Source organism: Protomyctophum parallelum, assembly GCF_964188405.1.
Source record: "Protomyctophum parallelum genome assembly, chromosome: 8".
NCBI lineage: Eukaryota > Metazoa > Chordata > Actinopteri > Myctophiformes > Myctophidae > Protomyctophum > Protomyctophum parallelum.
In genome coordinates, this window is record NC_139703.1 from 45,493,147 (window position 1) to 45,565,235 (window position 72,089).

A 72,089-nucleotide genomic window follows, 5' to 3' on the forward strand; every position below is an offset into this window, starting at 1 on the left:
GATCTCTAAGACTGACTGATTGACTGATCAGATTATATTTGTGTAGTATAATTCACGATTATTCACGTGTAAACATCTTTAGAAATCAGATTTTAATTGCATTTCAAACCACCTGGGAAAATGGTTCAAATCTCATCAAGTGCAATACATGCTCCTTCTGAAGTCCGAACTGTCAGGGAGGTGATAACTTCCTTTTTAAAGGACAACTTTAGTTTTTTTCAACCAAGGTTCATGTTTTAGGTTGTTATTAGAGAAAGTAAAAGATGAGTGTTATTTTTTTTCCATTTGCTGCTTTCTTTCGTTTTAGGGATTTTAGCTGTTTTGTACAGGGGGGCGGGGGCATTCGAGCATGGTGCTAAATATGTATTTTTTTACAAAATATTATGGAGATTTATTTTTTTATTATTTACTATAGCCCTAATAAACCCCAGGAAATTACATCTGGCCACAAATAAATCACAGAATCTACTGAATGTGAAGGTAGCCTAGTGGGGGGAAGCCACACTGTGTGTCATAGGCTCAATGTCAGTTTGACACATTTAGTAGATCTCGTGATGTTTTGTGGCCAGATGAAATTTCCAGGGGTTTATTAGGACTATAGTAAATAATTAAAAAAGAAATCGCTATAAAATGTTGTAAAAAAATACATATTTAGCCCCATGCTCGAATGCCCCCGCCCCCCTGTCAAAAACAGCTAAAATCCCTAAAACGAAAGAAAGAAAAAAAAAGAACACTCATATTTTAGTTTCTCTAATAACAACCTAAAACATGAACCTTGGTTGAAAAAAACTAAAGTTGTCCTTTAACGTCATTCTGATGTCCAAAGTAGTTCAGAAAGCCTGTCTCAAACGGAAGGTTTTTCCAACATCGGAAGGAATATGTAGGCTACAATATTGAACTTTAGTTTCCATGTGCTTCTTTCACGGTTCAGAATTAATAAAACCAATCTGATTCCAATCAGGATACGCCACAAATCTGACCTGTCAGTGTGAACACAGCCGTAATGATTCTTTACACTGTTTACAGTAACAATCAAAACATTTAAATGAAATAACGTCTCTGATACTGTATATCAACAGTTAACATAACTAATTGGGACATTAACAAGCATGATTGAGACATTAACAAGCATATTGAAATAAAAAGGTGCAACTTAGAACTTACAACTGTATGTACAGTATGGTAGTAAACATCCCTGGTAGCTTGGATATGTTTGATCCATTTTTGTTATCACAGTGTTTCTGCTTCATACATTGCTGACAATAGCTGAAAGGAAAGAAATTGTTGTTGTTGTGTTTTTAAAAAACAATTTAAAGTTAGAATGACTCTTAATATATTTACCAGTAATAGTATGTGTGTGTGTGTGTGTGTGTGTGTGTGTGTGTGTGTGTGTGTGTGTGTGTGTGTGTGTGTGTGTGTGTGTGTGTGTGTGTGTTGTTTTGCACACTGGCTTTTTAATTTGCGTAATATGTTAAAACATCAGCTCAATAGTTTATTGAACACCTAGAAATAAAAGTGGTATCAAAGGGTGTATTTTTCTGTGTAGGAGTGTGCTTTTGGACACTGACTAACAACATTCATATGTCCACTTGACAGCCTGATTTAAAGGATGAAGAAATTGATTGAACCTCTTCAAACAGGATGCTAAGAGCATCACTCATTTCATGATGACAGATTTGAGTAGAGTCCTTTGCAGAGGGTAGTTCCATCGATTCAGACCTCAATAACAAGTGCTTCTCCTTTGTCCTCTTAATTTGTCTGTTTTGATGTGCCATTGCCCTTTTATTAATGTATTTTCGCTTTGCTTGTATGACTCATATCTGTCTCACCCTCATCTCAAATAGCACATTAAGAGTGTGTTTAAGCATGTGAGAAATATCTTGCGTTTGAAAAACGTAAACCTGTTTAGGTTTTAAAGCTGCTAAGGTATGCCCATTGAATTAAAAAATATATAGAATGAACATGATCCATACCGTAGCATCACTCGACTTCCGTATTAAACAGGGAAGAGGAAATACAGAAATCAATTAATTAGGGCTCTGTGATGCATTTGTGACACATTTGTTTGATGCTGACGTATAGGATTGAATGGTGTCTGTGGACATATCTGTACTATAATGTATTATTAACTATTAGCCTATGTCCATGGTCGTAGCACAACAAAATGTAAAAAACTCCCCCCCCCTCCCTACACTTGCTTGGTATCTAATGCACCTCCTGCCTTCACCTATTTTATCTGTACCGTGTGGTGGCAAATTATCTCCTTGTTACACTTAGATCAGAATGTAAAGAAACTATATTTTTAATTTTTTACATAAGTATGACACAAGTATGTCTAAATAACATTGTACTTCAATAAAAAAAAACTGCCCTTTTGCAAATTATATAAGGCAAGGCACCTTTGTCTCTAGTCTAGAGCAGTTTTCCTCATCAGCTTTTCCTTTCTGGCAGCATCCACTTTTCTATACCGTTGTGAGTAGTGATGACAAGTCAAGAACCAACGTTCTGGACTTGAGTTTAAACTTTAAAGTTGAGATCAGTTAAAGGAGAATTCCATGCTAGAAGGCTTTCTTACATTTCTTACCTTTCTTTGTAGTCGTTACGTCCCCACCAAAGAGGTCCAGGTGTTTTTTTGTGCAAAAACTCCTTATTGGCTATTTCCCCTACCATAAGCCCTCAGTGAATTGCATTGCATTGAATGGGAATTGAATGGGGCTATGGGGTGTTGTGCTAATTTTGAGCGATGGAAATAAGCAAATTAGCACAACACCCCATAGCCCCATTCAATTCCCATTCAATTCAATGCAATTCATTTAGGGCTTATGGTAGGGAAAATAGCCAATAAGGAGCATTTGCACAAAATAACACCTGGACCTCTTTGATGGGGACGTAACAACTACAAAGAAAGGTAAGAAGGCCTTCTAGCATGGAATTCTCCTTTAAAACATGATGGGAAACCCAAAAAATGCTCCAGTGACATATGCATTCATAATAATCAAAAGTAAGTGGGCTCGAACTAAAGCTAATAATAACCTTCATTAAGACTTGAGCATCATACTGGTGCTGAAATCAAAGGTGATTTTAGTTTTATCAGTATATGGCTGTTGCAAATGGTTCCACAGTACATTTTGTGGTTACAGCCCATTGCTGAATAATGGTTTATTACACAATTCTGAAATGTAGAAGCAACTTTTAAAATATATGGATACATTGCTCTAAATAAATTAAGGTATTGTAATTTCAAGGTATTGTAATCTATAAAGTCAACATTGAACATATACAAAACATTAAAACAAATATCTTTCTTGGATCTGAATGAACATGTCCTTTTGAGTTGAGACCTGTAAAAGAAGAAAAGCAGGCTAATATTAGCTCTAATGGCACACAAACCTAGTCAAAAACAGTCAAAAACATGCCTCCGTCCAGGTCTCACATAGAGCTTTAGCATCGAATAAGCAAAATTAAGATCTAGTATGCACGCAGATGTGAAGTTGCTTGTAAATATATCATGTTACGACACTGGTTCTCAAACTATTGGACCCTGGCTAAGGGCCACATTGAGAAATGGATTAAAAATGTATATTATTACGTTTGTTTTATTAAATAGTCTTTGACAATTGACAATAACGACAATTGGTTAAATAGCACGACAATCTTTTCCCCCTCTTTTCACTTTGAAAACCACTGTAATAAGAAATGCTGTAGTCTCTTACTTGACATCTTTGGTATCCGGATGGGACCGCTGCTGCTGCCATCACCTCCGTCCGTGAGCGCTTTAATCTCAATGAGGTAGTCCTCTCCAGAGGGAATCTGCAGCTCCACGCTGGTCTTATTGGTCTCCAGCACATTAGTTCTGCCATACCAGTTCTGACGGTACACAACCTGAGGATGATAAGTTCCCAGAGCTATCATTCTAAAATCCTAAAAATCTGAGAAATTCAGAAGCCAACACAGTAACATTACAGTGAAAAGCGATTCAAGCTGCTGGCAGATACCTAGATTGGTAGAGCATTGTGTGCAATCAAATACCATCCTCTATATACTGTACAGTACCTTTGTGTATTGCATTCGTGTACAGTATTTCAGCTTAGTGCAAAATACCAGATGTAATCATGGGTTAACTTTCATAACAGGTCAAAAGAAACATACCATAATAATAAGGCAGTGAGTAGCCAAAATTCACTGCAGCAGATTAAGTCTTAGAATGGAGGAAACAATATATTTCTTTAATTCACTGAAGCACCATCGCTGAATTATTAAACTGTTCTGCTCCACACACACTGTAGACCTTACAAAAGGGATTTCCAGATTCTTTATCAAATGTGTTGACAGAAATGAGCAAGTTTATGTATCTCTGGGCAATTTGCAATCATACAGTAAAAAAAATAAAAAGGTGAATCACATTATCAAAGATACTGCTCTCTTTTACATAATATGCAAAGTGAATAATAAGATTCATTGTTGTGCTGGTTGGATGAAGCTGAATTCCCTCTGTGGCATGATGCTATTCAGTTTATCACCTGGAACAGATCTTTTAATTTTGAAAGGCCAGACAGGGCCAATCCATAATGTGACACTGGAGTGCTGCAAGACTATCTTTCCACTGCAATGAGAGAACCATTTATTGAGGTGACAGCTGCTGAGGCTGTATTTGTTTCCCCAGTTCCAGCTATTACTCTGACAAACTCTCACCTTGTATCCCGTCACCTCAGACTCATTTTCCATTGCCTTGACATGTTCCCAATTTAGAAAGATCTTGGAGTTGGTCAAGTTCCACTCAATATTCCCAGGGGGCTGACTTGGAGCTACAAGATATGTAATTATACAGTCGCATGTTACTAGCAAATACAGATAATTAATTCCAACATTATATCATTATGTTTAAGGTATTTCAGTAATCAGTCTTTATTTAATCACCCTGTATTTCTGTAAAATTAGCATTTAATTTCCTAGCATGCTTTCAATACATCCAAAAGCTAGGCATGAACATGTCATGTCAAAATTCTGGAATCGGATTAAATCAGAATGTCATCTTCACAACACCTCAAAAGAAGCATACTGTAGTAGTACAAATGTCTTTCTATCTTTCTCAAACAATGGTTGGTGGCAGTAATGCTTGTTTAGGTATAGTTTGCTTGATCTCTTGTAGCATCTATAGTATACAGTACATGTAAATGAACTGTACCTGTTGTCACTTATCAGATATTTGCTTTACCCATTGGTACAGTACCCCCCAAAAAAATAAATAAATAAAGCATTCTGATTGTGTTCTGTACCAGCTGTAGACTCACGTGGTTTTTTGGTGGTAATGTTAAACACAGGGGTGGAGGGTCCCAGTCCAGCACTGTTCAGGGCCCTGACTGAGATGAGATACGCTGTGCTTCCCTTCAGGCCAGAGAGCAGGGCTGCTGTTTCCTTGACCCTGACTCTTTCTGCTTCACTCTCTAGAGTCCCATCTTCCCAACAGAGAACCTGGCCCAAAACAAACAGGAAAATAGCGGCAGTTATATTTCTAGACAACTTAAGTGGGAAAATAGCCTGGCTACATCCTCCGAATCGCTAGCCACGACCATAAAAACAAATGCTCTGGCGAATAATAGAGTGAAACGAAATGAAATTTCACGCTTAGTGTCAGGCTACTAGGCTAGTGGCATGTGGCACCTAACGGAAGACAAAACACAATGACCCAATTACTGTCCGGCTAAAGCGATACTTTGCCCATTTTAGACATCGGATTGTTTACTTGCGGAGTAAAACATATACTTTTATTCAGCAACACAGCAGGCAGGACATACGTTTCGACCGTTGTCCGAAACGTTGTATGTCCTGCCTGCTGTGTCGGCGTGTCGCTGAATAAAGCTCTTCTGGAGCATAACTATCCCATGATAAACCTTTTGTTTGTGTAGTGTCTAGAATGAGTAGTGGAAAGTCACTCATTCAAACACACTTCAACAAGCTTTTTTCACAGGATGTTATATACTTGATAAGTAACATCCCATTCTGTGCCTCTAGTGACAGTTGGATTTGACATCCCCACCAATGATGGCAGGTAAATGTTTGATCTTGTGTACCCACAGCCCCCTTGGAGGTGTCGTATCTGGACAATAATCTTTATACTATATCATGCTATAATCAACTACATTTCCGTGCTAAAGTCAAATGTTACTGCACTGATGCTAAGTAGGCCTAAGTCAATTGTCTATTCAAGAGACGCTAGCAGTAGAAATGGTACCATCCTGTAGTAAAAAAAAATATTCTAGTATTGTGAGCTTAGTCAAGACCAATATATTATGGGGACATGGTGTGTAAGGTGTGTCTTGTAGTCCCAAAGAGTCCAGCTATGAAATTATTTTATTGGCAGTAAACATGCATCACAAATGTTGAAATGTGGATCATCATGCTTAGTTTTTTGTTGCAGTTAGTGTAACCTTTTAATCACACCTTAGTGAATGTTGTAAATCTGATTATTTCCGCAAATGTTCATCCAGATTCCCAGAATAGGGACGCTATGATTTAAGTGTTCAACTATAATGGCTGGCATTAGGGAGACTATCACTGAATGCACGATCGCTTTCACTTCAAAGTGTGCACCTCACTTATCAAGTAGTCTGGTGCATTTCAATGTCTTAAACAAGAGACATTGATTATCAGTGTTTATCAGACATTGGTATATCAGTGTTTTTCTCCATATTACAACTATTCTCATCACAAAGGGAAGGACACAATTTAAAGAGATGATGTTCTGGTGTCTCCAAGGTCTGCTATTCTTGCCTAATGTTATCAGAATAGGGACTCTGGGTTCATGTGGTTAGAGATCCCTTTATCTAATAAAAAAACACTATGTTGGCGGTCAAAGAAGGCTAGGGACACAGGTGCGCCATATCCAATCAACTCAAAACTATAATGTAAACATAACTATAAATAATTATATCTATTATTATTATTTATAGGTGCTATAAATAATGGACTGGTTTATTGTTATCCCTGTCGTCTAAGGTGACTTTTAAAATTGAAGGCCGAGCATTGAGCATATCATTATTTATTTTTCATAGTAAACCAGTAAGACGCCCTGAGGGCACGCATCCGCCTGGGTGACGGCATGCAGCAGACTGCTGGGCGAGTGCTGGCACTTTGGAATGGACAGTCAGATCAACATATGGAATTAATTCTGTACTGGCCATATATGGAGCGTGTCTTGAGTGTACAGGGTTTGATGAGGTCAGATCAACATATGGAATTAATTCTGTACTGGCCATATATGGAGCGTGTCTTGAGTGTACAGGGTTTGATGAGGTCAGATCAACATATGGAATGTCAGAACAGGAAGGACGGGTGGGGAGGATCAACATATGGAATGTCAAAACAGGTCAGCTCCATATACAGTATGGAGATCTAAGGGTTTGAGCTCAGAGCTAGAGTTGCTGGCCGGCTCCATATATGCAGAACTAGGTGATGATCCAGTCTTCTCCATGTATGGTTATCTAGGGTTAGATGAGGTCAGTGTTGTGATCTTCATAATGGAGATGGCCATATATGGTGGCATGACGTGTCACGAGGCGTGATGTCACGTGACCATACATGTATATGGAGGCGTGATCATATGGAGGCATGATGCCACAAGGCATGACCATACAGTATATGGAGGCGTGTCACGAGGCGTAATAATCATCTGATGTGTTCTTCCAAACTAAAAGTGACCTGATTAAAAATCTAGACACAATCAGGAAACGAGAGACGTAAATGCATGTGGATGGAAATGTTATAGCATTTGCACTTACAGTAGCAATGCGGCCACATCTTAGTTTGACCACCTCCTAATGTGACTTGAGTGATCAGGTTACTATCTGTATTCCATGCATCCTGGATATTCTTACGCCCTGGACATTTTATACAGCTAGCTTTATCCAGACGTGTAGGCTATGTGTAAATTGGAATTTAACCCATTCTGACCTGAGATCAGATTCATACGAGTTTTCCACTGGACACACACTGGTCTGATGAACCCATTCTGACCTGAGATCAGATTAAAAAAATGTCAGTTGTTCTTCGATTTTTCAAAAAATAGCAGACCTACAAGCTCGTATCGCGCCACTCGGTGGCGCGATATGAGCTTGTAGATCTGCTATTTTTCAATAGCTAAAGCATAACATGATGCTGACACCAAAATGGGTGCCCGTTCAGAATGGGTTAAGGCATTCAATCAAAAATCCTTCAAGAGGCTGCATTTATTTTGTTCTGTTTTGATATTAATGATGTGTTCATTTAACTCTGAGAGTATACAAATGTGGTTACATAATATGTAGAGTTAATTGAACACTGAGGCTGCAGGCTCAGTTTAAAGCACAGGCTTTAAACAAAGGGGTTGCAGCCCAGGGGGCCTGGCAGGCCACAGGCGTCAATCAATCAGGCTCTAATTTTATTTTCTGTCACAGTCTTTTCCATCTCGTAACTGTGTGTGTGTGTGTGTGTGTGTGGGAGCAGGCGACATGACAAACAGAGAGAGCGTCGGGCACAAGGCAGGCTAATGAACAGTCCACTGGGGCCTGATAAGTCAACAAAATATATCAGCTAATGAATGGTTTTCTGTGAATGTATGTGTTCACTGTAATTGTTGACAAACGTATTGCAGAAGATATCAAGCATATCAGGAAACTGACCAGTGATTTCTTAACAATATCCAATTCCTCACAGAATATGAAATTCATTCTTCAGCAATCAGTACAAAATAATTAAGTACTCAAAAGACTTGTAAAATGACTTACTTACTTACTTTACTTATGCCTACCAAGGGAATGACCCTTTTCAAAGAATGTATTAAAAATTAGCGTAAACAATGTGGCAAGGGAACAATTACAGATCATAATGAAAAGGAACATCAGACACATAATTGCCATCACACACATTCGACCATGAGAAAAACATTACATTTCTTTAGATCGAAAATCAAAAAAGTTTCTAAGTGTAGCTATGTTTTAACAAATTAAGCTCTCAGCAGCTGAATGCCAATGCTATACAGTATATACATTCCAAACACAAAATTAAGACATTTGAGTAGTACTGTCTGATCATTGGTGTACGTGTACGTATTGTGTAATAACGATTGTTGAAAATGTCTGTGCCGCCTGTGCTTTCCCTCATCAATTATTATGTTGAAAGTGTGCATATGCTATATTTGTATTAACTTGTACTGTACTGTACATATCATATCATGATGGCATTTTTCAGCTGGTTTAGGATAATGCATGGTGGTATTTGGCGAAAACAAGCCACCTTCAACTGCCCATAACTTTTAAGGGATTATCGCGATGGCACATTTATTTTCCCGACTCTACAGCCTCTTTCAAAGTGATTGGTGGATGGATCTTTGGGAAGAATAATATTCCATGATTTTTCAAAGGTTCGTGAAAATGTCCGGAATGTCTGGCAAGGGCAGGTATAGACAATGTCATTTTAACTCTGGAAGTTAATGGGTTAATTTACTCATCTTGAAACTGGACTCAGATAATACTCTCTAGTCTACCTGGTACAGATTCATTCAGTATTTAGCAGAAAAAGTACACAGGGGTGGCACAGTTGGTAGTGCTGTCGCCTCACAGCTAGAAGGTCCTGGGTTCGATTCCCGCTGGGGACGCTGTGGGAACTGGCGGCGTGTTCCCTCCTCCGCGTCATCAGTGCCCATACCCGAGGCGGGGGTTGGCGATAGGGCCTTTCTGTGTGGAGTTTGCATGTTCTCCCCGTGTCCCCTAGGGTAGATACCCTCACAAAAACATGCCGCAATCCTGGTCACTAAACTACCTCCCCCTGGCCATCCGGGGTGCCTGATGGAGGGGAAAGGAACTGGTCGGAATAACGTGTCCCTTCCACGCGCTACGTCCGGCCGGGGAAATTCCCCTCTGTCAGGTGAAAAGAAGCAGCTTGGACTCCTCATGCATAGAAGGAGGCATGAGGTCAGTCCGCTGCCCCCCCAGGTTGGCAGAGGAAGTGTAGCGCCCAGGATTACATTAGATAATTGGCACTGGGTGAAAAGAAAACTGGGTTACAAAATCGTGGGATAAAAAAAAGTACACAGAAGATAGAACAGCAGAGTGTGTGTGTGTGTGTGTGTGTGTGTGTGTGTGCGCGCGAGCGCGTGGCCGGGGGCCTCATTTTCTGAAGAACTTTTACGGAAATGTATTTCTTGAAATTCTTCTAAAATAACTAATATTATGCAAGAGAACTTTTGAGTATTTGATGCCAAGTGAAACCACAGGGGAGCTCTACTTTCACTATTCTGCCATTGACATACTAGAGAACTTATTATAGTGATCAAAGTTACTAATGCTTTTTCAACCATTTCACCAACATCAATCATGTTGTCTATGAAGCCTTTCTTTTCTTTTATAACAATGGCATCCTCGCTAACACATACTTCCCAAAATATATACTGCAAACCTGAAATCTTCATGCTGTGCTACAAGTCGAACAAATAGTCACATTAATCATTGCTTATTGCTAACCACAACATTTCCTAACCACATATTTTGTCCTTCTCTCCAACTGCAATATATGTACAGTATGTCTTCATAATTTACACAATCTCAAATTTGAATGCACCAATACTGCTTTTTCACTGAGAACAGCTGCACTGCTTCTCTTGGATAAACCTCAAATCATCTCCTCACTCTAGGCCTTTTGAGTAAACGCAATGCATTAACTACATGACCAATGCTATCTCCCTTTAGAGTTTCAACATCCATAGCTAGGGAAGGTGTTTGTTTATCCTGTAGTGAATGATGTTCACACCTTTACAGCACTCAGGCAAGTTGGTGCGCTGGGCTCTGTGGGAAACTGGAGCAGCTGTGAACAAACCCCTTCGTTTCCCCAGATTAAACTGTGAAAAATCTGCCGCTCAAACACAAGCCTTTCGTCAGTGTTGAAACACTTCACACAAACACCATCCACAGTCACCTTCTAATGAATGACAGCTTATTGTAGCGCCAATCATTTAAAGATTAATGTCTGATTTATTTTTTCCTCCAGTAGGAATTTTATTATTATTATTATTTTAGGTATTTCTTTATTCATACCTCATATCCAATGATCCTCCCAGTGCTGGAGCCGGGAGGGATGGGCTCCCAGTACACTTCAATCTCAGAGGCTGACACGAAACGCACCCACATACTGGACGGAGCCTCCAATGGCTCTGAACACACACACACACACACACACACACACACACACACACACACACACACACACACACACACACACACACACACACACACACACACACACACACACACACACACACACACACACACACACACACACACACACACACACACACACACACACACACACACACACACACACACACACACACACACACACACACACACACACACACACACACACACACACACACACACACACACACAATTGAATTATGAATTCCAGATGGCAAAAATAGAGAAGGTGTACATTTGCATATTGGAATTACGTAACAGGTAAGTGGGTATACCTTCTTCTGCAGAATACACGATGACCACAGAGCTAAAAGGTCCTTCACCCATGCTGTTGAAGACTCCGACTCTCACTTGGAACTGGGACAGCGGTGAGATGCTGTCATTCCTGTAAGTATATCTGGACGCATCGGCCGATGCTAGCACTGTCTGGATCCAGGTGCTGGCACCGAGTGGGCAGAAAGCCACAACATATCCAAAGTCCTCTCCATTTTGCTGTTCCTCTGGAATTGGCTAGAGAAGTGAGAGACATGATATCCCTTCCTCGTCTCTGTTACACAGATTAAGTAGTTGGACCTTATGAGTCACTTTTTACACTCAGAGTTAAAATAACACAGTGGATTTTACTCTGTGTACTTAACACATGGGAAATGCAGCTGACATGTTTACTAAAGTTTACCTTATAAAACAAGGCATTCAAAAGTGCAAACTTGGCACTGTTTTGTATTGAGCAAAGTTTGTATAAAATATTCAAATTAACTACATACCGGTACTTTAATGTCCTTCAATGCGTAATTCTTGATTTATGTATACGCAATTGGCATTAATTGGCTCAGTATCTTTTATGATTTACACCACACGGGAAACAGCAATCTGCAAATCACTACAGCTCTGCTTTTAATTAAAAATCTGCTCAATTGAAGTCACAGTGCCACACTGCTGCAAATGATTCTAACAAAATCCCATTCATGTCAAAAGATGTGAAACACAGTCTGCCACAATGAATGCCACCATTTCATGCCTGTGATCCTCTCACCTCCCATATGATGACAAGCTCTCCTCTACTTCCTCCACCTCCACTCACGTTTACGGGTGCAACTTCTGGAACTACATAAACAATGAAAATAAAAGCGGGGAATTCATGTCATTTTGGTTGTAACTCCACACTGTCTAAAGTGATAGAATTTTAAGTAGACAGCTTTGCCCAAGTTTACCTCAGGTACTGTATGGACAGCATCTTATTTCCATAAGACACTATAGTTTCCAACTTTCCAGGTTAATCACTTAGCAGGGGAATCATTATGCATGATCTGACAGTGGCATGACCACCCATGTATGCTGCTGCTCATAGGCAGGCACAGTATATCGTCTCCATGTGTGAGACACCACAGGGGACCTGCTCCGTTCTTGATTGAACCAGCAGGATGGAATCTGTCGCCTCACCCGTTCAAAAAGAGACGCTGTCATGCCATTGCTTTATGGCGTGCATTGTGTATTTGATATGCTTCGTCTTGATGCAGACATTAATTCAAAGTGGCAGAATTTGCAGTACTGGTGTAAACAGAAGTGTAAGTATGAGTGCTTAAATGCTTAAAAATATAATGCCTCTTGAGCCGTGACTTGTGTCAATTATTGCTAGCACAGTGAAAATATGGTAGGAACCTGTCATCACAAACAGATGTATAAATTACAGTAACTCTAGTCTTGTCTATTCCGTTTGCTAAATCAAATCAAACATTGTTTGTGTCAATCAGGCTATGATTTCTTCTTCATTGAGTTGGTTAACAATGACAAATCCTCATTAGCCATGCAGTGGACTGGTGTGAAAACCAGTTAAAATTGTAGGATTAAAAAGAGCTGTCATACAGAGAAATAAATAAAGCAGACTGCAAACTCACATTTCCTCACTGTGATTGGTGGTGTTGGCAAGAAGTGACACAATGAATAGAGGGGTTACCTGCTGCTTTGGTTCGGATCTGTGTCGATGGCATGCTGGCTTCTCCTACACCCACACTGTTGATTGCTACGACCCTGAATTCATAGTCCACCCAAGGGTTCAAATCTTTCACAGTTGCATGCAACATCTCTCCACGCACAGAATCAGGAACTAGGATTAAAGAATTTAGAATTTAGATATCTCAACTAACCAATATAGTACAAACACTAAATGCAGTGACATGACATTCAAATAGACATAAAAATGAATCTTCTTTCTAACACCATTATACATTTTGGCTAAACAGAATCATCAACTCTTTTTCAACCAAATTACATTCCCACATGTGAATAATAATATAAAGGGTCATGGTTGCTGCAAAGTACTTTTGATGGGGGTTTAGCTGATATATTTCTCTGTTAATTTGTTATAAAGCTCTATATTCTGATAATAATCACTTCTACAATGTGTTTGTTTAGTTATGTGAGTCTCTCTGTCTCTCTATTTAAATGAAAATTACACATTTTTGGGCATTTCCATTGTGCCTTAATCCAAACTACTGACTTCCAAAGTTTGCGGTAACCAGGGCCCGAAAAAGCTTTTTCATGTCCAATAATGTAATAGGATATGTCAAACTGTCTTTTAACCCTTATAACAATGCAGTACTCTAGGTAATAAACCGGTCAGATGGTATCCAAACACTACTCTCTCATTGAGTACTTTAGTACATTTATTTGAAAAGTTCTTTGTAGCACAAATAATTTTATCCTTCCACCAGTTTAAGGACAACGCATGAAACTGTAGGTGTAGCAATAAAGCCACTTTCACATAATTCCCTAAAGACATACAGTACAGTGCTGCTGTGAAATGTCTTACATTACACTATATTACTATGACTGTGTCTACAAAGTACCAGTATAAATTGCAGTAGCCAGGTGGTATGCTACCTGTTCGGACGTTTTGCCACCCTATGGAGAAGGGGGTCCTGGCCTGCAGCATGTACATGGTGACAGGGCTGTGGTTGTCAGGTCCAGACCCCCAGGACAGCCGGACTGTGGTGTCAGTGATTCCACTCACAAGCAGACTCTCGGGGGAACCGGGAGGCCCTGCCAGGCCCCAGAGACAACAACACTCAGCTTTACATTAGAGCAGCAGCCGAAACAGCAACATGCAATCAATCAAGGTTACATGCAGTAGATTCACGCATGGCAGGCCCCAAAGAAAAGGCATTTAGCGCTTCATAACTCCAGCTAAATATGCATCAACTGATCATTGAAAATACAGTGCCTGTTAGAGAGAGGTGTCAAATGAATTAAGCAATATCACAAGAGGCACAAGAGGCATGAGGCCACAGGCTGAGGGCCAAGCCTCCTCATACAAGACCTCTAGTTTGAGGGTGGTTAACTGGTGCACTTGGCCGACAGCTACTCAGCGCAGTGTTTTGTCCGAACTCCATGCAGGCACTAACGGAATCTTCGTCAGCGTATTTGGAGCCGAGACGGTTGTCATGTATATGGCATTCCTGATGTCAGCAGTTTACTGCTGTCAATGTGCAAGTTTGACTATTGACAGCCATTTCTAGGTGGCCAAAAAGTCTTACATACATGACTTTGCCATCCATAGAACCCTGCTGCTAAAAACCTACTGTACAGCTGTCTACAGAGACAGTTCTCATCTGAAGGGAGTTTCCAAGTAGAAATGTGCATAGTCCCTACTTCCTTCAAAAGAGCATACTGTACCTCTGACAATCAGGTCTGCTGCTGCTGAGACGGTGTCCACTTCAGTGTGCACCATACACACATACTTTCCAGAATGCTTCAGCTGAATGTTCCTCACCATCAGGTCACCAGCAGATCCCTAATGAGAAGACATATTTCATCACCGGTGACTAGCTACTTTGAATCACTGGAGCATTGAAGTGGGTAGTATAGAGACTTTTGGCCTTTGTAAATCAGATAGCACAATGTTCTCAATGTCTATGAGCCTTTTGTTAAAAAAGAATGGCTCACTGAAGTTTAAAGGTGAAAGCGATGATGCTCAGTATGATACAGGTTTTAGCGTGACTGCTCCTAGAGAAGCATAAATCCTGTAATCAAATAGGGTTGCGCTCCTTTGTTGAGAGAGCTGACAGATGATTTACTCACAAGAACACCTCTACACTGGGGAGATTTCATCTCTGTCTGCAGGCTTTATACCTAAGGCCTAGTCTCCTGTCATGACTGCATAGAGCGTAGAAGCTTTATAGCACATGAGCTTAAAGATAGAAATCCAACTTCAAATATTATGTCCCAGTTTAGGGGCTTCCACTATTTTGTCACAATTTCTGATTATTTACAATACTCTTCCACTACTCCACTTCTCACTCCATGTGAGATCATGTCAAGCCACACCAGGGAATTATTACCATGTATTAGAAACTGTACGTACCCCTCCAATCATCTCAAAATGATCCTGCCTGCTGAAATCAATGGGCTTGCCATTAAAGAACCATTTGAAGACAGGATCCAGGGAGGAATCAGTGAATACCTCGCATGGCAACACGATGCTTTGTCCCACTGTGGCATCCAAACTCAGAGGAGGAACTATGATTCTGGTTGGCTCTGTTATATAATTCACACAAACACACACACACACACACACACACACACACACACACACACACACACACACACACACACACACACACACACACACACACACACACACACACACACACACACACACACACACACACACACACACACACACACACAGTCGACCGACGAGGAGAAAGGCATGCTTCACTTCTCAATAGCGTGTGCTGGTTTCATATCAAAGCTGCATTAAAACAAAACCAGCTAATCATTGTGTAATACACTCAATATAACTTGTGCAGAGCTGCCAACCTGCACACATTTTGTGTACCAACCACGCAATTCTAGGTGTCTATACGCCTATAATTGCGTGGTTGGTACACAAAATGTGTGCAGGTTGGCAGCTCTGCTTGTGTTGGGTATACTCTGCTATTTATATCTAATTTAGACCAATCAATTCCTAATTTAATGTCAGTAATTAACTTGTATGGCTCTCTTTCCGGTTATAAAATTAACCTAACCAAATCTACTCTCTGTCCACTTACTCAGATAGATGACGAAAAACATAACACCTTATCCCCCTTTAAACAGACAAAAGAAGGATTTACTTATCTCGGTGTTTTCATCTCTCCCATACTGGACAATCTATATACCTGTAATTATACACCTTTAGTACAAAAGCTGAAAGATGACATGGACTTATGGAACAACCTACCTCTAACACTTATAGGTCGAATTAATGTAGTTAAAATGAACCTGTTGCCAAGATTAAATTATCTATTTAAGTCATTACCCTGTCCAATTCCACCCTTATTCTTTGCTAATTTAAACACTAATATTTCTAGATTTCTCTGGAACCATAAAAAAGTACGAATCTCTCTGGCCACATTGTGTAAACCTTATAACGAAGGCGGTTTAGCTCTCCCAAATCTTGAATTATACTATTGGTCTGCTCAAATTAAACGAATGACTGAATGGTTCCAGGAGTCTGATGTTTCCCTGTGGAAAACAATAGAATCCCATCTCAGTCACCCAATTCCACTTAAATCTCTCCCTTTTATAAATGTGAGTTTGTCAGAGCTCAACAAATCTTTCGTTGTTAACGGCATCTTATCAATGTGGCCAAAGTGTAAGAAATACTGTAAAATTCAAAAGAGTTTATCTGTCCTTTCACCTGTTTCTCATAACCCAGATTTACCGGCGAGTCTAAGTGAGATTGGTTTGCAAAGGTGGACTAACAAAGGTTTTAACAATTTAGGCTGTCTACTCAGTAGTACAAACATTAAGTCCTTTTCAGAGGTGAAGGAGGAATTCGGTCTACCTCCCACAAACTTAATCCAGTATTTACAACTAAGACACTTTTTACAATCTTTGCTTATGAAAAATATGTTTAGGTCTCACATAGACGAGATAGAACAATGCATCATTAACACCCAATCTATGTTAAAATTCACTTCAAAGATTTATAAAACCCTTAATGGTAGAGTGACGTCATCCTTCCAGCCTCTGAAAAGGATTTGGGAAACAGATTTAAATGTTGTAATTGATCAGGAAACATGGACAACAATATGTGCAAAAGTAAATCTATCTTCACTTACTCCTAGAATCCTAGAACATAATTACAAGTTTATTTTCAAAACATACTTAACCCCTGTTTGTCTAAACAAAATGTCCAGGGAGAACTCTCCCCTATGTAACAGATGTAAATTGCATTTGGGTACCTACCCGCATATGTTCTGGTTTTGTCCAAAAATCAAACCATTTTGGCAAATACTTCATGATCAAATTGAAAAAATCCTTAAAGTAAAATTCAGAAAATCTCCTCTGATATACCTGTTGGGGGCAGACCCAAATGTAAAGTTGAACTCTGCTCACAGGAAATTATTTGATCTATTTAGATTCTTGGCAAAGAAATGTATCTTAATTTTGTGGAAGACAGATGAAATGCCCTCAGAACATATGTGGATGGCCCAAATAATGTCACTAATACCACTGGAGAGACTCAAGTATGAAACACAACATAAGGCAGATGTATTTGTAGAGGTATGGACCCCCTTTTTGAATCATATCGAAGAGCACATTTGATCCTGTGTAGGACGGAACCCACCTTAACGTGCACACATGCATAATACAACCCATGTACCACTTGGAAATTATTATTTATTATTTATTTTCTCTTTTACTTCTATTCTTTCTCTGTTTCTTCATTGTTGTTTGTATGTAAGTAACTGTCTTGTATGTAAGTCTGCTGTGCTGTTCTTGTGTCCATGTAAAGAAAACCCTCAAAATAAATAATATAAAAAAATAAAAATAAAAGAAAACTAGAAAAAGTGCCCTTCCGGGCACAGGTCTCCACCAGGTTATCCACAGATCCGTGCAGTTAGAGGTAAAAACACTTTTCGGCCAGTTATAGCGCCACCTTGAGGCTGAGTTGAAATTGTTCATGTGGCATTTCGTCCTCGGCCTAGTGGGAATGTGGGTGCACAATTTCACGGAAATCACGCGATGTGTTCATGATTTGCAGCATTTTGTTTGAAACTGAGCACTCCTGTGAACTTTGGAAGCCAATCTTAACCAATCAGGATGGAGTCTGAGAAATCTGAAAGACCCGTTTCGTTGAATGGCTCTAGAGAGACTGTGTACCAATTTGCGTGATGTTTGGACAAAATCTGTAGGTGTACTGTGCAAAAACGTGTTTTGCACAAAGCGGCCTCCTGGTGGCGCTATAACAGGCAGTTCTGGAAAGTTTGGGGCAGAGGTTCATGGTTGGCATCCAGGGAGTGTGTGTGCAAAATATGGCATTGAAAAACTTGTTTTGCACAAAGCGGCCTCCTGGTGGCGCTATAACAGGCCGTTCTGGAAAGTTTGGGGCAGAGGTTCATGGTTGGCATCCAGGGAGTGTGTGTGCAAAATATGGCATCGACCGGGTTAACGGTGGCCGAGATTAGCTGTTCACGGACACACGGACACACACACGGACACACACACGGACACACACGCGGACGGACGGAGTGCAAAACATACTCTCCCCACATGCCTTCGGCCTGGTGGAGACAATAAGTATAACTGTAATTAGACTAATTAGACAGATTGTAATGCATAATATGGATTTCTATAACTCATTATACACATGGGGTTTAAGTCCAATGTTCCTGAAATTCCCCTTGGGGATAAACAGTTTTATCTTACCTCGTGCACATTATTAGTTACAACATATTATTTATTGCTGCCTGTGGCACCATGTCAATGTAAAAAGTAGATAAGTAGAGAACATAATAAATCTTAATTTGTCTGCTGTGCTAATGGAAGGTGGGAGAAGGTGTAATAAAGTGACCTCCACTTAACTTCCATCTGGAAGAGAACGTTTTGCCTAAAATCCAACAATGAATAATTAAACACAGCTATCACAACTCTCAATGGGAATAAAAACACCCCTCTCTCTCTCTCTCTCTCTCTGTGTTTTAATCACCCATTATTTAAATATTCAAATCCAAAATTGCAAAAGCAGCTCTTTTCAAATTAAAATGTTGGTGGCAAAAAAAGAAAGAAAAGACAGAAAGAAAGATCTTCTCTCTCAGTAATATAGCGGTTATAACGGTTGGGCCCCACACTCTGCAGTCTGGACCATAACTCACAGCTGACAAAACCATGGATGACTTATATTTCTGTCAAACCAGCAGGAACATAAAATGACTATATATTTTATTATCAATTTCATGCTTGGGTTAGTATTTTTTTTTCTCCCCTTAACAAAGGTTTAAACCATCTGCTTAAATGGTAGTAAAACCTGTGGGCAGAAAGGTACCTTTAACCACCAGCGAGCCCGTGCTACTGGAAGTTCCAAACTGGTTTCTGGCCACGCAGGAGTACCTCCCCGCATCCGTCTGACTGATGTTGGTGATACGCAGGGTGCCGTCATCCATGATAGTCTGTCTGGAGAGGTTGAGACAACAGAAACCATGCTACATGATTCCATATCACAGCCACTAGTAATAGGCTACACAGTCAAAATCGTATGTGTTAATTTAACACGTACAAACTTACACAGTGAACAACATATGGAACCTTATTATTCGTCCATTTGGTTACATTCGAACACGTGTGTAAAATGAAAACTGAAGATTTACAGTAACTGTATGCTTTGTTCTTTAATTAATTGAAGAAACCGGCGGGATGCTATTAATTACATTCACAGCTTTTAGTTTTATAACTTTTTTCCCCCTCTGATTTATTTGAATGGTGCTTCAGTACCAGTATCTTCAATAGGAGCACATTTGCACAAAAAACATATCATTGTCTGAGAACAACATATTTACATGGAATTGAACAGTACAAAAGCATGAATGTTTCTAGTAATTGGACACACAGCGGTAGACAATGGACAGTAAGGACAGAACTACAGTACAGTGCACTGTAGAGAGAGCGTGAATGGAATATTCACCGGTGGCTTCATCATTCTAGAGTACAGAGTCACTATCAACACAGTAAAAGACCTCCCTGAAAGGTAATAAACTGAGATAGTCAGATAGAACCATCTCACTGAAAAACACTCTCTGGTCCCAGGAAGGGAGGGAGGTTTTGGGGATTGAGATGTTGAATCTAATGGAACAGTGCATGACTATAAAGCTGCACTCAAAACAGTAACGCACATTGACCTCATTGTTATTGTTTCTTCCCTCCTGTTTCCTGTTATGAAGGGATTCATCCTGTGGAAATGTAGAAAAGAGACTAATAAATGAGATAGCGCTTTGTTCAAGTGTGAAAAACAAGGAAGATCCAGCAGGCGTTTCACTGGATAGCACTGTAATCTATATTCCAGAAGCAACAGACAGTACATGGAGATTTATTTTGGCATGTTATTTTCAAAAAGACAAGTGAGAAAGCATGTAACATATGCATAAATGATGCAGATAATGTTTTCACATGTGACCTTTGGTTGCGGCAAATCAAACACAAAAGCTGCAAGCTATGAGCAGCCCAGCTTGGAAATCAAACAATTTCCCTTTAGCTGCTCCTCAGAATAAATATGTATTCACTCGGCCTGAGCAGAGACCCAGAGAGCATGTCTGACAGTGGGTGCTTTGCACTGATTTATTGACAAAAATATCAAACGCTGAGTGATGGAGGCGCACTGAGAACATGACCTGAGGGGCAATGAGCTGCAAAACAAATAGAAACGTAAAGAACTATCTGCTTGGTGGACAAATCCCGTTCCACAACGAGCATTTCTATTCTCGTCCGGACGCACTGCCTGTGTAATCACTTCTTTCTCCTTTTCCCCATGACCAACCCTTGGAAAATATGATAACTAATCAATCCCACCGCTCACATGTTGAGGCAGGTCCAGTGAGTTACGGAAAGCCTATGGAGACGTGGCAGCACATATTGATTTGAGACACAGTCCAAAAGAGTGGGGAGACTGGTGAGAATGACAAGTCATGGCGCTACGCTGTCTGTTAACACTAAAAAACATTTGTCCCATTCTGCAAGGGGGTTAAATATATAAGGATATTGAACTGTGAAGTGACACAACTCTTTCACTTCTGATTCATTCATTTGTATTTTAAAGGGATATTTCACTTTGGTCATTTCATCATCTACGTCTTATGTGAGCACCCAGACAGTTTTTAAGTTACTTGATTCAGTATTTAGATATTTGATATTCATTTTAGCTGCCCCCGCCCCCTTCCTATACAAAACCATTATAACTTCAAACTCCATTTTAACCATGATAGATTCATCAAAACACCCGTCCTTTTTTCTGGTGATTGATTTTGTCCTAATACGTGAGGGGGCCGTGGTTTGTAATTTACTGTTTTCATTTATTTTTAAATATTGTTTTTGGAAACATAATGAGAAGCTGCTGCGGGACCGAAGAGACTAAAGAATCCAACAATATTTAAAAATAAATGCCCACGTAGGTCACACCCATTTCCACCTACTGGAAATGCTACTCCTACAGATGTTGTCAGAAACTCACAATTACGACACATGATCTCTGGAGTCATGTGATAAAGTTAATAAATAAATAGGCTTCCAAAGTCTGTGGGTGCATTCTTATTTTACATAGAAAACCAAAAATCATGAAGTCATCGTCCAAATCAACCCATTTGAACCACATATCACGAGACCTCTATACAACTAAGCCAAAAGCTATTTCACGAACCTCCCCCCTCCACACACAGGGGCGCTAGCCCCTCCTATGCACAGCTTTGTGTGTATGTCCGTTTGAGGATGGAATGTGAATCAATCAATTAGCGCAAAACCAGAACAGAACCCCCACCACGGGACTCGGGCAATCAATTAATACAGTTGCAACCACTACATTAATGGCAAGTATATTTCATACAACTTAAGTTAAAAAATTGTGAACTATCCCTTTAAGTGAACATGCAGGCTAGATTGTGAGGATGACTTCTATGATCATTTTGCATTCTATTTATAAAAGAACATATGGCCTATGGGGAAATATAATTCTGCAATTATATAGCATGACAATTTGTCAAATATACACATACTGAAAATTAAGTTTAAAGGCAATCAGCTTAAGGCTGAAAGTTGGATTCCAATGCAATATGGGATTCTTCATCCAATATGATTTTGGAATTCGTCTTATCTGAGGCAGGGGATTTTAACTGCATATATTTGAAACAGCCTGGAAACATGGTCATGTGCTCCTTGAATACTGAATACACTCACTGCTGGCTAAAACAAGCTCAAGGAAAATTAAAGTGCATGACACTTTAATGATTTCTTTATGCACACAATTTGCACAGTGCCAATAAGTGCTATGCACATGCCAATCCTTTTCAGCGTTGAGGTTATTGTTTATTATCCTATGAAGTTATAGCTAATACCCAATCAGATTCATAATGCATCTGACTGGGCTATATTTCTAATGTATTATGAAGAAATGTTGCTGTCTTTGAAACGCTTTGTCAGTGTTGCAGTTGAACACACACAGTGAAAACACTGGTGTACTTAGAAAGAAATAACATCTGGGCTTTTGACTATGATGGATGGATGTTGGAGAAAAATTGACTATTAAATATTTCTATTTACCAGAGCTGGTTTGAACTATTTTGGCATGTATCAAGTTAAGTCGCAAGTCTGTAATGACAAGTTCCAAGTCAAGTGAGGAGGCACACAAACCACACACACACACACACACACACACACACACACACACACACACACACACACACACACACACACACACACACACACACAGCGCGCCCCAATTCCCCAACATTACCCCACTGGGATAAGGGAACTACACAATGCCAGCATCAGGGACAATAGCTATTCTCTCAGCATAGTCCACTGGGGAGGGTGATTGATAGCAGGTGTTACCCCACTTGATCTTCTCTGCACATGGGAGTAAAATCACAGGTGCTGCGCTCCCTAATTTCCATTGACCTACTTCTAGCTCTTTAAATGGAGAGAACCTGAGGAGTCTTGGAGCATAGTGTACAGGGAAACTCAACAGGGCAGAACTGGCCTCGAGCTGCAAGGTGCAATCCCTCTCTAACGCTGGGCGTTAGAGTCTGTTTATTTCCTTGTCAAACTGATAAGTCTGAGGTTTACTGTTGATTTTGTCTGCAGACATTGTGCACTCACAGCTTGGACTGGAGCTTGCACCTGGATATGGATGCCTGCAGTGACACAGTCAAGCATTGTCTATACTGTTTTCCTCTCCCCAGGCAGCTGCCTGAACCCACACAATGTTACCATGGACAGGGTGAAGCGTGCAGCTTCAATTTCTCCCCCTCCTCTTTCACTATACACACATGAAGTGACTTGTTTTTGTAGTGAACTTGAACTATTACTTCTTGCATGGCCAGGCATCCAACACGGCGTACGGGAACTCACAGACAAGCACAGAGCTGCTGTCTGAGATTAGGCCTTAAATCCTAATGAGTGGTGTGTCATATATCGTAGCCTCACGATGTTGACTCTGGGATACTGTCAGATCCTGCCTCTCTGAGAGCTGACGTTTCTGCAGACAGAATGTCTGTACTGGATCTCTGTTCTGCATCCAGCTCTTTGACATGAAGAACTTGGGGAACGAGATACAGTGCTTTAAAGTTTCCTTCCTCATCGTATTGAGTTAATCCTCCATATAAGCGACTTTAGTTTGGGTACAGAGAAAAGCGCTATAGGCCTATAAATTAGATATTATTATTATAGAGGGTATGCGCAATTGCGCATGCATAAAGTTAATGGCAAAATCGAGTGGCAAAGCGACAGGCAAAGTGTTTAATGCAATCAGATTTAAAATTTCTGTTTGGATGCATGGGCTGTGAAGGCCAGAAAGTAGTTTTTTGCCACTCCGCAGGTGTTCCTGCATAACTTCCGGGTTTGATGATGATGTCACGTGCATACCCTCTATTACAGGGGTTCTCAACCCGTGGGCCGCGACCTCTCAGGTCGCAACTGAATGGCTGGAAAATGGAAATGAAGAGTTTTCATAGTGCATGCGTGAACTTTCCTTAATGATTATATCTTGTTTCAGTATTCATTTATGATATATTTTCTCTATGATTAAGGTTATTTTTGCAGTCAGTTTATATTGGGGGTGGGGAGGGGGGGGAGGGGCAGGGCGGGGATCATGAGACATGGCCAAAGCATTTCCGGGGGGTCCCCGGCCAAAAACAACAGGTGGACCATCTTGTAGTTCATGTGAATGTAGTGTTAGTGTGTTATGTAGTGTTATATCCAGCTGTGAATGTACAACATTAAACCTTCTGCAGCCAATGCCAGCCATATAACATTGTGCTCTTCGTAGAAATCCACTGAAACTAACACCTTATACAACAATGACATCCAACATACCCTTGAGGAGATCCATAAATAGCAATGAGCCCCAGAGATAAGCATAAATACAAAGGGAAGCCCCTTTAACCAAAGGCTATCAAAGCAGCGAGGCATGAGCAGCGAGGCATTTAATACTGTACCCTACCTCTTGCTGTCCTTCAGGAGTTGGCCTCCTCTCCGCCAGGAGATGGTGGCCCTGGGGGACGCATGGGGACGGCATTCCATCACCACCTCACCCCCTCGCTGGACCAGAGTGGACTTCTTTACGGGGCTTCTGCTGAAGTCCGGCTGGGAGGCTGAGAAAACATACCTTTTACAGTGAAAAAAGCTGCTTCAAAAATGCTTTTTGCATGCTTTATTTTTCCAGCTTCTTTGTATCTGAACGGGGCATAAGGCCATTAATGCTTTGCTTTGTGGAGGGGCAACAATTATGCATCAAGCCAATTAGGGAGATTGTGAGGTGTGAAGTGAGGGGCGCTCTTATCATACATCATCATATATCTTACATTATACATCATACAGTACAAGATTCCGTGCTCAGCCAATCAAATCATCGCATTCCATGGTACACACACACACACACACACACACACACACACACACACACACACACACACACACACACACACACACACACACACACACACACACACACACACACACACACACACACACACACACACACACACACACACACACACACACACACACACACACACACACACACACTTCTGTGTTCATTATAACAGTTTTGTCCGAAGTGTTTTCATTCTATTGGCAGCATGATTGGTGTGCACAGGATGATGGCCTTGTCTGTGGTTCGATCATGTCTTTGTAAACAAAGCAAACAAACTGCCAGTGCTTACCCACAACCTTGAGCTCAGCGCTGGCATGGATAGATCCATGTTCATTCTCGGCTAGGCATTGATACATGCCGGAATCTGTCAGACTGATGCTGGATAGGGCCAATATACCATCTTCCACATGCACCCTTCCCTGGAAATATTACAAAGTTTGATCTTTGAATTATTTTATGTATTTGCATGTATTCAATGTCAATATAAATAAATTAACATTAACATTTATTTGGTAAATAAAGTTATTTTATCCATATTATTATTATTATTTTATTTAAATTTTTACCAGATTACAGTATGTGTCAGTTTATTTTGATAATAAATAAAGCTTCTTAAAAGCAAATAAATCCCATGTTGTTGGTTTGCTTAATTATCAAAACTGTCAACATCTATGACCTGTTCTACCAGTTCGGAATAATTATTGATTTCACAATGTTCCCAGTACTATAAGTAGTAACCATCAACAGATGTCCTGGGCCATAACATATCACAGTCACCCGTTAAGATTACCATCTAAACTACGTCACAACAATCACATTGAGGAAGGACATGGACCCAAACATTTGTTCATTGCTGCTGCTGGGTCTGGGTCATCACCATTATTAACCACACAAAAATAGCAGATCTACAAGCTCACAATGCATCGCAACACATTGCGTTGTGAGCTTTTAGAGAGAGATTTGGTGTACACAAAAAAGCTGTCTAATTCCGTTGTAATTTAGGAATAGAGATCCTAAAAGGACTTTAAAGTAAGTGCTGGTGATCTTTATAAGCTAACTTGAGGCCTTTATTACAATCAGATAAAACAGGCATATTAAGCTTAAGCAACAGCCAATTGATTGATTTCTATGGAGCAGATCACATTTCGTGTAGTGTTTTTGATTTAAGATGGAAATGGCTTGAGACAGGTACAGTGGCTATTTATATAGGAAACTCTAGACTTGACAGGATATTCTCAATGTCAGTTAGTTGACTTGCCTCTGTTGCGAGTGGCTGCCCATTCTTTAACCATCTGTATGTAGGCTTAGGCTTAGCACGGGCTCTACATTCCCAATGCAGATTAGCCTCAATAGCCATATGTGCATCTTTCAGTGTCTGGACCCAGTGCAGATGTTCAACATCTGTAGAATGGAACACATACAACATATTCAGGTAATGAGCATAGCATTTGGAGATAAAGATATTTATCTGTGATGTATGCGTCAATAATGGGCAAACAAGGAGTTGGATTCGTGAGCTGTTTGACAATAGAAGGTTATCCAATGGAATACAACTACCTTTAAGGACTACTTATTATGTGTTCCCCTGCTGTACCAAGTGAAAAAAGGAAGGGAAGGTGAGGGTGGGGATCAGACAAGAAAACAGAAACAATACATATTTATTTTTACACAGTACCTGTAGATAGAGATAGTACCTGAGATAAGATATGATATGATGTGGTGTGCCCTTAGCATGAGGAAGTCAGATGGAACATTAATTTCAACATTAATGGTCAAAAACCACAATGAGTGAAAGTGCCACCTTGTGCTGAACTTTCACTGCAATTAACCTCCCTGCTGAAGGAATTTCAATGTTATACAGTATATGCCCACTAAGATGACTGTTCGTAAGTTTAGTATGTGTTCAGCTTCTGTGAAGTCCACACTATTCAAAGCTTTTTGTACACCGATCTGCTTGCTTGCGGCGCCGCGACAGAAAGAGCAGTATGCAAAAACTCAACGTCAACATGGCTTATAATGATGGAGTGAGACTGCTGCCTAAAGTGCCACAATGCAAATCTTTGTCAGCATTGGTGTACCCACCTGTTCTGCAGTGCTGCTAAACCTAATGTACAAATGGATGTGTAGGCTAGGCTGTCTAGCTGAGCAGCTGCAGTGGTGGTTCTACAGGTTGGCAATTGGCATACAGTAGGGTGGCAGCTTGTCACTCTATAACTTTCTACCCCAGATGTAAACTCAATTTCAGATGTATAAACTAAAGACAATAAATTGTTTTGAACATTCCTGATTTCTTCAAAGGTTAAATCACCACATTTTTTGTGCTACATATAAAAGAAATGTGTCTGTGATGGACACAACTAGAGCAAGGAAATCCTATACAGTCACTATGCAAGTTGTGTAGCAAATTACACCTTCCACTCAAGTCAAAGCAGGGGTTACAACTTTGATGAGAGGGTGAAGTATCATCTGGTAATGAAAAAAAGAAAGAAAAGAAGAAACGCCACGAGAGTGCACTGTATTGTGGGAACAGCAATCAGGTACACTTGTGTTTGCTGAGCTCCTCTCCTAGTTTGATGTCAGTAAATGACAGTAACATTGTGTTGATGTGCCAGCTTGCAGTGCATCCCTCTCTGGTGTGTCTGGTCTTACTAACTGAGCTGGGCAGTGCGTCTGTTGGTCTAACTGTGACTTGCTTGCTTGCCAGCCACTTCCAGGGCTGTATGCATATGCGCTTGCATGAAATGAAGCTATAATTTTCCAGCAACAACCTCTGTGTGGATGGGGAACCAACCCAGACAATAATGGGAAGGATGGCACTCCTCATAGGCGCACATCATTTTGAAACAAGGCAATGATTAACAGTCTCAGTGAAGGTTTATGTTTAGATTTAAAATCACTATTGAATTTTGAATTTAAATGTATGATTAGCTGGGCATTATGGATGCACATCTCTGATCTCTCAGTACATATATTCAAGTGAGAATAAATAGAATTGCATATTTGAAAATGTACTTTATATAAAATAAAATCTGGGTGGATTCAATGGGCCTGATGCAGCGGATAAAATAATAACATTATCTATAATTTCAGTAGAGGACATGCTGGATCATCAGCCAGTACACGCAGAGACTCAGTCAGGTGTGACTGTGTGGCAATAGCAAATGGTTTACATGGCTCACAGGTCAGGTAGGACAGCCGCTTAGCAGAATTTAGCTTAGGGCTCCAGGGAGGTCAGGACCAGCTATGTGTGTTTGTACGTGTTGACATGAAAGGGGAAAAGTTGTGTGGGGATGAAAATACTGTACAAGCATTTGTTGATAAACTCATTGGATTGCATTTTATGCAATAAAGCCTGCACTAATTCCACTTTTGTATTGAATTTGCTTATTCTTAGATTTATTTCCATCAATAAATCAAGTTGTGTGTCTTTGGGCAGCTCAGAAACAGTTTCATTGGATGTGTATCGTGAAGTCAATTTCACCGTCAAAAAAGAAATAAAAAGGTTATTTCCCTTGACTAATTTCTGTCATGTTTTTGTTCGCGGATTTTCTAAAAGAGATCACTTTTCTACAGAGTTTTGCTCCAGAGTTTAGAAATACATAGACATCTTTCACATTATAAAGGTTACACACACATCAGATGTGAATCAGATGCAGGAAATCAATTCAAAACATCATTAATAGGATTCACACCACAGGCAAAACAAAATGTTGACTATTGATGTAGTGGCAGTACACGCATTTTGGTAACACAAATAAAATAAATGTGTACTTACTGTAGCGTGTCCACCAAATACTAGACTATAGTACTTTATTATTATGCTAGAGTAACCCTAAAGTTTGGTTTGCTACTCCTCCCACAGTTTTGACCCATATGTTAAATTGACCGGCTTCATCGGCAATGGTGTGCTTGTATTTTGCTAAGAGAAATGTTGTATAGTTTAATTTATATAAATTGATTTGTTCATTAAATTTCCCCATTGACTGAATGGGTAAATGCGAAAACTCACATTGAAGTATTTTTTCCTTGGAGACCGTAAGCGCTATAGTTACAAAACTTGGAGGCGAGGTTCAACACACTTTCTGCTCCTCCTACAGATTTTGTCCAAATCTCACAAAAATTGGTACACATCTATCCGATTAAAACACCACAGGCAGAATTTTGGTAGTCCGTATCGTTCGGCCGTAATCGTTGTCCGAAGTTAGTGGGACGGGCCTTGAATCATAATTATGTCGCGGGTGGTTTAATCAACCCAGAGCCAAAAGCAATTCCATTTTCATCAGGGGCACCACAAATGCAAAAACAATTACCGTTTGTTGTAGAAAAATGATTTTTGGGTGGATAAATCCCCTCCAAAATACTTACCCATGATCACAGGGGTGACGTGACATTGTAATTGGCTAGCAAAATTAGTGGGAGGGGCCTATATAAGCGATGGCGGCAACCACACTTTGCAATTTTTCTAAAATTGCGACTTTTCTAGTTTTAATTGTATTGCATAATTTGCATTGCATTCTATTATATTGTGTACACAGGCACCTGAAGCCATCAACTCAGGAATGGAATAAAATAAATTAATTAATAAAGGATTCTTACTCTGGAACATGAGTTGTCCTCTGGCAACATTTTTTCCCCTGGAGTTCTCAGCTACACACTCATACAGCCCTGCATCCTCCGGGCGGAAATATGGTATTTCGAGAACTCCGTTGGAGTGGTTGATTTTGATCTTGCCAGGGAGTGGATTTCCATCAGCTCTCCTCCAAGAGATCGAAGGCACTGGGCTGCGGAGGTCAGGGAAGAAAAATCATGTCAGCCACTTGCTTGTTAACAGCTTACACCTAAACCCTTTTAGGACCACTCCACGTTTTCACCTACACTAAATATCTTTGCTAAAACATCTGATGAAAAGCTCACAGCGCTGTTGTGAGATTGTACTGTAGATCGGAAATCTTCACCAAATAAAGCTCCAATCATATTTGCCTCAGAATAGGGACAGTAGAGTCGTTGTAAGTTGTTTTTAAACGATATTTGTATAGGGTAAAGCAGGGCTTACACCTGCTGACTTTTCAAACGGTCACAGTCAAGACGAGTCACGTCGCACTCATTACTCGATCGCCAGGTATCAGGTGGTAATTTGACCCATTTTTACTGCGACATGAGACTCAGTCAGAATCAGATTCTGTTCCGATATTCTCTGGCCGCGTCTGAATGAGTACAATGACGTAAACATTGTCCACGTAGACTCAAAAATAAAACTAGTGTTGACTAATCATTACAAGTGGCCCTTATTTTGAAGAGTGAAATCCGTTTCGGTTGTATAACCATGCCGCCATGACAAGCCGTTCAGTAGAGTTCATGTGCAATCTCATTCTGGCTATAAAGATCTAAACCGCTTTGAAAGTCTTTGAAAAGTATTTTTAAAATCTTATAGTGTGAGAGGATGTCAGTATCTTGTCAAAACTCTTGTAGTATATGGGAGGCTTAATAGAAGAAGTCTGTTCAGTTCATTAAGTTGACACTTGAACATGATAGGGGTAAACAGCTTGGCCGTGCTGATTTTGACACTTACTTTCCTAAGGCAAAGCATTCCAGTCTCACAGACGATCCTTTAGAGACATTAAGCGTTTCAGGAAACTGAACTTCAATCTTTGGCTCATATTCCCCCATCACCGCTACATGAGGAATAGATGACAACCACATCACTCAAAGCGCAATACACACACATTACATTGTACATTTCATATTAGAAGAGTGACAGAGCTGTGCAGAGCGTGAACATGTCTGTTGATGATGTTTATAACAGCATTTGGCATAGTGCACGAATGGGTTTGGATTACACATCTGCCTTGGCTTAAGTCTTAAGTGGTACATGTACTGTAACTAGTCCTGATGGGATTTATGTGGGGCAAGCCTTGCGCTGTTTGTTTGAGCAATAGAAGGTGCGTTCGTGCATCAGTGTTTGTCGAAAAAATGCAATTCTGGCTGTGTATGTGTGCTTTCATGCAGACGATGTTTTTAGTTCTTTTTTCTTGCACAGATAACTCTGTATAGTGCAGAGATTGTTAACACCGAAAAAGTCATCATTGTAAAGCAGAAGCAAAAACAAACAGTGTTACGCTCTAGTCTAGACTATCTCTTTCAACTTGCCCTCTTTGCTACAGTACAAGTCAGTTCAGTGCACAAGACAAGATAAGAAGGAGGTGGCAGGGACAGGACCCGGCAGGAGGCCAAAGGAGCGATGGTGGGCAGTAACATGTACATTTACTTGAGTACTGTACTGTACTTACTGTACAGTGAATGCCAGATTTATTTCTGGCTACCTTTTGCCACTGCCAGCCTTTTTTCATATTTGTTATCTTTTAAGTAGTCACAGAATATTCATCTTCACTACGATCGCAAAAAAAGAAAAGGAAAAAAAGAAACGCGAGTGAAACAGTCTGTTCAATAGAGCCCATTGAAAATGGAATGGTGGTCGTGGCAGGAGTGGAACGATACAAGAAGAGAGATACTGTAGGAGTGTTCAAGAAAATTCTCTAACATGGAAGTGGATGGGAGGCGATTTTTGCAACCACGTGGTTTTCTTGTTCCTTTTAAGGAAGCCCATTTAGTACAAAACTCTGTGGTACGACATTCTGAAAGACAGATATCGGAGCTGGAGGTGCGCTCAGGATTTATATATTTCTTTGCCTCTACCACTGGTTAATGGATACAATAACATCAGTAATTGTCCTTTAATAAAGATTTGGGGTGAAATGTTCTAATACAGCAATACATTGATATTTGAGATAAAAATTAACTTCATAATTTGTAATTCTGTAATTTATTTTTTGTCCACCGCTGCAAAGGAGGATGCTCACCGTCTCTCCGTAGTACCACAGGGGTTGGCGAGCTGAACACGCTGGCATTGGTCATCATATTTCTCACCACACATGTGTAGTTCCCCACATCGGAAGCCTCCACTTTAGCAATATACAAGTTGCCAGTCCTCTGGGACACAAAGCGCCGGGTGTCCTGTAGCAGGAAGCTGCGTTGTCCATTGAAAATCCATGAATATTTGATCTCTATTGAAAAACAAAAACAACAACAACAGAGGAGCAGAGACTGACCACAAAGAATTATGGCATTATTTTTAACATCCGCCTGTTATAGCCACACCAGGAGTCCAGTTTTTGTAAAAACTTTTTTTTGCTATCTTTGTAGCCATGTGACCAAAATTCATCTGTCAGATTTCTCATATTCCTTTCCAATGGCTACAATTGCCTTCCAAGCTTTGCCGAGTGGCTCGTTGTGCACAAAATGCCACAAATCATGAACGCAGCGATTGCTGCTCAACTTTACACTCGCGCGCACAATAGGCAAAAGAAGAACCTTGACCCCTACAACAGCCCACTTAACATTTGGACAATAACTCTTGAACAATAGCTGGTACAATACAAATATTTTCTCCCTGGATTCCTTAGATTCTCTTTGCCTAGTCATACTCCAGTTTTAGGTGATAAGGTGACGAGTGGCAGTGAGTGACCACCAAAACGATTATTAGTAAAAACAGAGAGATGTGTTTGGGTGATGTTGTAATTGTCGTGATGTCGTAGTTTTCTGTGGTCATCTTATCACCTAAAAGTATGAATAGGCCTTTACTCTTCATAATCATATACTGTAGTCCCCGGCCAGTTTGATTTTTCAGATCCCATTCCACGTGGCTATGCTTGCCTTCCAAAGTTTGCAGTCCATGGGTAGGCAACCCGGCCTGGTGGAGACCTATGCTCAGAGGAGCACAGTTTACTAGTTTTATTTTATTTTGATGGCAGCCTGACAACTAGATGACACACGCATAAACGCACGCACATGAAGAGACAGATGACATCCTGCAGTCATCCCTTTTGACTGGGCAGACAGATACTTAAAAACCCTACTCGCTTCCTAGAGGGAACAGGGAATTAAAATCATTACAGAGAAAGTCAGGGCAGAAACTGACAGACCTTTCATGATTAGGGAGTATCATAGACTGGTTCTGCTTAAAAGCTGCAGTCTCAAAGCAGCAGAGGACTAGCAGGTCTCTGACAGAGTTTCACTCTCAATGTTTCTCATTTTTAGACCACTTTATGTATTGATCGCTCACAGAAGCTTCAGATGAATCCCCTTTTGATGCACGGTATTGTGACGTGTAACATCAACGATATCTGACATTGTTTAAAGCCCATGGCAACAAACACTAACAGCTCTTATTAAATTATCATTTTCTCCCTCTTAAAATATGTGTGTGTCATAATGTCGATTTAAGAATAAATACAAGGCATTCTCACAATGGCATGGCTTCTGTGCAACGTCAGTACTCGGAGGCCAGTCTGGAATTGTGTGGAATATATTTAAGAAAATATTAGATGACATACAGAACTCCATTTGAGCAAAATTAACGGCTTGCATCTTCGGGGCCACCCCGTACAAAGAAACAACAACATTTGGATTGTAAAATAAATAAATGGATGGAAGCTTTTCTGGGGTGCATTGGAGGGCGAACCGCAAAGTGTGCCATCAGAAATCCCTTGTGGACATACGATTCGCTCGAAACAGAGAGCCGAGAAAGGCTGGTATGCCGGCGTGAAATTGTGCCCGTGGCCACAGTATGTCTGGAGGAGTGCAGGCCACTTTGAGAATCTGCTAATCAGCGGCATACAGACACACAGCCGACTCACAGCTGCGCCAAGGGATAAATGCTGCCTCGGCCACCAGCAGCCTTTATTACCCACTGATAACCTGCCCATACTGAGAGGAATGACAGTTGGGTAGTAGAGCACTCAAGGCTTTATGGATGACAGCATGGTCACAGATCATGTGGATTGGAGGGAAAAAGTGGGCTCAAGGTTAAGGAGTGTGAAGCAACAAACTATAGATAGGAAAGTATGGTCTGGGTTTGGATAGGTTTCAGGTGCAAGAACAGTGGCTGATCTGACAGAAACAATCACAAAAGTTCTTTGTCTCACAGATAAGAGGCAGAAAATGGAAGACATTGTTAGGAGAGTCTGGGAAGGGGCTGTGAGGTAAATAAAAACAAAGAGAGGGTTAGGGAGATGGAATTGAATGTGACAGGGAGGCACAACAAAGTTTGCCAAGGTTAGAAGGAATCTGGATCAGCGGAGGACAGTAGTACTGTACGCATTGAGAGTTGGGACAAAGTGTCATACTGTACCTCCATTATGTGGTGGAGGTCCACACAGCAAAACAACAGCTTGACCTTCTCTCACTGACACCGTGTTCCGTGGCTTCCTACTGAAGTTCTGCAGAACTGTGCGCATAAAGGACAACAGGGCTTTCTGTTAACTTTCAGCTAACCCACTTTTACTTGAAGATAATACTCAGGTGAGGGCATTTCTTTCTGCTGTAACTTTATGCCCATTTGTTCACATTAGGGGGAAGTCAAGCCCTTGAGTCCTTATTAATATCACAATGAAAATGAGAGATCTGGGAACAGAACAGGTGACCAGGAAATGACCCTCTTTGAGAGATTACCTTAATTAAACATTGAATGTTGAATAAACATTAGTTCGAAATACAACCCGGAATACTTGGAAATACCTGAATGTACTGTAATTCTTTTATAAAATGTTTAATGCAATACATGACATACACATCAAAGTCAGATTTTTAACTCACAGCACAGTGCACACTAGGACTAGTTTGAAGTAAATGGATGCATGCAACAAAGTAAGTAAGCCTTGCCAAGCCATGAGGACCATAGGGCAGGAGCCTATATATCTCCTGTTTCTGAGGCAGCTTGATGTACAAACTTTACACCCCCTGGACATGATGTACAAGTACCTACTTACCCCAATCCAATCCTTGCAACAAAGACGATATAATTACTTAAAATATACAGAGCCGGACTAACAATGGAACTAGGTGGAGCTTAAGCGCCAGGGCCCGAAGCTTGCAGGGCCTGGTACGAGACTATAGGTACAGCTGTTGCTTCTTTCGAAAAATATAACGCAACATAGGAACCCCCGCTAGTGTTTTTGGTCTTCTCGTCTGACAGTTTCTGTAGCAGTTTTCGGGAGGGGGGGGAGCAGTCTGTTTGGGGGGGTTCCCCACGGCTGCGCGTCGCTTCCTCCTCTGACAGAGGGGAGGCGAGTAAGCGACGCCGTCAGAAGCCCCCTTGCTCAGGAAGGCCCCCTCACTCAGACGGACCAAGTTGCGACAATAACATACAGCCTATGTAAAGAGGAATATAAACAAGACATTGGCGCAAAACTTCATATTTACCCTGCTCTAATTAAACAAAAGTGTGTTCTTACATCCTCCATTTCACGATTCCAGCACTCGTGAGTAAATTAATTTAATTGCTATTATGAAGGTTTTCAGTGACGTTGCACCCACAGGTTGCATTGTCGTCAATAATTAATCTGTCTTTAAAACGTTCTAATATTAATATAGCATGTTGGCATTGTCTGTTGGTGCACACATGTTATATGGACCATGTAACAACATGGTCAACAGCACTGTTTGCAAATGTAGCTACATTTGTTGGCCACAAAGACAATTTAGACAAAACATGCTGCTGCCTGCTAATGGAGCTTGTAGATATAGGCTAATTATTTTTCGGGAAAATTGCAGTTTAGCAGAGACTGAAGTTGGAAAGGCTGTGCCCAGTGCGGCAGTTCCTACTGTGTCTTGTGTGTCAGCCGGCAGCGCAGGCAGTAGTGGATATGCGCTAAACGCATGCATGTTAATTAATTAATTAATTGACTGAATCTGTAGGGCCTTTTGATTTGGTGAAGCGCCAGGGCCTTGAGAGGGGTTAATCCGTCACTGAAAATATAGCTTCAAGGCACACATGTACATGGGAATCCCAGACCACGTTTTCAAAATGTAAAACAAAAATGTACTGTATGCAATTGTATTTGTCAAAGGGGCCTGTGCCATAAATTACATGTATTATACTAGTAGGGTACTACATTTAAAAAAAAGACAAAATCACTGTTCATGAATTTGCCATGTATCTAACAGTTTGTGCACAGTTAAATTAATGGAAAATGCTGATTCAACTAACTTAATAAAAACATAAAAAATAAATCAGATTATTCACGACCTTATGTAGCTAGCTAGCTGTGGAAAAGATGTATTTAAAAATAAATGTAAGAATCTACTCACATGCGAACTGGACTTTAGCCTCCCTGCTGACAATGGTCCCAAATGTGTTAGTGGATATACACTGATACACTCCTCCATGGTTGATAGCATGAGGGTTATTGATCAACAGGTTCCCTTCTACAAGGCTGTAGTGAGGATCCAACTCTATATTAATAGCTCTTCCATTATTTTTCCACCTGCACACAGGATAGAGAATGTTAGTTCACACTTTCTGCATTTCTGGAGGTGGTTTGGAGGGAATAACGTTAATACAAACTCCTCTGAAATAGAGGGGTTTTGTTAGCCATCTTCAATCTTCATAAGAACACAGGAGCCACCGTTAATGGTGACTATCCACTTTCCACATAGTATAGCATTCACATCTAGGCCTGATTAAGCCTGTCTATTAGCTGTTATATTGGAAATATCCTCCTATCCTTGATAAATCCTTGATTTATGCCAATTATTTCCTGTGACTATAAAGATTTGAGATTGCCAGAGACATTACCCATTATTACTTGCAAATCACCTCCATATATAGAATGGGAACTGTACTTCACAAAGAAAACATCCCTTAATGGCATACTGTCACAGTAATACCTAGCCCCTCTCGGAACCCTCCATAAAGCTTTTCTGAAATTTGGATGTCGCTTTATTGTAGGGTCCCTGTTCATAACTATATTTTCGTATGGGAATTTTGGAACGCGGACATAAATATGCTCCGTAACATCGTATCTGCTGCGTTTGACGGCCTTTTTTAGTTTGAGTTATTCTGAATTCGTGAACTATAAGTACCTATACAAACTGCTGCGAATATCTCCTGTGGCGCGGAAGCCGTTAAGTATTTTTAATCTTTGTTTGACCGATTTGGTCGCTTTATTTCTTCTTGTTTGTTTACCGTTTATTGTACCGCCTCCCGGTGTGCGGTTGGCTTGTGCCGGCTACGTCACTGCCTCTGATCTGCTCTGTCATAGCTATAGCGCCACTAGCTAGACAGATAGGCGGTACAATGAGGTGTCAATAAACAAGGAAGGAAGAGAAGAATCAAAGCGACCAAATCGGTCAAACAAAAAAATACTTAACGGCTTCCGCGCCACAGGAGATATTCGCAGTGGCATGTATGGGTACTTATACTTCACAGATTCAGAAGCCCTCACACGAAAAAAAAGTCGTCAAAGAGCGCAGACAGGCGTTATCCACGTTGTTTATGTTTTATGTATGTCCGCGAAACCAGGTGGCAGGATACTGCTGGAACAGGACCCAATGGTCTGGGTCTAAAAAATTTCAGAAACTTCAGTACCATTGGGTTCTGCTTGGAGGGCTAAGTAATACCATGTGCCTAAAGCTGTGTTCACACTGGCAGCTACAATGCTACAGGTTACCATTCTTTTTCAATGGAAGCCATGTGACATGACATGATATGATATGATATAGAACTTTATTGTAAGTTGTAAATTTGACATATAGCACAAAGAACAAAACAGTATTACATACATAACAAGCAATGTACACCGCCTAGATTACCCCATGGCTACTACAACTCCTTATTAAGCCTCAAAGTCGACTGGTGGACAAAGGACCTCTTTAGTCTGACCTTATTGTATGCTGGTACACCATATCTCCTTCCTGAAGCTAGCAACCAGGGGGGCAGTGAAGCCAATAGTGTCTGAAGCCAGTAGGAAATCCTGACTTCCTGAAAGTTCATATAATGGCCTGTTGTGGCGCTGTCATTGGGCCCAAAAAACCCCATAGCTCCATAGAGGTCCATGTATTTGGGCCCAACTTCACCTAGACTGTATTACCTTAATAAACATGGTCATGAATACTTTCTGCTTCCAGTCACTAGTTTAAAGTCTCATTTCTCATGTCATAATATTATTTTTGGAAAAATTTGGTCCCGTTTATTTAAAAAATGACCATAAAGTTGGGTATGTTCTGAGGGGCGTGGCTACCTTTACAGTCTATGATTGGGTTCCACCCCCCGCTTGAGTCAAAATAAAAACCAACAAAGAAGAAGGGGGAAGTCCCACCTCGTTGTCTGGGCCAGCCAATGGCCAGCTGGGCCCAAACTGATCTAGAAAGATGGCGATTTACAATTCAAGGACTGACAGGCTTCATCTTACGTCCATATCAGACCCGGAGAACGCTTTGTCCATATTATTTTACAGTCTATGGTAGCAACCTATATTCTCCATACAACACATTAGCTAGTATTAGAGAGGTGATATTCCTTGCTAACCTTAGGATGCTGTAATCATACGTGGATGTATAAAGTTTCTGAAGTGGTTGTCCAACAATCTTTGCTGTTGCAGCAGTTGTGACTTTAGGGCTTCAGACAAACATCCATACCAGGTGGTACTACAGTAGCCTACTGAAGAACACTCATAATAACAGAAGTGAAGAAAAAGAAGAATCCGTCTACTAGCACCGAAGGATCTTAGACAGCGAAGGAAGTAGATTCTTTGCTTTGTTTTCTTACACACTGATTCAATCTGATCTTTCAATGACAACAGATGGTCTATTACTACTCCTAGGAATTTGTACTGTACGAACAAACCTGGTTGATGTGTTCACCATGAGTAGTAATGGCGGACATGAAGATACAAAGCTACAACAGCTGCTACAGCTGGTTTCAACTTCAGCTATGATACAAAGCTATGTTTGCTGTGTAGCTGTTTCTGTTGTATCTGCCAGTGTGAACGCAGCATACAGAACATAAAATAAGTATCTATTTCTATATAAATCATCATGAACTGATAGTCAACTATGAGGGCAAACTTACTTATAATGTGGCAGTGGATTTCCCTTTGCTTTGCAATTGATGAACACCTGGTTATCATCAGAGGAAAATGGAAATATGCTGTCACTGGGCTCTTGGGTGAAGACGGGTCCATGCCGTGTCCTCCTGTCTGTGTGAATAAAGACCACATTGGTTGTGCCATACTGTCGGGACAAGTCAAGCTAAGACAAAACAAATCAACACATGAATAATGGCTCCCTGTTCATAAATTGCCCAAAAGTAAAGGTTACAGTAAATATGCGGTGGGCACTGTGCATGCCAATGCAATTACCTGCCAACATGGCTCTTAGAATGCAGCCTGAATTCATGAACCGTTCTGTGAATCAGATATACTTGCAGTGCATAAGAGAGCAATTAACTGATCACGACCCTGTGGTTTTTCACACATTTCTGAGCCATAGGCTATTTACATTAAACTCAGTAGTCACAAGCATGCCTTTTATTTCCCCACTTCTCATTTACACTCCCACCAACATCCAGGTTGTTTTGGAACGCATGACTGCTCAGTCAAGCCCATTGTTTTGGTTAGCTTCAGCCAAAATATCAATACACTAGAGTAATTAAATGATGTAGCACTAATTACTCCTGTGAAATTTTATTTTTTCAATACATGCCAAGCAAACTCACTCCCACACACATGCACACACACACACACACACACACACACACACACACACACACACACACACACACACACACACACACACACACACACACACACACACACACACACACACACACACACACAGTTACAGAACGCCCATGAATATTATAGTGTATTGCACACTTGTATCTCTCTACAGCTAGACAGTCTTATGCCCTGTGAAAATTGAGTGTATCTTTGTACCCCCATTTTGCGGATGAGATGCTTTTTTACAAGTCTCTAACCTTGACGAGGACAAAGAGAAGTGTTCCCTCCCGCATCATCATCATCATCATCATCCTAATGAGAGTGGGAGAGATCTTTGCCTCAGGTGAGAGCCTTCTCTCCCCAGCCTCCAAGGGAGGTGCTTCATTTTTACCCTGCTCGCTATGTCCTTTAAATTAAACAAATTAATGAACCTTTTATAGCTGGACTATTCACTTGGGAGATGCCTGGATAGTTTATGAGTGTGCATGCATGTGAGTGTGCGAGCATGAGAGTGTGTGTGTGTGTGTGTGTGTGTGTGTGTGTGTGTGTGTGTGTGTGTGTGTGTGTACGTGTGTGCGTGTGCGTGCATGTGCTGTGTGCGTGCGTGCGTGCGTGCGTGCGTGCGTGTGGCAACCTGCACTGTAAACTTAGGCATACCAATTGTAAGAGTCCATGAAAAGAACGAACATGAAAATTTGCAAACGTTACCACGCATGCATACAAACGTGCCAAACAAGCACAGTATCATACTGTAAACAGACTTGCACATACATTTAATTAGGCTGCATGTAAATGGCTACAGTATGTACATCCACAGCCACTACCACAGCTTTTGACATTATCATTTCTGTCGGTTTAGCATTGAGCAGTGGGCGCATTCCCACGACTGTGGCCGCTATCTTGTACCACCAGCCTAGTCCCTAAAACGTCTGTGCCACCCCTTACATGATACATTAGGGATTAGGCTATAGGTGTGGTTTGAGGGTTACATTAATAAAATCAGCGTGCCAGGTGCCATTGCCTTTAAGAACGCTGTGCCATGCGTTATCCCCCCTGCTATCGTACATTCTCTCCCTCTCTGCCCATGGAAGAGGCAGTCCGACATTGATTGACTAATAATAATATTTGATACATAGAATTATCACTCACACATTGCTGGTTATAGATCATTTAAAATTACAGCAATCACTTGTGTTCTGGATTAATTTAACTGAATGGTCTGGTGTGGTTCTAGCAAACGCAGATCAAACATAATTTTATTTGTCTTTGATAAGCTTAACTGGTAAGTGCTGGTAAAAAATACAACTTTTTGACACAAGAAATGTAGTCACACTTGGACTGGATGTGCTGCACAGAGAGACTTAGGGGCAAAAAAACTGTCCATGATCACACTTCTAGACAGTGGTAAATTTGAATTTGATCTCATAGGATTAATGAAGGAATACGTCTTTGAAATGCCACATAAATTGTGAAATAGAAGTCTTTCAGATCGGCTCCAGGATCTTGCATGCATGCTTACTGTGTGCCCGGCCAGCGTCCCGACATTTCCATTTCAGACACGCTCTTGTGAACAACCAAACGGATTTGGCATAGCAGGTGGTCTGAGGACCCGCAATGCGCTTTCCCATTCGCCCGTAAGCGCAACTATATGCCCATCAGCCAGCCACACCCCCAGGCACAAATAAGGGAGTCTGCATAATGTTTAACGAATAACGCAGCCGCTTTAGGGCCAACGCTATTAACATGTGTACGGATATTGCATAGTGCCATGGGATAACGTGGTACGCACGATAGGGCCCTGTATATACAAAGAAAAAATCAATCTCAAAACGCGTCACTACCAGTTTTGAGCTTGTAGATTGCTTATTTATACTACATGTGTGACACAATAGTATGATGAAGTAGGACATTAATTCGCAAAAACAATATGGAGATAAGAGGTTTATGCCCGACAGCAACGATATGCCACTCTATTTCTGTGTTTACTGTTACTGGCTGCTTAGCTACAGTGTACCTCTGTAAAACTGCTGACTTAAGATGAAATGCTAAATCAATGGAAATGGAGGCATAAATAACAATACAATACCACCCGCCCCCCTAACACTCCATATACTGTATAAATTTAAATACATTTGTCTGATGACTTGTAAACAGTTGGCTTGACTTCAATTTATATCTGTCAATGGGGCCTGTCAACTTGAAATCTCTCTCCATAGCCTTAAAGCTACACAGGTTACAATACACACACATGAACTGAGACAGAGCTTAAAGCTGCATTGGGTGATAAACAACATGAATTATGATAACCAAAAATAACATATAAATAAAAAATAAATCTCTCCCTTCTCTGTCAGGTGGCACTTACAGTATACCTATATGCACCTAACAAATCACACCGGGCAAAACATGACAAACTTTGCTACTATAGCGATTACTGATTCAGTTTTGTTGCCACGTTAAATGAAGAAGTAAGTACTTTAAATTTACCTAGTGATTAAATTAGTTTGGGGGTCCTTAAAAGTTTGAGAACCACTGGACAACATGAGGAAGTCTAAACAACATCATGCATGGACAGCCAGCACATGCACATATTGGGCCGCCTTTTTCTGTCTCAATGAATCCTTCAAATGCCTTTACCCTGCACTGACACAAAGCCACTGCAGAGAGACACAGACAGAGCTTTTAGCCTCAGGCTATCCGAGCCGTGAACAATGACCCAACTGCCAGGTCATGTCTTTAACCTAACACTCGTTCACCAACAGAGCAGACACGTTTTTTTTGGGAAGGGGGGGGGGGGGGGTTTGACAAATATTTTTGAAAATCTGAAATTGTATCTACGGTAGATCAGTATTTATATAGATCAATCTTTTCTAAAGGGAACACATGAGTGGAGAGTAAGGGGAATAACACACAGCATATGGTAATCAAACCGGGACACTCTACTCACCCATGTGGTGCACTCTATCTACTCTACTCCATATTATATCCCGGTTGCTAACTTATTCACCCATTTATATTCTGTATTATGCATACCTGTATTCTATATTCTATATATTATTTGTCTTTGGCTGAAAAATTATCAGTATTCTGTATCCTACCTCTGAGTACCTCGTAACCCAGGAAAGATTGTATACTAATATTCTAGAGTCAGTCTCGTTTATTTACATTACAGTTTACACTTAAAGGGTGGACTCCCTGGCATTCATGTATATATATTTTTTTATTATATATTTTATTGGATATTATACTTAGTTTCTAGATTTATTTTCTAATTGCAAAAATAAATAGGATGGTTCCCAAATGTGGCATTGTGTTGGCCAGTGTTGGGTGTAACGGCGCTATTAATAACAGCGTTATTATAACGAGACTACTTTTATTGGTAAATAAACAAGTTAGTTTTGCAATTTAGTAGTTATTTACGTAGTTACGTTTCCAAAAAAGTTAAAAAAATTAATAAAACCCACGACTGCCCACGACTGCCCGATTTCTCCTCTCCTCTCCTCTTCTCCACTAATGTGTATACTATACACCCTGCGTCTACAACATCCTGTAAATTCACTTAAGAAATAAAACTAGTGTTATACAAGTAGCTTTTATTTTTAAGAGGAAGAGGAAGTCTGTTTCGGTTGTAGCCAGCTGCCATGACAGTCAGGTCTTGCCGACAAGTGCTGTGGTGGATAATAACAACAACATGCTTTTAGCCAAAGTTCATAAAAAACATGCGTCTTTGACTTAAACAATGTAGGCTAAACACTTTGGAATTACGTTAAACATGGTAGATCCTCTGTGTCATTAGGTGAGTACTAGTTAATGAATTGTTTAAGTTTCACACTATCATTCATGAATGATAGCACGGCGAGAGAGGGTATCATGCACACTGGCTGGTTGGAGCGCAGCGCAACAGCCTCACTAGTAGGCGCACTCTTGATTTTCTGTCCAGTCCTTCGTGTATAGGCTGGCATTTTTGTGGCAAATTATATTCATTAATAAAGAGAGAGCTGTAAAGGGGACATTTTCTATCGTCAGTACAGTGTATATCATTCTTGTTTTTAACCATAGGTTAATTAATATGGGCCGTGATAATGCGGCGCAATAACAGTAGGCAGTAATACAATGTAACCAACTTGCGCAAGCATTCAAAAATGGGTTTTAATTGTCGGGTAACGGAAGATAATCTATTAAATTACTTTTCTCAGAAGGTAATTTGTAATTTAACAGGATTAGTTTTGTTAGTTACTTACAAAAGTAACGATGCCCAACACTGGTGAATACTGTAGATACTGAGCAAAGTCTTTAAAGGGAATGTGTAAAGCTTTTTTGACAATCATCTATTCCTACAGAAGTTGGGGGAATGTTTTTCTTATGATCTCCTGTGACTGTATATCATTTTATCACTCCATACCACAAAAATATGATTCCGGCATGATCCCTTCTTGAGGAGATAATGAAATGATAACTCAGACATGCAGAGGAAGGTGTCAGACTCTCCCTGTGAGAGATATACGTATGCAGATCAGGTGTGTCATCAAAGGCCACTTGGGGGACGCCTTACCAGCCAGGCATCCGTTGAGTGACAGAAGGATTAGCAGTTCCCATGGTAACAACATCTTCATTTTCCAAGGTCAAAGATTCTGTTTCTTCCCATCCAGTTTCCAAAGAGTGTAGTTATTTGGCTGTGGAAGAAAGAGAAGGCACATGAGCTACAGTGTACGTGAAAATGCTCACTGTACAATAAGCCTGCTGGAACTGTGGGCTGGAACTCGAGGAGAATCAGTGAGCCATTAATAATTCATTCACCTAAATAAGCATTGCCAAGACCCCATGCCTAAGGGCCAGCTAGAGCTGATCCACAGGAGCTGATATTTGTTGTAGCCTACTGTATACAACACATACTGCTACAGTGTCTCCCAGGAACATGTCAAGGGAGTCAAGGGACTAGCCCATTCTGACCTGAGATCAGATTCTAAAAATGTCTTCTACATCCTGACAGTTTTCTGAAAAAAGAAATCCATGTTTCTATGTCAGTCGTTCTTTGATTTTTCAAAAATAGCTGAAGCATAACGTAATGCTAACACCAAAACGGGTTCCCGCCCAAAATGGGCTAGACATGCTTACAGCAGCAACAGATACAACTTGCCCCCCTCGCCTATACAGTATGTGTCACTATAGCCACACAATAATGTTATTTATTTTATTAAAAAGAAACAGAAGATGCGTGCCTATTGATGTATACACAGCCATACTAAAACTGTTACTGACACATACGTTCAATATTAATAGGCCTACTACAAATTGATTAAATTTAATGGCGGCCACTATGGTCTTTTAAAGTTGTTTAAAGTCATATTACGGCAAAGCTCCACCTATACTGTGTTGTGTTGCATTCGGATAGGGTCAAAACATTTACCGGGGCGAATGCAACGCAACGTCAGCAGTGGAGCATCCTTCATTGATTAAAAAGGGAACATTCCCTGCGTTGACGCAACGCCCGACAGCTGCAGTGGAGCTTTGGCGTTACCTACACCCCCATGACATAATGAGAAACACTGTCATTGTTTGAATAATGCAAGTGTGTTGTATTGTGTAACTGTAACAATAACAAGATCAGGGCATCTTGTAAATTGTTCAAAGTAACCAGACTGATCTACGGTAATTAACAATACAGTTTCCAATAAGGTTTATCCAACATTAAAACTAAATGTTACAGCTGAAAATAGAAATAAAGGCCAAAGAGAAAACATTCTACTGTACCATATTTATAGGCCTATATATTTATTTTCTTAGCCATGTGATTGCTATGGATTCGTTGTTGGCTTGCTTCCAAAATTCCATTCTTGACAAGAGATACTGATGTTAGAAAAAATAAATTATGATTCACTATTTGTGAAGAGAGGATAAGGAGATTATTCCCCCGGATCAAAGAGAGTGAAGTAGATTTATTCTATTCTCGATTATCTAGTCGGAGGGACTGAGAATCATGACCTTCCACACTTCATCTTTTCAATCATCAGTATTGATTTGGTTTCCATTTTTTAACCTTCTGCCTTTTTGTTTGTCATTCTGCCCACAGTCTTGTCATGAGCCTCAATCAAATATGGAAGAATGGGTCAATAATGTGAGATGTGGTTGATGTCTTTCCTTATGAGACTCACATACTTGAAAGATGTGCTTTGTAGGGAAAACCAATGCAGAAATTAGATCCATACAAGCGAGGCAGCTTTATTTTGAATGCTATAACGTTTGAAAGCATTCTGTTGAATAACTGTGGTCCTCTCAAATATTCACAGTTTAATTTGGATGAAACAAAAAAGCCTATTTTGTAGTAAAACCTGTGAAATTAAATCTAAATGCATATTTTTTGGTACTGTACAGGAAACTTTGAATCGATGTTAAATGTTTTTGGTCACTTGGTCAGCATGCCTACCCACAATCAATAATGTTGCAGGCCAGCACCTGTAAGTAATTCCAAATCAATATGTTTTACATTCAGACAAGCTTACCAAGCAAAGTCCACATGCAAAGGAACTTAGATCATACTGTTGTACTTGTACGGATTTCATCTAGCAAATGGTTTCACGAAAGGCTATCACTAGTATAGCGTAGCCGACGCCGCAGAGGCGTAGACGGTCGACCAATATAAGTTGTTTACTTTGGACACATATTGACCATGCTATATGATAACTGACTTACAAACTCAATGATCTGCCCTCTACTAGGCCAATGAGTGGAAAGCGCGAATTCCCACCGGTCACGATAAGTATAAAGATACTATACCGTTCACCATTGCATTTTTTTATAGTCGGTGTGAACCATAGACTGTAAAAAATATGGACAAAGCGTTCCCCGGGTCTAACATGGACGTAAAATGAAGCCTGTTATTCCTGCACTGTAAGTCGCCATCTTTCTAGATCCGTTTGGGCCCAGCTGGCCATTGGCTGGCTCCGTTTTGGCCCAGCTGGCCATTGGCTGGCCCAGACAACGAGGCGGGACTTCCCCCCTTCTTCTCCGTTGGTTTTTATTTTGACTCGAGTGGGAGGGGAATCCCGATCATAGACTGTAACGGTAGCCACGCCCCTCAGAACATACGCGACTTTATGGTAATTTTTTTAATTAATGGGACCATAATTTTCCAAAAAGAATATTATGACATTAGAAATTAGACTTTAAACTAGTGACTGGAAGCAGAAAGTATTCATGACCATGTTTATTAAGGTAATACAGTCTAGGTGAAGTTGGGCCCAAATACATGGACTTCTATGGGGCTATGGGTTTTTCTGGGTCCAATGACAGCGCCACAACAGGCCATTATATGAACTACGATTTCCTTAGTGGCTTCACAAAATATCTGTCTGACTGCCCCCCTGGTGTGAACACTGCCATCCACTTGACAATTTTTTAAACTATAGTTATCGTGAATGGCCCTGAAATGAGGAAATGTGAAGGAGACAACTGAATCATAATGCAGTACAGTACATCTCTGCAATGCATGGCATCTCATTACAGACTTCACATCATATCCTACGACAAATACATATTGTATGAGCCAAATGTGGACCGTGTGTACAACTGTGACTCAACTTAACAGCATTTGATTACAAATGTGACATAATTTTGTTATGGTTATTGGTCATACTTTTTTGTTAAGGTTAAGGGCTGCTTTGGTTAGGTTAGCATTGGGTTTAAGCATGGTCATGCGGGGAGGGGCACCTAATTGGTCAGTGCAGCTCTGATCCCAGCTAGTTTGTTGTTGTTGTTATTTAATCTATATTTTAATCTATATGCGTGCTCGGGAACAATGAAAACAATGAAAGTTGTGAAGGCATGCCCCACCTGGTTATGCAATACCCATTATCAAAGTACCCGTTATGGAAAGCTCTATATCTATACTGTCCATGTCCCTTTTATGCCCATATATAGAGATCCCTGATGCCATCAGCAGGCCTACTTGCCCATTATGTGGGCAATCGGCATGCTTGGTGTACTGGTCGGATGGGCGGTTCTGGACAACTGGTGATCTGACCGACTTCATGCACAATTTCACTGCACTCCCTCGGGTCCTCAGCAATATGCGAGCTGAGTTAGAGATCGATAAGGCAGACAGTTCTCGAGATACGCAGAGGAAACACACACACACACACACACACACACACACACACACACACACACACAGTAGGTACAGTCTTTTTATATGGTGAAAATCAAGTATAGGTTTAAGGTTGGTTTATTACACGGATCCGAGTTCACATGGCATCCATCTGATTCATTTACTTTTTGAATTCATCACATTTTCCTGGAGATCAAGCTGACTTTGTTGGCGACAGCTGCACTGTGTAATACAAACTATTCTAGATGACACTGTCATTGAGGTTACAGAATAGATTTTACATTAAAGATGGAGTGCCACAATTTTTGTATTTTTCCAGTTTTTCATGTGTCTATGAGGTGACAGTACTTCATTAGACACCCTGGAGTTGTTTTTATGTGCAATGGTGTATTGACTTTGTATTTAGGGTTTCTTCCTGGAGGATGAACCCGTGACAGTCAAACGGTCCAATGAAGTAAACAGTAATAGTGACACCACACTATCAGCTCCTCCCCTAACCCCTCCCCGCTTCAGTTCAGGTGGATCACCACCCATCACCACCCACCAGGCAAACCAGGCATACTTAATGAACTGGTGGGCGTGTCCACATAAAAGCATCATTTTAACAAATACTGTACACTTTTTGGAAAAAGTTCTTCCCCCTTATATTGTAATAATACCTGATGATCATGTTTTAGGGTGGAAAGAAATGGTGGCACTCCATCTTTAAGGCTTATAATAATTTAGGAGAGACCACATGTAGCCTACAATTGTACATGTAGTAAGGATGTACAGTACATCAAGCAACAAAAGTCATGAATATTTAGCAGTGAGGAGGACAGGGGAAGCAATGCAGTCCACTGCAGAGGTTGTCTAACAAGCCCCTGAAGCCTTTTGTCATTAGTGTCCTCGCTCTGCCCAAATGATCGATGCTAATTTATGTTCGCTGTAGTCAGCTGTCCAGTTTCACTTTCAAGCTGATCAACTTCATGTTGTCTGCTCACATTGGCACAGAAATGTCCTTTCTCCATGACATTCAAAGTCAAACTCATGGGTCTTGATTGCATTCCCATGGATAGTACGCTATTGGTATAAAAACGCAGAGCCGAATCCTGTAGGTGAGAGGGCTGGCATGGTTCCTCTGTCAGATAGCACAACTCTGTTTTAATGATGCATAGGTCCCAGGCATCCTTGGGGAGGATGTGTTTCTTGGTCACAGTCCAGAAATTTAAAGTATAGTTGCTTGTGATCCCCATGATTAATTTATATACCCTAGAAAAAATACAATGGTAATAATTCTTGTGCCCAGCGGATGGTGGTCGCAGGTGTTACCAAGTGGGATGAAGCCAAGCTAATGGTGCCTGCAAGGGAAACTATCTGTCAAGAATAATCCCTGGACCCTAATAACACTGTGGCGTAGATAATGCGCTTCCCCCCTCTCTCACTGGCCCACGATATTGAGATAGCTGCAGAGAAGTGATTAAATGAGTTATGGATATTGACATGGTAAAATGTATATAGTACATGTATCTAGAAGTATTGCCTGGTTTAGAGTTTGGCAATGATTAGCTTCCCACTGTGGAATAGCCAAACAGGGCTTCTAGGAACTCTGGTGAGCCATGTTCCACTTCATCAGTTCCTGAGTAATTGGCTAAACACGTGACTACGGTACATAAATTAACATCAGCAGCCTTGCGAGAGGTAATTAAGGGAATGTTTTTTTGTATACCATGGTAAATAAGACGAGCAATCAGCACCACCACCCAGGGCTTTCAAAGCCACAACTTGTTATTTTGTCAGGCATTGTCATGACACTGCAGTCATCAAAACCAACCATACAACACGCAGCCTCTGACAGGTAAATAGACTTTAAACGTTTAATCATACATTACAATACAGAATCCAAGCAACATTTTGGTAAATGCTCTACAGTACTGTACATATTTACTGTAACAGTTTTTAACTACAGTAATATTAGAGCGTGTGCCTCCTCTCCAAACATTCCTGTAAGCCTCCAGATCTCGCTGTAAATCTATTCACTCACTGGAGAACATGAGCTGTGTTTCAACTACAGTAGTATGCTGGAAGAATGTCAATCATTGTGTAAGAGCCTATCACACATCACTGGAGACTATAGAGACGTGGAGAATGTTAAAAGCCAACATCTACTGTAGCTACATTATTTCTATTCAAACTCAACATATTGTGCACAATGATACAGGATGTGTAGGTAGAGCATCACTACAGTGAGAGAGACCTTGTGAGAAATGAAAACAGACTAATGTCCACAGAAATGCAATACACGTATTCCAGGATAACATTCTGAATTTAAATTGGGTATTGCTGATATGAGCTAAAAAAAAATCAGGCATTCGTTAAACGAGCTTTACAGTATGTGACAGTTTGTTTTCCACCAAACAAATTAAAATTGATACATAACAGAATTCCATAACAGAATCCCATTGTCTGTGACATGAGATTATAACACTGAACAATTGCAGTGATAAGGTCAGGCTGAATGCCAATGGACCCATTTGCCAATGGGTCAACATCTATTATAATTACCATGTTTTGCGCTCAGAAAAAAATCTAAGTGCAGCTCATATCAATGTACATTTAGTTCAAATAGGAAATATTCAACTGTAACATAATGATCTAAATAAAATCACTGATAGATTTAAGTTACATATTTAACCTACAGTACAATGGCATGAAGCCAAGCAAATGTTTCAACAAATAAGCAAACACGTTTCAATGCATGAACAACATGCAGAGTTGTCTCTATATTTTAGGATGACCCTAAGCAAGTGTTTGGCTGCCGCTGCCCTTCATTACATCAAAGACCCACGGACCATTCTTAAGTGCTCATTTAGCTTTTACAATCATACTCGGGACTAAGTGAGGTTTTGGTTTCGCAACCCCAAGTATCATGTAGAGCAAAGTTTCTGTCATGTGAATATGGTTATTGTTGTGGCAAAAAAGCAGAAGCTTTTATACTTATTCTTACGCTGCTGTATACTAAATATAATTTCCAGATTTTGTCACTTTTTGCACGGGTGGCTGGCATCTCCCTTAGAGATAGGGTGAGAAGTTCAGTCGTGCGAGAGAGACTCGGAGTAGAGTCGCTGCTTCTTTGCTTGGAAAGGAGACAGCTTAGGTTGTTCGGTTATCTGGTTAGGATGCCTCTCGGACGTCTCCATACACGTCCGACTGGGAGCAGACCCCGGGGCAGACCAAGGATCACGTCCGACTGGGAGGAGACCCCGGGGCAGACCAAGGATCAGATGGAGGGATTATGGGCTCCACTTTCGTCTGATCTTTCAAAATACACTGTTTTGGGATTTAGCAGTGGGGAAGGGGTGTTCCCCCACTAAAGTTGGTATTTTGGTTACCTGTCTAAATCCCTAAAACACCTCCGTTACCCGTTATATTATGCATAAGTGTGGTTTGGGCAAGGTTTGCCTTTAAGAGATCCCTTATCCGTTGCCCGTTAGTGCTATATTGCTTCTTAGCCTTATTATAGCCCATGGAAGAGTGTTGCTGCCTTGAAGTATCACTTGTGCTGCACCCTCATCCCATGAAAGGGCAGAGGTATAGCAAGAAATAAAAACAACGTTATTAGAAAAGCAATATTGAAGAGGTGGGTTTTGAGGGTGGTTTTGAAGGTTTGGAGGGCGGAGGCATCTCTGAGTGTTTTGGGGAGTGCATTCCGGACCACAGGGTTGGGGCAGCAAAGGCAAAAGCTCTGTCGCCCCCAGGGGGGCAGTCAGCCAGATATTTCGTGAAGCCTCATTTGAAATCGGTAGTTCATATAATGGCCTGTTGTGGCGCTGGACTGGACCCAAAAAGCCCCATAGCTCCATAGAGGCCCATGTATTTTGGCCCAACTTCACCTAGACTGTATTACCTTAATAAACATGGTCATGAATAATTTCTTCTTCCAGTCACTAGTTTAAAGTCTCATTTCTAATGTCATAATATTCTTTTTGGAAAATTATGGTCCCATTAATTAAAAAAATGACCATAAAGAAAAAAAAACATCGCGTATGTTCTGAGGGGCGTGGCTACCGTTACAGTCTATGATCGGGATTCCCCTCCCACTCGAGTCAAAATAAAAACCAACGGAGAAGAAGGGGGGAAGTCCCGCCTCGTTGTCTGGGCAGCCAATGGCCAGCTGGTCCAAAACGGAGCCAGCCAATGGCCAGCTGGTACCAAACGGATCTAGAAAGATGGCGACTTACATCAGGAATTACCATATTATTACAGGCTTCATTTTACGTTCATGTTAGACCCGGCGAACGCTTTGTCCATATTTTTTACAGTCTATGGTCGCCCCACGAGTTTGGTCTTGGGGACGTCGAGGAGGTTTGCATCACCAGAATAAAATCATGAGTTTTGCTAGAATTGTGCAATGCTCCCTTCATCTTGGTCCAATCTGCGCTGTTATAAAAATAAATAAAAAAGTTAAAGCTAAAGCTCTAGTCTATTTCTTACAGTAATCATTTAATCATTGCTATAGATTGTTTGTTCAGAAAGAGGCGTTCTACCATTCTACCCATCTCTCCAGAGCTTTACAGGAAATATATTTTCAGGTCAGGATGCCAATTTTATACAATCACAAGAGAGAAATCCACAATTTATCAGCTTTTATAGTGATAAGAGCTATTGTGTTCCAGTTTCAATTTTGTCTGCTCTTTTTGTTTCATCACTTCCAATTTTGTTTATCCTGTATGAGTTCTCTCTCCTCCTGATATGCGCACAAGGGACATTTCTTGGTCTCTTTTTTTAACCTGCTATTTTAACACTTCATAAACTTGACATTGAAGTTTATTGGTGAAATTGCCATACCGAAATTAAATATTTTTACATTACATTACATTTTTACATATATTATATTATATAATTTACTTGAGACAAGAGCATTGTTCAATATCATCAGAGGTCTTGTTGATCATCACTGTCATCAGTAGTCAATGTGCTGTATAGACTGTTGCACATAATGTGTAGCGGTGGCCAAAATGGGCTGCTGCTCTTTCATTGCCAATGCTTGCACTGTGAGGTGCCAATTAAAACAAAAGCAAACAAGATGTGAGCGTGGAGTGGGTTTAGGAGTGAGGGTCTGGAGGAGAAAAGCGTCATGCAGGAGTTTAGAAGGATGGCATACAAAGCAGGGATGTGGGAATACCCTATTCGTCACTTCCCTGTTACGCCTTTCTTGTGTTTCTCTGGTCTGATCCTGTTTCTTCTGTGCATAATTGATGTGCCTACTTTGAAATGTGGGTAAGCTTAAATTGTTATTTTTAAACATCTTTGCCAATTCAGCACTTGTATGTAAGGCTTGAACCGAAGCATGGAGATAATATACTGTATATATGTTGCATCCTTTAGTCATGATTTCTAGTTCAATGTTGAAAACAAACTTTGCACAGCATTTAACATGACATCATTCAGCAGCCCCAAGTTCCCCAACTCTAAACGCCTTCTAGTATCCCTAGAGAGAGAATTTATAGGATTACAACCAGTGATGCCAGATTTTAGGAGAGGAACAAGCAACCAGATCTACAAAATAAGCATAAGTGATTGCACACGCACGCGCACACACACACACACACACACACACACACACACACACACACACACACACACACACACACACGCTCGAATGAGTAAATTAATTGAAACTAAGTTGCATACTGTATAACGACTCTGAGTTGTTTGAACAGAGAATTACATGGTTTATTAACACAGTGCACTTGTTCCGGTGTATAGTTTTCAAAATGCTCTGGCAGTAACGTCATAGTGCGGACTGATTTCAGTTGATTTATGAACGGTCTGTAAAAACAACACACTTTGCCTGTGCAGGGTGTGATGTATTCATCAGTGTTTGGAGTCAAACACTGGACATCCATTCTTCTACGTAGGGTCGGTCAGCGCACGCACACAGTGCACCTAGGACGCAGTGCAATGAATTTTCAAACGGCATTGCACCGACTGCACAGAATTTACGGACGACCAGAGCTCTCAGTGTGTATTTCCAAACGCACCTGATACACAGTAGCCTATGCATAGTGCCCAGACATCTCATTCCATTCCTATAATCCACCCTCTTGTATTTTTCCTGTATTTTGCCAGGAGCAAAAAAACGAACCACATTATTCGGTCATTGACGAAGTGACAGCCAGAGTGTGTTTGTGAACAGCCACAGCATACTGTTGGCCACAGAGCAGCTACTGGAGCAGTTTGGGATTTCAGTGCTTTTCTCAAAGGCAGCACAGCAGTTAAGATACAGATTAAAGGGCAAGAACAAAGTACTGTAGAGGCAGCACAGTAAAAAGACACAACATTATTGGCAAAAGTTATATACTAAATATACAACACCATACACCCCTATGGTGGTATACATTTGGGGTATAAATGTGGGAAACTGCAGGATTCCAGTCTTCACATAATCTGGATTTATTTTCTATATACACACACCCCATATAGCCTTGAATTCAGGGAGATTTGTATTTTTGGTCGAGAGCTCACAACGGGCATTGTGAGCTTGTAGATTGGCTATTTTCGGCAAAGAGGTAGAAGAATTGAGGTTATCAGGTTAAGTGGTTAACTGTCTGAAAATTAACATTAACATGATTCCAACACTGATGCTGGTGCTGTCAAACAAGTCTATGAAGCCATCTATGAAATCTATTAAAAAGTTTAATCTGCAACATAATTTGATACAATATGTAGTGGGGGGGTCATCTCTCTCTATCATACAAGGGGTCCTTGTTGAAGACCCCTGCTCTAGTGTAAGGGAGGCACGGGTCTGAGCAGGTGAATTTGATTGTGATTCAGTGGCATTGCTATTTGAATAAGTTGTTTCCACATGATCTGTAATGAAAAAAGTCTCCATATTTAATAGCTTCAAATTAAGTGCAAGATCGTCACAGTTTGTTAAGCTAACCTCTGGCAGTCAGGTCAAATGTAAGTTACTTGCAGTTACTTACTGCATTTGGAGTAAGTAATAAAAAATTTAAGATCTTTTAAAGAATAGTTTGTAGAGCAATTGTGGTATTCCATGTATCTGTATGAGTGAAATTCCCGGCTCAGGATCGCACAGCTGGATCACTGAGTAAGAGTGCACACTGGACTATAAATAAGGCTGTAGTCAATCTCCCAGCTGAACCCCAGTTTGAATCCAACATGAGGCGCTTTACTGCATGTAATCCCCCCATCTCTCCGTCCTTTCCTGTCTCTGTATTTTGCTATGGAAATACAGCATAAAATCTATCAAAAAACATAATTGACTGGCATCATAGTCATTCACCTAGATCAAGTTATAGCGTGACATTCCCAGCAGTCATAAAAAAAGATTGAAGGTAAAAAGGTAATATAATCCTCCATTTCTTTGTGTACCAAATTACCGGAGGTATAAGTCAAATGAAACGAGAACTTTATTCTTCCAGTAATCTTAAATAAATCAACATGTTTGACATTTTATCACTTAAAAATGGCAAAGTCAGGACATGTTGTGAGTTCTATCTTCAGCTTACAGTAGGTCTCCTTGGGACCACTGTAAATTACTGTGAACCTACAGTAATTTGTTTTATACTGCTTGTAAATGAGGCTCAAAGAATATGTTATTATTAAGCTACCACTGCTCCTCCACCTGGTCACACTCATTTACACTTACAGCATGTAATAAATCATGATGCCTGGCAGACAAGCATGTTTCCAACTGATTGAGTACTCACAGATTAAGTGGAGTCAGCTCACTTCTTCCTCAGCGGCTGAGACACAATTGGTTCTTTGGTCCGCTCTGAGAGAGTGAGATAGAATGCAAAGAGAGAGGCTGTTGAGAGGCTGTGTAAGTTCTGAAGTATGATGCGACCCAAAGGCAACACGTATATATTTTAGCATGGCATGTAGGGGAGAGTCTGTAGCAGGAAGGGATATGCCCCTTCAACACTGTGTTTAATTATGGTACAGCATGAAGTGGTGTTGACAAGCTTGGGTCCTCACTCCTCACTGATGAAGATGCAGGAAAAAATGTCAAGTCCCTCATCTGAACAGGAGGGACTTGAGGAGTGGATTCATAGTCTTTATTATTTATTTATTTTTGGAGTGCGACTTTTTCCACTTGCACCTGCTTTTTTTCTTCCAGATCAAAAGATACATCTATAAGAAAACATTTTTTACACAAGACATCACATTTTAGAAGGTAGAAATCAGATGTTGTTACATAAGCTGTTATGTAGACACACAAAGCAATCATAATGACCTGAATGTCGTCATCCGCACCACAACAGAGGCCATTTACTCTCAGTGTAATTTTGTTTCCAGCAAGGCAAGTCTCCAGCAGAGCTATCACAAAAAGATTGATTGTTCCTGCAGGTGGATAGAGTCCAGCTTGGCCTTAATAACAAGGACTCTGCATAGTTTACAGTGGAACATTAGAGACACAAAAAAGGTTTAATATCTCTGGAAAAACAGGCAAGCAAGGAGAATTTGTGGGTTGAGGCAAACATGTACAAAACAATACTATGTATTATCTATGGGCTTTTACAGAGACAATAATAATACCGGTAATTACATAATAAAACTACAATCTAACCTCATTTATAAAAATCCCCTGGGGGGAGACATACAGCATTTGTTTTAGAATAATGATCTTCACCTGAAGTCTACTGAATTTAAAGAGAAAGGTTTAGATAACTTCATGCTCACATGTTCAGAAATGTTCTTTACTGTCTAATGTGCAGTGAATGCTGTTATTGTTTTGCAGATTTGTTTAAGATGATGTACAGTCAATGTACTGTAGGCTATTTTAAGGTTTTCGGGCCATGGATGTAGAAGATTGAAATTCAAATTCCATTGCATCAGAGTCTACTACTCTACTGTAACAAAGACTTGAGATAATAATAATAGAAAGAATGGATATACTGAGAAATCCTGAATGTTAACTTATACTTACCATACCCATACCTAAATTCAAACCACCATATTTCTATTATTTTGGCTTGTTGGAGGATACTGCTGGGAAAATATTTCTTCTGATATATCACTGATATTTATTTCTGTGTTGTGCTGTGTAGGGATGATTGTCTTTATCTTAAATAAATCAGATATGCAAGTAGCATTGACATAGTGTAGGTACTGTAGTTATTAATATTATATTTTAAAATGTATTGTTCCAAGTACAGGATTCATTTAACATATACTGTAGCTACAACTTCTACTTTTCCTCAGCATAAAATGCAAGTGGCAAAAGTATCAATCTATTGGAAGCCCTAAATTCCCCTAACATAAGAGTCACAATCCCTGGAGATTATGAGTGAAATCTCTTTTTCACATTCATTAAAGTGCCGCCATTGTCATCCCCCTGACATTTTTCGTTTGAATACAATAAAATGCAATGTCAGTGTCCTTGTGGTGGGTTGTCGCTTTTCATTAGACCCACCATTTTAGTCCTTTAGCACAAGATGAACCAATTTCACTGCTTTGAATCAAACTTGCACCCTCAAACTAGAAGCCTCATTAGACCCACCATTTTAGTGCTTTAGCACCAGCTGAACCCATTTCACTGCTTTGTATCAAACCTGCACCCTCAAACTAGAGGCCTCGCGAGGTGGCGTAGGTAAAATGCTTGGTAAAATCCACCACTGCAGAGTTCAATTCACAACAGCAATATACCTCCGGCTTGACCGGGTCCCCCAATGGGTGCAAACCCAGCAGGGGATTGCCTTCTAGTCACTGCTCGCTGTGTCACCTCGCTGTCAGGTGAAAAGAAGTGAGTGTATGGAGGAGGCATGTGGTTGTCTATGGGGGTTTGGCAGTGTCAGGGACAACTCTACACAGGGGGAATTGGCAGTGACAGGAACAATACTACACATGGGGCAGACTAACTAAATTGTGAGAACATTTAAATGACAAAAAGTAATAAAAAATAAATGAGTGACACTGAGATTTCTTCTGTGTAGTTACAGTAGCCTACATGACATCATGCTAACAAATCAGCATCTGCTTGCTTAATTGTAAGCAGAGTACACATTATTACACGGCTTGGTTGAATGCTTGATTCTGATTGGTCAATCACTGAATTCAGCGGTGTGTTATTTCTGGATAATGACCGCTGAGCTCAATAACACACCGCTGTCTAATCAAAGGCGCAGAGCACCTGCTGCGCTGCTTGATTTTGTGCTGTATCCAACATGGCAGCCATAAACAAACGCACAATGCCATTTACAGCAAAACATTGCTCCCAAGAATGTTTTTGAAAACATCTGAAGTGAGAATTAGACAATGCAGTAACATTTTCAACACTTCCTGTTGTTTTCCGAGGCGATGCATTGCACTTGAAGGACAGCCACACCTGACCTGACATAAATTAATGTAAAACTTTAATTACCAAAAGCAATGAATCGCATCGGGACTTAATCACCCTATCAGGTTTATTTCTCAACAATGACCGGCTCGCCGTCAATTATCCCTTGTGTAAGATCCCAGTGTTAACGGCTTAAAGCACTTTCATTTTCTCCATTGGCAAAAATAGCCAGTCTACAAGCTCATAACACATGCAATGCATTTTGAGCTTGTCGGCCATTGCAACTTTTATTCAAACATTTTTGACATGCCCAAAATAGGGACAGGTTGAAAGAGGTTAATAAGAAGAGTGTGCAAATGAAACCAAACAGATTGAACAACTTAAACCAGCAACCAGCAACTCCCAGCACAAGCTTTTTTCGAGGTTCAGTTTGGTGAGGTTACTGAGCAGATAACCTTGCTGTGTGTGTGTGTGTGTGTGTGTGTGTGTGTGTGTGTGTGTGTGTGTGTGTGTGTGTGTGTGTGTGTGTGTGTGTGTGACTGTGTGTGTGTGTGTGCGCGCGCGTGCACACGCTGCATGCGCATGAACAGTAACTGTCAGTCACAATGTAAAATAACATATTCCACATTGAATGTTCTGCATGTAGTGAAGCCTCAGGATATATTGGTGGTGTTGCATGGCACCATGCAGGTTTAGAGTTACTATTTGGATGGATGTACAGTAATCACCCCATGTCAATGTCAACACAGAATATATATATTTTTTGTACATTATCATAAAGAGTAAACACTATTTTAGACTATAGATATATTCAACCATTCAAACCATTAAAAAAATCCATTAAAAAAGGTTCATGGTTCAGGTGCACTTTAAGGCAGCTAGTACTGTGTCTGTGTTAGACACAAAACACAAAAATAAAATGTGCCGAGTAAAAGAATGCCCAAATCGAAAATTGCTGATACTGAAACATCGTCACAGTGTACAATAATATCGGCGCTACTCAGAGGTGTTGTTGACACAGCCTGGTTGTCTCGCAGGGCTTGGCAATTGTAGCTGTCACTCACCTGAATAATGTCAGAGACAGCGGTGGTATTTCAGCGTAGGGAGAAAGAGTTTATCATCTTACTTCAGTAGGTCACAGTGCAAGTGACTAATGCTGGTAAAAGGTTAGGTATAAACTGTGACTGCTCTTCGTGACAAGGCTTTGACTGAGCATCAAAATCCAGCAAGACAGGTCAATACCACTTCGATTATTCCCCTCGACACCCAGAGGGAGGCTACTGTACCATGAGGATCGGTGGGGCGGCCAAAATCAAAAGGGGATGTAGAGAGACACAAAAAGTACATGAAAAATGAATCACTATGATACCATGTAGACAAATATCTGCATTTCAATGGCAACATGTAGTCTCAAGTCTGATGAAGATTTTGTAACCCATTTTTTCACCTAGTGGCATCCTGGGCTCTACTCTCTGCCAACCTGGGGAAGGACATCACCTGATTGTTGAGTTCCCAATGCTACAAAAAGCAACGCTTGGCCAATCACAGAAAACCACACGCATCGGCAGAACCGGGGAGAACGAGTTCGACTCCAACGCCCTACCAATAGGAACGCCCTACCAACAGTCATTAAGACATGTAAATCCCTTGACTCCTTCAAAACCGTTCTCAAAGGGCACCTACAGTATGGACGGCTGCAATTCGAAACTGGTCCCCGTAAAATCTGAATCCCCCCTCCCCACCCCATTTCCCCTAACTGTTTATGTTTCTTCCCAGTTTAACTCCTTTTATGATGATTTTCCAGTTTTTTGATTATATAGAAGTGTATATTTGTACATCTCTAAATGTTATGATGAATTGAACATGGTGGACCCTATAGAGGGTATGCGCATGCTTAAAGTGAATGGCACATCGAGTGGCAAATTGAGTGGCAAAGCAACATGCAAAGTGAGTTTAACATTGTTTAACGTTGTTTAATGCAATCAGATATAGGACTTTTCTGTTTGGATGTATGGGTTGTGAAGGCCAGAAAGTAGTTTTTTGCCACTCAGTAGGCATTCCTGCATAACTTCCGGGTTTGATGATGATGTCACGTGCAAACCCGCTATTGTATTGTAAACAAGTGTAATGCTTTATGGTGTCGTCCACAGTTAACACCCCCATCACCCAGGACGAAGTTCTTTGTCGGAAGTAACGCCCAGGACAAAGTTTTATTCAAAAGACGAAGTTTATTGATATCAAAGCCGATCGCATCGCTCCACAGCCTGGGAGCGCCTGTTGCGCAAACCTCGATGTTGCGCAACAGTGAGACGTCATCGAAAATGTCCCCCCCCCCTGTTTAGCCGACGACAACGAAAATCTTAAAACGTTAATAACTCGCGATCTAAATCATACCGTCTAATTATAAAAACATATCCTGTGTTAGACGGCCCTCCGCTGCCCAGTCGCTAGTCGCGTTAGATTTATTCTTACCTCCCGTTGTTGTCGATCACATCGAGAGTGGTTTGGCTACATCTAGCTGATCAGAGCGAGAGAGTGCTAGGGTACAGTACACTGGGTCCACATTCAATAAATAGGCATTATTATCCTACTATTAACATGACATGAAATGAAAGCATTGCGGAACCGGCGGAACGAGAGATGGCTGACTTACAGAATTTGGTGCGCATTTCTCTCTCTCTCTCTCTCTCTCTCTCTCTGTGATAATGATAGGATAGATAGATGATAGCCTATATAGACATTGGAGAGGATTTCATTCACATGCTCTCTCTCTCTCTCTCTCTCTAAGTGTGCAGATAGTCTCTCAGCGGCGCACTTTCTGACAAGCAGCTAAATATTGTCCAATACGTCTTGCTATTCAAATGCATTCTCATTGAATCGTTTTACTGTGATATCAATCAGACGGCAATTTATCATTCATCATTTTGTGAGACCCTTTCGGATGGGCAATATTAGATCATAAAGGCCTTTCTTATAGCCTATATATATGATATCTAATCTATGGGCAATCTATCTCTCTCCCTCTCCCTCTCTCTCTCTCTTTGTAATGGGAGGAAGAGAACGCAAGCATGCAGCTTGCAGGGCTGTCCATGCCTGTGCGTAATGTGACGATATCGTTAGATTTAGAGACAATGCAGTCATGGCTGACAACAGCAATTGAAAGTACAGTTCCCAAGGATTATGGTGAATTTAGAATTCTAAAAAATGCTTCAGAAATGAGCGAGATATGCCTTAGTTAAATGTCAGTGGTCTTGGGTATCAAAATGGATTTGCTCTCCACAACAGGCTTGATATCGTTAGATCATTGCAGTGCAAACCATCATTAAACAATTAGACCTAAATAATAGCCTATTTACATAGGCTATTGTGTAGACTACGTTACAACTTGATTGTGCTGTCTAAAGCAATGTGACATATTTCTTGCACCCGTATAATACAATGAATGATATGAATAAATTATATATTCTACTGTACAATAATGAGGAGAGAACCAATAGCACCCAGCTGCAGGGTGCTATTGGTTCTCTCCGGCAGGGATGTTTGTGATTGGCTTTTGGCAGATGGGATGTGTCAAGATGACTGTGTAGACCTAACCACGTCTTTAGCATTTTATGATGCTAAAGACGTGTCCACACGTCTTCTCAAATAAAACCGTGGGGTGCCTCAGACGTGTGGACACGTCTTTAGGTCCTTTACGAGGGGAGCTAGCCCCTCCTATGCCAAGCTTTCTGGATTTGTGTAAACACAAACATTGGCTTGTGATTGGCTGATCACCCCATAGCAATGATTTGATTGGCTGAGCAAAGTGTATATTGAAGATAAAAGTAAGGGCAGAAAATTGAAGACGGAAAGTGAGGATGCAAATTGTGGTTGGCCAGTATGGTTAAAATATTTTTTTGACAGCGGCCGTTGCAGTCAACACCTTGCTCGTCCGTCCCAGAGATGTTTTGCTGCGCACACAGCGGGAAAACAAACTTCCTTATTTACTCTATCCCTTATTATTTTCCTTATTTAATCTACAGCGCTGTCCGTTGTTTTGATCAGAACGACGATGTTCTGTCCTAATTTCTGACTTCATCATGCATCTCATTTAGAATATTAACGCTAACAAGAGATTTTTGTGTGTGTACTGTGCGTGTGTGTGTGTCTGTCTGTGTTTCTATGTGCAGGGCGTTGCTGAAAATGAGCACCTGTGCTCAGCTACTTCCCTGGGTAAATAAAGTGTTAAGACTTATACTGTACTGTGTCAACGACAAATAGAGATAAAACGATTTCCTATGAATCCCATCAACTTGTGAGTTATGACCTGACTTGTGAGTTATGACCTGCTATTTATTATAGCAGGTCATAAGGTATATACTGTATTATCTTATAGACAGCTATGTGTGTGGGTCCCTGTGTCCGAGCACGGAAATGTGTCCAAGCACGGAAATGTGTCCAAGCATGGAAATAGCGTTATAGCCTTTGTTCACCACCAAGTGTCACTGTTGCATAGTCTAACACACAGACACACACAGGCCAGGGAGGAGGGCTTGTACAGTACAGTACAGTACAGTACAGTACAGTACAGTACAGTACAGTACAGTACAGTACAGTACAGTACAGTAGAGTACAGTACAGTATCTGTAAAGACAGACCGATTAATCAGACCGATTCATTAATCGGTCTGATTGATTAATCGATTAATCTAAAAACAACTCAAATCGGCCGATACTGATGTGTTTGCCGATTAATCTCCCATCACTATTGAATATATTTCTCTGTTGTTGAAAATCACACAGGAAATTGTCCATGCTTACATTTCTGGAATAGCTATTACGGTCGGTTACAATCTAAAAAACAAAAATATTCATGCTTAAACAAGCAATGTTGTAATTGCTCTATATCAATTCGACATTCACACAGTTTGTAATCATGGGTCTCCTTATAGACGGAACAGTCAAAACAATCCTAATTAAAGGCATCACAAATGCAAGAAATGCAAGAAATCTTGTATGCATATGAAGTTACTGTGCTGCGGTCCTTAGTAAGTAGGTTTGGTATTTTTGCCTTTGTCCGCAAATACTGTCTCACTGGCTTCAATTAACTGAGTGAGTCTCGGCAGGAAAACCTTGGAGACAAATAGATAGGAGGCCCATTGCTGGCACGTCTTCTCTACTGCTCCATTTAAAATCTGTCCGAGCCAAGAATGGATTACGATATGAGGACTATTCTGTCTACTCGTTAAGGACACTCTCTGGAAGGATGTAAAAATACCTGCAATTACTTTTATAAACTAATTGAGAAATTGACCAACATTAAACCAAGCTGGTCAACGTTTGTTGTGATTGTCACAGCAATGTCACAGCAATGTATGCATCATAATTCATGCATAGAACAATATTAAACCACAGTGTTAACAAGTACTGTAAGTTATTAACACAATGCAGACGAGGAAAATGTATATATTGTTTTTCTCAAGGACAGAGACAAACATTTGACGCTGCTCTGGGCTTCTCCCTGAAGTCCACTGTGCCAAAAATGTACATGGCTGTGCCTTTTATCCATGCTAAAATCCTGTGACTTTGATCTGCTAGCCATCAATTAAGACAAGGTTTACTCTGACTAAGTCTATTTGGGGCCTGCAGCAGTGCACAAGCCTTAGCGGCTTAGGCTGTAGAGCTCTACCTCTAGTGGCCTTGGCATATTCTTCAAATTGCCGCCCCATTAGACAAGCTCGTCTCTTAATTGCGGTGCCACTATCTGGCGCGTATGAGGGAATAGTGTTGCTGCAGTCAGCAGTCCACAAGGCTCATTTCCACTTGTCTTCCAGGTTTAAATCCATGGAACAGAGGCTTCCTCGGGAGACACCTCTCACATTCGTATGTCACTTTAATTGATGGCAAAATTGCCGGTGGTGATCATTAACACATGTGACTTCATGGTGTCTCTGCTTTTGAAGGGAGTCCACTCCGTAATAAGCCTGTCCTTTCGTGTTAATCTATTGCTAAAGGTAATGCAGGATTTATGTGTAGTAGCACTGTACAGGATTAAAACATCTTCATTTGTACATTTGTGTTATTATTGTTGCTATAAATAGCTATATGTCATTGTTGATTATATTACTATTTTCCATCTGGCAGGTGCTAATCTTGTAATATTTTTTATAATTATTATGTTAAAATTTAAATTAACTAGAAAAAGTGTCCTTCTGGGCACAGGTCTCCACCAGGAGGATAGGAGTATATGATGTTTAGCAAAATGTTTAGGAGTAATACAAACATGTTTATTTGTGGCATTTCTTCCTCAGCCTAGTGGGAATAGGCATGCACAGTTTCACCACAATCGGACGCTTCGTTGAGGAGCGATTTGTACAAAACGGGTACAAAACAGGCTACTCCTGAAAACTTTAGAAGCCAATCGTAGCCAATCAGGATAGATAATTATGAGAACTCAAACAAATCACATGATCACATGACTATGGAGAGCATGTGTACCGATTTGCGTGAAATTTGGATAAATCTGAAGGAGTAATATTAGAAAATGTGTTTTACATATGTCGGCCTCCTGGTGGCGCTATAAAGAGCAGATGTGAAAAATTCCAGGCAAAGGTTTTTCCTTGGCCTCTAGGGAGTGTGCATACATGGTTTTACACAGATCGGTGCAGTTATAGGTAAAAACACAAATCGGCCAGTTATAGCGCCACCATGAGGCTGAGTTGAAAATATTCAAGTGGCATTTCTTCCTTGGCCTAGTGGGAATGTGCGTGCAAAATCTCACGGAAATCACACGATGTGTTCATGATTTGCAGCATTTTGTTTGAAACGGAGCACTCCTGCGAACTTTGGAAGCCAATCTTAGCTAATAAGGATGGAGTTTCGTTTCGTTGAATGGCTCTAGAGAGACTGTGTACCAATTTGTGTAATGTTTGGACAAAATCTGTAGGTGTACTGTCAAAACATTTGTTTTGCACAAAGCGGCCTCCTGGTGGCACTATAACAGGCCAATGTGAAAACTTTCATTCAGGGAGTGTGTGTGAGTATGACTGCGATCAAGCCAACGGTGCCAGAGCTGTTCACACGGACGGACACACGGACGGAGGGACGGAGTGCAAAACATACTCTCTCCCCTCTCCCCATGCCTTCGGCCTGGTGGAGACAATAATTTCACTGCCTGCAATATTGCTTTATTTTAAGCATGTGACAATAAAAAAAAACCTTGAAACCTAGATTAATAATAGTATTATTATCATCATTGTAATTACACAGACAGAATTAACATTTTCAAAATAGTTACATATGAGTACAGTAGCAGTATTAGGGTTTGTTTTAGCTAACATGGGTTTTAAAGACATAACTACTGTATACTGTATGTTACCACAAATTAAAAAAATTCAGTCACAACTTAATGAAACATATAAATCTGTTTCTGGTCTGTTTACCATTGAGTTCATCCAATCGTTAACTGGTCCAATTTATGAGAGAGCTGCAGAGTGGTTCGTTTGGAGGAGAGGATGAATCAACCTGTTTGGAATCAAACTACAAAAGCTTTGCATCATCAGTCAAAAGTGCAGTTTATTATATGGTGAGGGAAAAACACATCATAAGAGCCTACAGTAGCTCCAAGCTGCTCATCAGCCAAGTAGAAATCAGTGGATGAGGACTGGAGTTTTGCAACAAATATAAAACCTGTCTTGATCATCATAATGGAAGCTCGTCGTCTTATGTAACTTAGTATATTATACAGTATGATGATGCAGCACTAGTCTACTCTAGACACTAGACAGACACTTAAATTCAGCAATGGCCCCTAGAAAAGAATGCATATTATCTCAAGTTATTGTTACTAATTCCTAACAATATCAACTTAAATCTAAATCTAAGATAACAATTTCTCAGTGCTCTTGCACATAGAGATAGAACTGGGTGGGAGATCAAATTTATATTGTAATCGCCGCCAGACTAGAGCCGCTAGACGGCCGTAAACCGGTTATTTAGTTCTCACCATAGTCCGCCTGTGATTCTGTTAACAGCTATTCGCAGGCACCGCTCGAATCAACCTCAGCTTTACCTCAGCCCACATAGTGGGTTGAAGAAAAATGAGAAAAATTCTCAGGTTGGGGCTATGAGTGTAAACAGCCGTGTAGGCTAAGCTAGAAGCTTAAATTAGCCGACAAAGCTGGAGTTAGCCTAGCAAGCAGCACTAGAGCTGGAGGGAAAAGACTAGCAGCAGCCTATGTCTGCGAGATCGAACATATGCCACACTGAGACTTATTCTGAAGAGATTTCTTTTCTTCGTCGTAGAAAACAGTGTAGTTTTTTTGTCAAGAGTGCAGGAGAATTAATCTCACGGTACTCGAGTGAAATACTTGTCCTGAAAGGAGATGCAAATTCTCGTTACATATATTATTATTTTGGGTTTGAGCGTGATGAGCATGTTACGTGTAGGCCTAACCCATTATAAAATGAACACTACACTGAAAGGGGTAAATAGCCTTAGGACAGTAGGTGAGCTCTCCACCAGGGGGAGCTCCTTGGCATAATGTGTAGGATTACTTCCCTGCATTGTGGAGAGTAAGAGAAAAGGAAGCCAGAGCCTAAGACAGAGAGAGACTAGCCTGAGCTAACGTGTTAGGTTTCTGGTCTAGAGGGGCGGGTCGCGGCTCAGATTTGCGCACGCCCTGATTGGATCTCATCGATCTGTCCGTCACCCCCGGCCCCTCCTCTCCCCCCTAGTGCAGCGCTACGTCACATCATTTGGAGCGACGCCCACCCGGAAGGGTTGACTCCCACTTTTAGACCAGAGCGGCCAATGCGTTCCTCCAGGCTTTAAATTTTTGCACCAACAAAAATGAAAGCCTGGTACCGAGGCTAGAGAGAGACATATGTGGAAAGAGTTGAAAGAACAAAGATTGATGCTGATACAAATCTAATAAATAATACTCACAGAAGTTGAGTAAATAACTTCTGAGTTATTATTTTCCACCAGATGACCTGGGAGGATCGTTTTTTGTTTATTTTAATGAAGATTCTCTGGTGAGTGTAATTGCCTGTTGTTTGCCTTGCTTATCAGGGCTGCTAAAGCTAACCCTTTTAGCATGAAACTGCAGTACATAAGGGAAGGGGGTTTGCAGGCCTGACTTGTGTGTATGGTTGTATGAGTAAATGTCAAACCTAAAAAAACCAACCAGAGGTGTTCTATGTTGTGTTTATGTTAAATCAGCAAAGCTGATCAGAACTGTCAAATTAATTAAGTTCATGCCTGCTACTATGCAGGTTGGTTTTTTTGTATTCCTTGATTCCAAGAGAAGAATAGCATGTATGTGAACACAAGTCAAGAGTGAGTGACTTCACATCTCAACACTTCATCAGCGGACTGTCCTGTGGATCTCAGATAAGAAAGAACTGACAAACAAAGAGGCCTCTAATTGATAGACACAAACTACCTGCGTAGAAATCCATATTGACTTTGGGGGAAAACAGAGCTCTATAGGCCTATTATAATTTTATTTCTTCACTTTTATTTTGTGGGTCATTTTTCATTTTGTCTGTGCACAGTTGCACACATTGTAATAAATGCAATTGTTCCATTATTATTTTACAAGGAGTTGGTTTACTTTAATTCCTCCTCGTTCCTGACATTAGTGTGTTCCTTCTATTTGGTTTATCACATCCCTTTTTTCTGCCTTGGACTGGGGGGGTGCGTAACATGCTCATCACGCTCAAACCCAAAATAATAATATATTATTTGGAAGTTTATAAGAGTTTGTTCTGTGATCACGCCAGGATTGGCGTTCCCCATAAGCGAATAATTTCGTGATTGAAACTAAAAAGAACCTGGCCTGGCACTGATCACTTAAAATGTGAGATTCAGTCCGTGGGACCAAAGCCACACTATCTATACAACATGAGCATCAGAAGCAGGAAGCAGGTTTCAGAAGTAATAACCTTATCTTGTGGCTAGTGACCCACGTCAAACCAAGACTGACCTTGGCCATGGCCAACTGACAGCTGTGCAGTCAAATCCTGTGTTAATAACACTCCGGATGTTACTGTGTAGGTAGCTGGCAAGTCACACAGGTGTGCCTCTCTCCTAGCTGTCATGAAGCTACAGGACAAAGCTGTGGGGAATCAGGCAAATGAGGCTTAGCCAGCAGCCATAACTCCTTGCTTGTGAACTGCTGACAGGAGGTCAGGAATCAGGATGTCTTACAGTGGAAACAGCCACAGTTTACCCACAAAACAGAATTATCACTTACATAACTTAAAAAGCAGTTCATCGCAATATATAATGATATACACATATACACAATGATATACTATTTGTATTTATCAACTCTAGTCCACATAGTAGGGTATGCTATCACAAGCAAAGCCGCATTGGTTGCTCAAGAATACTTCAATACTTTAAGAAGACAAAACAATCTGAGGGATTATAAAGAATAAAATAAAAGTGTTGAGATAAATTCACAGTTATAAAATCAGCACAGCCCAGCACAGCAGCATTCTACATTACATATAGTAGTCAGGACTCAGTATTGATATATAATTAATACGGCTTTTGATACATAATTTATCAGTCCACTAGTAATTATTTCAAACATTTCCTTGCAAATTTAAGAAAGTAATGGACGAAAACATCATCATCATCATTTTTCGACCGCGGTTGAGATCATGGATTTCACTTTCCAGAACGAAAATACATTGCATGGTTGCACCTGGGACATATCATCAGTGATGTATCCCAAGGCCATTGGGGTTTCGCTTGCGGCTCGAATGGCCTCCTAAAGGCCTCCACAAAGGTTTTTTGCAGACATACTGCTCCCGGGGTGCCGTCTACATTCCGGCTGTCACCCGTCTCTCCGGTGGTCACCAGACTATACCTGGTTGTCACATAGTCTATTCCTATGAGTCACTATGAATAGAATACCTCAGAACGAAAACACATCGCATGGATGCACCTGGGATGTATCCTCAGTGATGTATCCCAATGTCATTGGGGTCTCGGGTCTCGGGACATACCCCTCACTCGGGTGACCCAGCCGGGGTGATCAAGTCCCCATGTTCCAAAACATACTAATACGAGTACTACAAGAATATGTGAAATTGTATCAAACATATACCACAGACTAATTCCAGGGGCGAGGTTGCGTGCACTGGCCATATATTGAGCGTGTCTTAAGTGTACAGGGTTTGATCAGGTCAGATCAACATATGGAATGTCAGAACAGGTCAGCTCCATATATGAAAATCTAAGGGTGGCAGCGGGGGCAGTGTCTTGAGTGTACAGGGTTTGATGAGGGCCCAGGTAGGGCCGGGCCTTAATTTTTGGGCCTATTGAGAACTCTAGTTTTCACTGGCTGCCGGGCGCGGCTGCACAAATAACTTTGGGGCAGGCTCGTCTATAGTTTAAATGGACAGGTATCAGTCAAAAGAGAGACACCGAAGAGGAAGGATGGATGGGGAAGGATCAACATATGGAATGCCAGAACAGGTTCTGACATAGGGCCTTTTCCCATGTATGGGGATTTTGAGTGATACACTGACTGACTGACTGACTGACTGACTGACGGGAAACGCACGATTCCATAGTTAACACACTGCACATAATAGCCTACAATACCATTATCATCACTGCTTACTAGTACTACTACAACACAGACTGCAAAGAGTACCACAAAACAACACAGTCTACTCCAAACTGCCCACAAACTGGGCAGCAAAGGAGCTCACAATAAGAAACTAGTTGTGAAGTATTATACAAAAATAACAAAAAACACCTAGTAGCCTACCTCCTTTTACTGTACAACGCACTTTAAAAGCAATTTCATTGATTTTGGTACAGCATCAGAAATTGGCCATTTTCTCCATGCTTCTGGATAAACTGATTTCAACATTACTTCACTTCATTATTTCATGTGACTAGCTGGTTGTCATTGTACCCGTCTCATAATGCTTGTACACCACCCACAATAACTTTAACAGAAGTTAAAAAATAAGCATGAAGTAGAAGGGATAATCCAGGTTCCATCTGCCTACAATATAATTTATTTGACAGTAATAACAAAGAGCCAAGCTTAAATGGCTATTTGACTGTAAAAAAAAGTTTTCAGAAAAGCAGTGGAAATATGAGACATTTCCTTGGTTAATCCCAATTTCCCAAGGCAAGCTCTTTATTCTCCCCTTATTACTCATTATTTACCTCATTTCAGGTTTCATTGTTTTATCACTACTAAGTATCTTGTGGCTAATGCAGGTTCACATGTTATTCCCAATGGGGCATAGAGAGAAACAATTAACATTTATGAAGGGAGATTGGCTTACATAATGTGACATGCATGCATGGGGAAAGGGAGCTGTGTTAACTGTATAGTACTATAGAGTCACAAAGCACAGGTAAATCGACCTTGAAGGCTTATAGGGGCTAAGGGACTTGACCACACCGACAACACCCGACTGCTGGCTGTTGCCTACATTTGGTGGGCCTGAGATTAGTATGCAAAGCATTCATCCTACTGAACATGGTGTCTGTAGACTGTGACAAACTAATGAACAGAGCAGTGCCTTATCAACCTTGTAGAAACTACAAATGATCACACCGGAAAGTCTGCTCAGATCTAAATTCAAGTTACATTTTTGTGAGGGGAAAGAGACTTGTAGAGTGTGAAAAAAGGGATTTACCATTGCACTCAAAAGTAACCAACTGTGAATTTGTTCAGTTTCTTAGAATTGTTGAGACTTTCTAGTAATCACTAATCACCCTGGTACACATAAACATTTGAAACTGAACTAAGCACCATCTACGTAAATAAACTGCATTAACTCAACATCAGAAATCAAACCACCCAAATGGCTTCTGCGGCAGTCTTGACAATATGAACTTAAGAAGGAAATCTGAACAACCAGACATGTGGCGACCCTACATATTCCATGCATGCCCCACGGGGGCAGTTGACAAGGATACTCTTTAAGACACATCACCCGTGTTGTGGCCACCCACTGATTAGCCACAAGCACACATGTGCGTTGCCAACTTTGATTAACTTAGATTGAAACGCATTTCAAAGAGGCTCTTGGTTAGAGAGGCAGCCTCTCCACTCAGAAAACCTGGGTTACTTACAATATAACCACTCTATGCCAGTCTAAACCAAGGCAGTCTAGTTCATTCATGGGTTGCAAATGTAGTCCTAAACCTGCCATTTTGAGGACCAAACAGGTGTTGCAAACAAACTAATTAGTTATACGCCAATCAAACTGTCCAGACATGGCAGGTGTAGGGCTACATTTGCAACCGTTGTCCTGTGGGCCTTTGTCCACAGAAGATAAACCTTCAAGGCCCTCACAGGCCACAATAGTGACTGCCAACAGTGACTAATATTCATGAGACTTTAAAAGCCATTTTTTAAACAACTGGATCGCTCTTTGGGAGAGAGGTGTTCAAACAAATAGATCTACTACAGAGTGCATATATGATTTCCAGCTGAGACAATTGTGTGGCTGGACAATCTAGAATAGTATTTCATTTTTACTGTCTTGATATCGAAATTGTGATGATAATTTGTGGGGGGAGGCCGTTGGTGCTTAAAAGAATCAGTATAATAACAAATTAATAAAGTCAAATAATAAAACGGCTACATTGCTTTACTGTAACGCAGTCTTTAAAACCAGGAAATAATTAGGCCAGATCGCAATATTGCCATATCCAAAATGCCAGACCATATCTAGTCTCATATCACGAAATTGATAACATTGGTTCAATGCCCAACCCTAGGTGCAACACTCAATAGGCCTTTCAGGTAGAAATGACAAAGTTTATAATTGTATAATTCCACAATTTCTGACCTATAAACCCCTATAACATTGTATTGGTTTTTGTTTTGATTGATTTCAAATGGTCTAAGACAAAAACCTAGGTTGCTGCTCAACCATCGTTGTTCTACTTCAAATCAAGGTGTCGGCGAGAGAGAGAGAGAGAGAGAGAGAGAGAGAGAGAGAGATTTTCTTAGACATGTATTTGTGTATCTCACAGAAAGTATGCACAT

The 72,089-nt window shown here is 40.7% G+C and overlaps 1 protein-coding gene across 1 annotated transcript; it reads right to left on the minus strand.

Moving 5' to 3' along the window:
- Nucleotides 1-3,015: 3,015 nt before the first annotated feature.
- On the minus strand, nucleotides 3,016-44,337 carry cntn6 (contactin 6). The gene is made up of 22 exons (XM_083770562.1): nucleotides 44,233-44,337; nucleotides 39,032-39,158; nucleotides 36,271-36,446; nucleotides 34,313-34,408; nucleotides 31,983-32,186; nucleotides 30,695-30,797; nucleotides 29,722-29,906; nucleotides 26,384-26,526; nucleotides 25,415-25,544; nucleotides 24,694-24,844; nucleotides 19,537-19,664; nucleotides 15,586-15,758; nucleotides 14,898-15,015; nucleotides 14,106-14,264; nucleotides 13,180-13,329; nucleotides 12,259-12,329; nucleotides 11,501-11,735; nucleotides 11,067-11,182; nucleotides 5,292-5,472; nucleotides 4,693-4,805; nucleotides 3,714-3,882; nucleotides 3,016-3,341 (listed from the first exon to the last, which is right to left on the minus strand). Exons 1-22 carry the CDS (start codon nucleotides 44,291-44,293, stop codon nucleotides 3,256-3,258), a joined length of 3,075 nt encoding a protein of 1,024 aa, XP_083626688.1. The 5' UTR covers nucleotides 44,294-44,337; the 3' UTR covers nucleotides 3,016-3,255.
- Between the last annotated feature and the right edge of the window lie 27,752 nt (nucleotides 44,338-72,089).

Excerpts from the sequence above, each read along its gene's own strand:
- cntn6 (XM_083770562.1), bottom strand. The coding sequence starts at position 44,293 with ATGAAGATGTTGTTACCATGGGAACTGCTAATCCTTCTGTCACTCAAC. Across the intron at positions 15,016-15,585 it reads ATTTTGAGATGATTGGAGGG|GGATCTGCTGGTGACCTGAT; the intron begins GTACGTACAGTT and ends TCTTCTCATTAG. Across the intron at positions 3,883-4,692 it reads CTGAGGTGACGGGATACAAG|GTTGTGTACCGTCAGAACTG; the intron begins GTGAGAGTTTGT and ends TATCATCCTCAG.